This window comes from Epinephelus lanceolatus, chromosome 6, assembly GCF_041903045.1.
Source record: "Epinephelus lanceolatus isolate andai-2023 chromosome 6, ASM4190304v1, whole genome shotgun sequence".
Classification (NCBI taxonomy): domain Eukaryota; kingdom Metazoa; phylum Chordata; class Actinopteri; order Perciformes; family Serranidae; genus Epinephelus; species Epinephelus lanceolatus.
In genome coordinates this window covers 1,086,314-1,139,510 of record NC_135739.1, presented here as the reverse complement: position 1 = coordinate 1,139,510, position 53,197 = coordinate 1,086,314, and the positions used below count along the sequence as shown (strand labels likewise).

The 53,197-nt window shown below is 43.0% G+C and overlaps 2 protein-coding genes across 2 annotated transcripts; one reads left to right on the top strand and one right to left on the bottom strand.

Annotated features, from left to right (window-relative positions):
• Positions 1-6,907: 6,907 nt before the first annotated feature.
• Positions 6,908-39,917, top strand: LOC117253376 (uncharacterized). The gene is made up of 5 exons (XM_033620762.2): positions 6,908-7,373; positions 23,088-23,184; positions 30,915-31,068; positions 34,695-34,846; positions 38,628-39,917. Coding segments are annotated over exons 1-5 (732 nt in total). The 5' UTR covers positions 6,908-7,046; the 3' UTR covers positions 38,630-39,917.
• An 8,015-nt stretch (positions 39,918-47,932) lies between these two features.
• On the bottom strand, positions 47,933-50,338 carry LOC117254491 (T-cell acute lymphocytic leukemia protein 1 homolog). The gene is made up of 3 exons (XM_033622838.2): positions 50,111-50,338; positions 49,157-49,213; positions 47,933-48,745 (listed from the first exon to the last, which is right to left on the bottom strand). Exons 2-3 carry the CDS (start codon positions 49,197-49,199, stop codon positions 48,261-48,263), a joined length of 528 nt encoding a protein of 175 aa, XP_033478729.1. The 5' UTR covers positions 49,200-49,213; positions 50,111-50,338; the 3' UTR covers positions 47,933-48,260.
• Positions 50,339-53,197: the final 2,859 nt, after the last annotated feature.

Genomic DNA, 53,197 nt, shown 5'->3' with positions numbered 1-53,197 from the left:
AGTATGACCACAGAACACCTGCAGGATGTTTCACATAACAAGTCATGTTTTTTTTTTTTTTACAATATAAAGAATATACAATATAGAATATGCAACAAATTCAATAATCATTTATTCAGAAAAAATAAACGCCCTTTGTTTTTTTTTTTCCAAAAGGAGTTCATGTGCTCCTGAATAGAAAAATAAATGCCACAAAGGAATTTAGGAGCGCAGTGAAAAACGTTCAAGTTTATTAGCAAGCAGTTTATTATTATTATTTTGTGATCTGCTGAGGAGTGTGAGAACATACATTGCAATTTAATGCGATTTATTACCTTATTTCATCTGCAAATTATTTGATTATTATTTCCCCAAAGAAAAAGTTTGTCCACATCTGTTTTATGTTTTCACTGTGGTCATCTCGCTTCAGTCTTTTGTTGGCAGCTAAATTGATTTTATTAGGCCTCTGCGGTGGCAACAGCTGTGGCCAGAGGCCTAATGTTTACGGGTTGTGCGTCTGTCCATCCGTACTGCCCATTCTTGTGAACTCGATATCTCAGGAATGCATTGAGGGATTTTTTTATTTTATTTTTTATTTTTTCACATTTTGCACAAACCAACCCAATCCAGCTTTATTTCTTAAGCACCTTAAAAACAAACACAGCTGAAACAAAGTGCTATACATCAAGAGTAAATCAAATATGAAAACGTAGGACATAAAAACAAATGATAACACAATGAATCAAAAAAATAAAATACAACTCCAAAGTACAATATGACACAAGTAAAAAAAAACAGTCATACCATAAAAGCAGTAAAACAAATGAAAACAATTTCATACAATAAAAGCAATAAAAACAAAGAGAATCAATGTCTCATACTCAAGGAGTAAAAGTGGGTTTTAAGGCAGGTTTTAAAAATGGACAGAGAAGGAGCCTGTCTAAAGTGGAGCGGCAGACTGTTCCACAAGTTAGAAGCTACGACAGAAAAGGCTCTGTCCCCTCTGAGCTTCCTCTCAGACTTTGGTACAACCAGAAGCAGCTGGTCAGCTGATCTGAGAGACCGGGCAGGAGTGTAAGGGTGAAGCAGCTCAGAGAGGTAAGGCAGGGTGAGACCATTTAGAGATTTTAAAACAAATAAAATAATTTTAAAATGCACAGGCAGCCAGTAGAGTGAGGCCAGGATGGGAGTTATGTGCTCTCTCTTTCGTGTTCCAGTTAAAGGTTATGCCGCGGCATTTTGAACCAGCTGCAGACGAGAGAGAGAAGACAGGCTGATTCCAGTGTACAGTGCGTTACAGTAGTCCAGCCGAGACGAGATAAAGGCATGGACTACTGTTACGAATTGCTGCCTGGCAAGAATGAGTTTGACTTTTGCCAACCACATTAAATGATAAAAGCTGGACTTCACGACTGCACTAAATCGACTGTCCAGTTAAAAATCATTGTCCATCCTAAAACCCAGATTCATAACTGGGGGCTTCACATATGGTGTCAGAGGGCCCACGTCAATATGGGGGGACTCACAGGATCCACTGGGTCCAAACACCACCACCACTGTCTTCTTTTCAGTAAAATTTAAAAAGTTTAAGGCCACCCAAGCTTTCAAGTCATTAAGACATGCAAGAAGTGGTTTTACTGAGAATTCATCCTTCCGCTTTAAAGGTACATAGATCTGACTGTCACCAGCATAAAAATGGAAACAGATACCATGTTCTCTAAGAATGGATCAGCACAGTGTCAAGATTAGAGTCGCCCACTTTGGACTCAACTATGAACTGATTAGATTTCACCGGTTAAAGGTCAGTGTGACCTTGCATCTGTCTCATTCTCTTGAACACGATATCTCAGGAGCAAAGGGAATTTCTTTGAATTTGACACAAACATCCACCTGGACGGAAGAATAAACTGATCAGACTTTAGTGGTCAAAAGGTCAAAGGTCAGCTTAACTGTGACATCATCATGTTTTAACGTCATATCTCAGGAACAGAAGGGGAGACATTTGGTCAGATACTGAATTGGTGACTTGTATTGTGTCTTTTCAAATTAAATTCTGTTTTCACATAAAAATTGTGACACACACACACACACACACACAGTTTCCAGAATAAATTTACAAAGTAGGTAAAACACTTTGTTTTATAGTTTATTTCCTTCAGTTTAGGCAACAACAGCAGGTGGTTTGGTTTAAAACAAGTAAGCTTGTACCAATGTCATGTAATGTCACATGACGTATGTCACTACCATAGTATGGTACACATTTAAACACACTACTTTCTAGGGCTGGGCGATATGACCAAAATCTCATATCATGATATAGTTCATTTCATATCCCGATATAGCACATTTTAATCCAGTTAATAAAAAGTTGTCGTAAAAGCTTTGTGAACTGGAAAGCCAAGAAGAGTTTTATCAATGTGATCCGTGCAAAAGATGGACAGACTCCAAATGATGAAAAATATTAAATTAAAAGTGTAATTTGCGTCACAACGATATAAACGATAGAGCAAAATATGAAAGACATTTTTCTCTCGTCACACGATATATCGTCATATCGCACAGCCCTACTACTTTCTTATTAAAATAACTGGATTGACTGTTGGTGCCACACGGGAAACAAACAGTGGGCTCCCAGGTAAAAGTTTGGAGTCTGTTTGACACCTCCACCTCCTCTCCTGCTCGCCTTATACTACCTTTAAACAAGGGTTGCAGTGATATAACAGTTTCAAGGTATATCGTGATATAAAAGTTGGCGGTTATCACACCATGTTCATTTGACTTTCTACGATATTGAGAGAAAAAAAGCAACTGGATGTTGAATCTCTTCTTTATTTGAGTTATTTATTGAGTTATTTTTTAAGGGGAGGCTTCTTACACAAACTTCATCAACAAAATGTTTCAGGTTTCAGTTTTAGTGATAAAATGTTTGTTCATCAACAATAACCTGCGAGGATCCCTCTGACTGGGAATACTATGAATTATGTGATACTGTGAAACCGAAATATTTTCTGAGACAGTTATTGTACTGTGAAAATACTGTACCCTACTGTATACTATGGTAGCTACTGGCAGTTTAGAAACTGATGGCAGCTGGTACATGTCATTACACTGCGAGAGGTGCCTCTGTGTTTTAATGTTTTATTTTAATGTATTTCTCTTGTAAAGCACATTGAATTGCCGTATGAATGGTGCTATATAAATAAAACTGCCTTGCCTTGCCTTGCCTTGCCTGTGTGTCGGTATCTGACACTGGCGTCCACTGACAAAGCAACAATATTAAACGAATGAGAGCAGTCTGACAGGAAGTGAAGCCCAGTGGAGTATGAGAGCATCAGTTCCTGGTATCTCGACATCGGGCCTTGAAATACTGACAAAGCCTTTTAAAACAGCTCCTGACTGTCTGAGTGTGTTGACCGACAGACTGGATGTTGTAGAGTGTGTGATGTGTCAGCAGAGGGCAGTGTGACACACACACACACACACACACACACACACACACACACACACAGTGTGAGCACAGTCTGATGGATGTGGTGATATGGTTATGTGTAGTGAAGCGTTCCAGCCTGATGGAGGCGCTGCAGAGACAGCTGACAGACTGCAGGCAGATGATTTGTGCAGGGAGTAGACTGATATAAATCATCAGACACTCCCTCCTCTGGTGAAACACTCAGCAGGATTTCTGACTCCTCTGGAAACAGAAACAGACAACACACACTCAGACACACACACACACACACACACACACACACACACACACATGGAGCAGGGAGAAGTGTTCAGATAAGAGATAGTATTAATCTGATTAACTGTTAGATAAAGAAACTATTTGGATATTTGTTTGATCACTTTGAGTTATGGATGCATTGATTTATGGGTATGGGCCAATATTCTCCTTGTTGCCTGTCATCAGCCTCTCTGCACATGAGATAACCTTTACCTGTGGCAGTGGTCGATGTTTTTCTGTTTTGTCTCATCAGTTTTGTGCAGGCTCAAAAGCAGAGCTCGAGACTAACAGCGTTGTCCCAGGGACAATAGAAAACATGTATGGGTCGAACAGAGATCTTTCCCAGGGCGCGGTCGGGACAAAAGGACCTGTGCTCCGAGGTAACGGTGAAATAAGCTGCTCGACTTGTAAAATCTATCCTGCTGCACCTTTTAGCCAGTGTTACGAAACGTCAACTTTAAGTCGCCACCACCACTCAGATGACGTTTGTCATACAGCAGGGAGAGAATGTCTGTCTCTGTAAGCTGAAACCATTTCCCTCAGTGGAAACAAAGCTTTGATTTACTTTAATTTCACAGATAAGAAACAATAAATTGTGAAGACAATAAAGCCTCCACACACTGTGTGTGATTTATCCTGGCTGAAATATGAGCAGAGGAAATCTCTGCTAGCTGCTAGGCTAATTTATACAATGTAAAATGCCATAGGCTTGTGCTAATAACGTTAGCATGTTGTAAATATTCTTGACATATTCCGACTTTATTCTCATAGATTTACAACTTTATTATTCTCGTAATATGACTTTATTCTAATAGATTTTCGACTTTATCCTTGTAATATTAGGACTTAATTCTTGTAGATTTAAGACTTAATTCTCATAGATTCATGACTTTATTTTCATAGATGTACGACTTTATTCTCATAATTTTATGACTTTATTCTTGTAGTATTAGGACTTAATTCTCGTAGAGTTAAGACTTAATTCTCGTAGATTCACAACTTTATTTTCATAGATTTACAACTTTATTCTCATAATATTACGACATTATTCTCGAAATATTCCGACTTAATTTTCGTAGATTTACGGCTTTATTTTCGTAGATTTACGACTTTATTATCATAATATTACAACATTATTCTCAAAATATTCCGACTTTATTCTCGTAGATTTACGACTTTATTGTCATAATATCACGACAATATTCTCGAAATATTCCGACTTAATTCTCGTAGATTTATGACTTTATTATCATAATATTACAACATTATTCTCAAAATATTCCGACTTAATTCTCGTAGATGTACAGCTTTATTTTCGTAGATTTACGACTTTATTATCATAATATTATGACATTATTCTCGAAATATTCCGACTTAATTCTCGTAGATTTACGACTTTATTCTCGTAGATTTACGACTTTATTATTCTCGTAATATTACTTTATTCTAATAGATTTTCGACTTTATTCTTGTAATATTAGGACTTAATTCTCGCAGATTTATGACTTAATTCTCGTAGATTCACGGCTTTATTCTTGTAATATTACGACTATTCTTGTAGATTTACAGCTTTATTCTCGTTATATTAAGCCTTTATTTTCGTGGATTTACGACTTTATTATCATAATATTACGAAATTATTCTCGAAATATTCCGACTTAATTCTCATAGATTTACAACTTTATTCTCGTATATTTACAACTTTATTATTCTCGTAATATTACTTTATTCTAATGGATTTTCGACTTTATTCTTGTAATATTAGGACTTAATTCTCGTAGATTTACGACTTAATTCTCGTAGATTTACGGCTTTATTCTCGTAGATTTACGACTTTATTATTCTCGTAATATTACTTTATTCTAATAGATTGTCGACTTTATTCTTGTAATATTAGGACTTAATTCTCGTAGATTTACAGCTTTATTCTTGTAGTCTACTATTTTTTCTTTAACACAACCTAATCCTCCTTAGTAGCAGCTAATGCTAACCAGTCCTGTTTGTATTGTTTCCTGTCCAATCTGTGAGTACAGTTGACCTCTGACCTCACCTGAACTTGCATCACTTCCTGTGTTTGGACAGAGGAAATGGGGTCAGAGGTCAGCTGGCTGTCAGCCTCAAAGCAGTGTGAGTGCTGAAGATGTTTTGACTGACTGACTCAGAGCGATGATGCTGATAAACAGTTTCCTGCCTGTTGCTGCAGCAGGTTCGAAGCGTCAGAGCTGCACACTTTTCTCTGCTCTACACATTCTTCATGCATCTTTTCGTTCACATCTGCGTCTCATCAGAGTCCCTGAGTTTCAGCTCCTGCAGTGAACACAACAGCTGCGAGCATCTTCAAGTTAGGAGGAGGAGGGTTAACCCTGAGTGAGTCAGGGGCCCGGAGCTGGACCGGGGCCCCTGGCTCCTGGCAGGAATTACAGATGTTTATATAGACATGTTGTTTGGCTGTTTCCAGGAGTCCAAAAACCGCACATGCTCTGAACCAATCACAGCTCAGACAGAGCAGAGGGGGCGGGGCCTCTGCCCAGCTCTGTGCCAGCTGTGTGCCAGCAGCTGGCAGGAGGTCAGGAAAGAGTGAGAGCTGCTGCTGCTGCTGCTGAAGAAGAGGAGGAATGAAGGCACACTTTCTGTCTTTACTTAGGTCTTTGTTGTTTTTCTGTCTCTGTTTCTTTTTCTTGTTTTTGTTTTTTTCTGTCTCTGTTTCTTTTTCTTGTTTTTGTTTTTTTTCTGTCTCTGTTTCTTCGTGTCTTTTCTTGTTTCTGTTTCTCTGAGTTTCGTTTCTTGGCCTGAAACTTTCTGACGTCCTGCTGCCAAAGATCCACATAGTTTCTGTTCCAGAGTTCATCCAGGTTCATCACTGTGAGGCTGGGAAATAGAAACAGAAAGCCTCAGTGTTCACACACACACACACACACACACACACACACACACACACACACACACACCTCACACATAAATGAAACTTTCCATGTGCAATGTGTGTGTGTGTGTGTGAGACTTTCCTGTTGATCAGGGCGTCCTTCCTGGGCACGATAACACCGACATGGAGGGGAGGAAGAGGGTGAGGTTTAGGGTGGGGAGATGGGGGGAGGCGGCAGGAGGTGGGGGGAGGGCATGGAGTGGGTGAGGCAGGGGGTGTGGCTGAGGTCTGTCGCCCTGTGAGGGAGCCCCTCCCTGTGTTCCTGCCCAGCCTGAAGGGAAAGTCCAGCTCACTTCAACCTGAGAGACTCACTGAGAACAGCTGCTCGCTCCACAGCTCGTCTTCATCGTCCTCACCTCCATCACCACTGTCTCTTCATCTCCATCTCTCCATCCTCTTCCTCAGCTGTGTCCCTCCATGGCGGCCGCCTCCAAGTCCTCCCAGAAGGCGAAGAATGTGGTGATCGCCCTGCTGGCGCTCTGGTCCATCATCTCGCTGATTGTCATCGTGGTGTGGGCGACGTCTCCGGACCTGAAGAGCTCGGCTCAGTGCCGCGCCGAGCTGCAGGAGATGAGGGAGAAGCTGGAGGGGGCCAAGGTGGTGTTTCAGAAGGACAAGGTGGCTCTGGAGGAGCAGGTGACGGCGGCGAGGGAGGCGCAGGACCGCCAGAGGGCTGAGATCCTGCTGCTGCTGGCAAGCATCAATGCCACCAACGCCACGCTGGAGGAGTGCCGGCAGGAAAACGTGAGTTTATCTCCCTGACAGATGTAGTTCAGTCACACGTTTGAGCCGCCTTCAAGATTTATTACAGTCTTCTTAAAACAGGAAAAAGATTCAGCCTGTTTCCTCTAACTCAGCACAGTAATAATTCAGAATTCAGAAGGTGATTTGAGTTGGAAATTAATAATTTGCTGAGTTTCTTTCACTTGTTAGAAGAAAACTAACTCCTGAGGGACAGACTCTCGTCTTTATTTTCCCAGTTCAGACTTCTGCAAGTTTAAAATTGAAGGTCAGACCCAGAAAGTTAAAGATGAAGGTTTGAATCTGTTTGTGTTCCTTCCTGTTTGGTTTTTCTTCCTGTCTCTGTTTCCTCTGAAAGAAAAAACTAATTTGAGCTTAAGAGATGAGGCCTCAACCAATGCATTAATAAGGACATTTTTTATTATCAGTACATATCATGATGTAGTCAGTGTTTGAAAGAATCACATTAGTTTGTTTGTCCTAACTAAATGTGACAGAAAGGAGCATCAGCGACGAGATCATTTTGACTGCATCGTTTTCTGTTGGAAAGTCAGCAAGTAACCCAGCGCAGTCGGCTTGAGCTGAACTTTGGTCAAACGCTTCATTTTCATTTATTACTGTCGCTCGCTAACGAGGAACAGCTGATTCAGAATGAAGCGTCATCACGATAACATTTCACTACAAAAACCTAGAGGTCGTCTGTCTGGAGGAAGATCAACAGGAAGCTGAATGTTTCTGGTTGTATTTTTGTGTGAGATGTTCAGCAGAGCTCGTTAGCCAGCTAGCTTGTTTAACAAAGTGGAGATGGTGGTAAAATAGTTTGGTAGCAACAGTATCGATACCTGCGGTGGTATTGTTGTGAATATGAACAATAAGGAAGTAAAGAAGTGCGTCTCCAGTCTGACGTCTCTGAGCTCACAGCTGATAGGTAAGAGGTTTGTTTATGTGATGTCATGGAGATCCATATTTAACGGATCAGTGTGGACAGAGAGCGTCAGACATAACGTGATGTGGTGCGATAGTCGGATGGTCGTTTGCTGTTAAGGCCCTGACACACCAAGCTGACAGTTGGCTGTTGGTGAGCGTCTTTTGCTCCAGTCAGCGCGGTGTGTCTCGCACCGCCGGCCCTTGAAGAACTTTTTTCAGCTGATTCATCACAGGGCTTGACGCTGACTTTTTTCCCAAGGAGCACATGTGCTCCTAAGTTGAAAAAGTAAGGAGCGCACAAAGAACTTTAGGGGCACAATGTAAATTGATCAAATAATGTGTTTTCCGTAATAAACGTGATGCAACTAGACATTTACAAGCAAAATGATTTAATGAATTTGTATACAAAATGTACAGAAAGGTAAAATCATCAAGTTTTGAAAAAGTATTGCAATTTAATTTTGTCTTTAATGTGATCTTATATATATTATCTTTGCAATATGATTATCTTTATATAATGTTATTACTATCCTAAAGCATTCTCCAGGTCCTCTGAAACTCTGCAGGACTTATTTCCACCCTGCCCAGCAGCGGTGCCGTGGAGAACGGTCCCTAACTATGGGGAGGACGGAGCCTCTTTTCCCGGTCCCTCTTCTCCGCCACACTTTGACTTATTCCCACCCAGCCGACAGCCTGGCCGTGGAGAAAGGTCCCTAACTGCATCAATAAGTGATTAACATAGGGAGGATCAAAATAAAATAACAAAATAAGATAAAAATCAACCAGCCACCCTCCTCCCCTGACAGTCCCTTCATAAGTAAAGAACAGTCCCTTCATAAGTAAAGAACAGTCCCTAAAGTGCGGTGAGGTTTGTGGACCGTTACCTGCCACAAGAGAGAAATGTGAACGGCTCGTTTCTCCTCTGACACGCTACATACCTGTGTGCCGCCACGCCTCAGTTGTCCAGGTACTACAGGGCAGTCATGACGCCAACGAAAGAGGAAATTACTGGACCTGGAGTCGGACTTCTCTGTCAAGGTAAGCCGTTATCTTGCGCACTATGATCCTCCGCCGTATTCCTGTCTGACCCCCGTTCAACCCACAACCGCCATGATAATAGGGGCGCACCAGCGCCCACTCCACTAACTTGATGTGGAAATGAGCGGTAGTCTAGAAAACTGGAGAGTTTTTTTTGTTGTTGTTTGTTTGTTTTGGGGTTTTTTTGGCGCCCACATTGCCCATAGCAAAAACTGTCCCTGCCTCCGCCACACTTTGACTTATTTCCACCCTGCCGACAGTGGGACTTACGGCCGAGATCCACCGGGCACGTCAGCAGCGCGACACGTCTGCAGCACGAGTCCCGTAGCAGCTCGCCCCCCTGTTAATCAATTACAGCGACTCCACCGGCAACAGGAGTGGCGCGACAACTCTCTATTTTAGGATGCTCTTCTATTTTTGTCGCGCTACGCTCCCCTACGCGACCCTCCAGCAGATAAAAACTACATGAAATAGTGTGCTAAATGAGCACAATGTGTTTTTAAATGAATAAACCATTATCAGAGGTGATAGTGATGATTTGTTTTCATGCATTTACCCATGTTTATCCGTGACATTGTGTAAATGTCTGTGGCGGACATTTGAAAGCGAGTAGATGACAAACAGTACAGTAAACTTGTAGATAACTCAAATATATGTAATAACTGGAAAATGCTTTAACATTTCATGCAGCCTCTCGGCTTAGCTCGGCTTCTCTACGTGTCGCTTCCGTACGCAGTCAGTGGAGCCCATATGAATACGCCGCGATGCTACGCTGTGGACCCCGGCCGTTATATTCATTATGCTGACAGTGGCTTGGAAAACCGCCCATAACCGTGTCACACAGGGAAGAGGGAAGGCAGCTGGAGTTCCTCCAACATTTGCGGTTAGATTATCATATTTTTTTATTGACAAAAATATAGGCTGCTTCGGCTGATTTTTTTATGCGCACATGTGCCCCTAAATATTTTTTACAGTTCGCACACACCTATTTTTAGTCGCAAATGCGAGTGAAACGCTCGCACTGTCGAGCCCTGCATCATGTTGATTCAGCATCAGCACAGCGGAGCCCATCAGTGAGTGAAGTCCCTCTGATGGTCAGCTGAGCTCAGGTGATGAACAGAGGAGCGTCAGTGAGTAAAGGAGGAGCTAAAGTCCAAAACCAACTTGTTCCATCAGGTCAGATTATTTTTCTCTTTAGCAGAAACGTTTCCTGATGGTTTGTGTTATTGTTCACTGGCGCACAGTAAATATGCTCTGATTGTGTTGTTCATGTGCTAACTGGCTAGCTAGCATCAAGACGCTCTTCCTGTTTCCCTTTCTCAATGACGAATACAGACAACCGCCGCCTGCTGCTGTGGAGACTTACTTCCTCTCAGCAGGAGCAGAACAAACGAGCTGATTGGCTGTCGACTGGAAAGTTTGCGGTGTGTTCACGTACAACTTTGTTGGCTGAGACACCTCGATGTGAGGCAACGCAGCAGGCGGCCGTCGTCGTCGCTAGCTCTCTGAAGTCTGTTTGGTGTGTCTGGACCTCGAGGACACAGTGTTCGCTGTTACACAACAAGCTAGAATTCAGTTTTACTGAATGATGTGCTCCAATCACACAGAAAGTGTGTTGCAGGTTCTAAAACACGAGGCGCACTGCACTACCTTTTCTTTTCTTTAATTGAATGACACTAATGAAAAAACACTTGCTGCACATTGTTATTGTTGCCAGGCAACCACCCCATCTCCTCCTTCCACTAACCTTCTCGTGTAATCAATCTGTTTATTGTATGTATCCTGCAGTAATCAGTTGCTGCCATGTTGAGGCAGAGGGTGCTGTGTGTAGCTCTGGTTGAGGGTGAGAGGCTGTCAGCAGATAAACAGAGATCTGTGTGGGTACATGAGACCCTAAAAAAGAGGCTGGATCATGGGGAGTACCACCAGTTGGTCCAGGAGCTTCTCCTCCATCATGGTTTTTGGGTTAAAAACCTGCAGAAAGTCTTGTTTGTTCTAATGTGAGGACAGGCTGTTGTGTGTCTCAGACGAGTCACAAGGTCTCTAATCAAAACTAAGATGATATAATAGTGATCTGATTCAACACTGTTTATTCTCGGCCTGTTCGCTCCAGGCCTGCAGGATACGCACCAGGCTTTGAGAAGAGTTTTGCAAAGTGGAATTTAAACTTAGAGCTCTGTCACATTTTCACACAGACTCATGTTGCAAAAGAGACGTCTGTAAATCAGAGATGCAGTTTTTTGAGTGTCACAACCACTGAGAGATGACTCATCTCACTGTCTGGATTTGATCCATTCAGTCTGGTAACATTCAAACGTCTGTTTCTATCAATTCAATTTTATTCATAAAGCCATATCACAAATCATGGTTTGCCTCAGAGGCTTTACAGCACACGACATCCCTCTGCCCTTTCCCAGTTCAAGTTAGCGGAGCACTGAACAGGAAGTTAGCTGCTCGGCCACACACATCTGCTGTAAGTCTCTGGTGCGTCCGCTGTGTGGGCCCAAAGATACAGAAGATCTGGGTCATTTCATCCCACAGAATTTGAGCTTTTTTGGCTTCATGTGCCGCTGAGCAGCTTTCATAGGAGTGAACAGGGCCTGCTTCCAGCGCTGTGTCCAGGTCTCTTTATACATCCATGGTGTGCTGAGAGAGCAGCAGATTATCAGCATGGAGGACTGAAGTGTGACCCATCTGACCAGTTGAACATAAACTGCACATCAGACCTGAGCAGCATCTCGTGTCAAACAGCTGAACTGGATTTCTTTGATCGTCCAGCACATTGTCTTTTCTATAAAACAACCTACAGTACGGTGTCAGAAGTGGTTTAAGCTGGTGGCTCATATCTGCATGTTGAGCAGGAGGGGATGATGTGTGAAAATAAGACTCACTTTTTACAGTATGATGTTGCCTGTGTGTGTGTGTGTGTGTGTGTGTGTGTGTGTGTGTTACCAAACTGATACTGAAAATAGCTTCTTTACAGTCCAACTGCCAAAATTGAAAGCAGAGCCACCGGGCGGCCCCACCCACCTCACCAAAACACTAACAGCTTCCATCTGTCCTCCGAGAAGCACCTAATTCCCTCAGATCAATAAATAACATTTACACAGAAACAAATGTGATGTTTATGTTTATGATGTTTATGTTCAGAAAACATTGGTGGTATAAATCCTCCTCAGCTCCTTCTCACACGGCTCAGAGTGTGTTACACAAGTTTGTCTCTGAGTGATTGTATGAAAATGTGATATGAACAGAGAGCGATTCTTCTCTCCTCCTCCTCCTCTTTACTCCACTGTTTCCATTTTGGGAGACTTTATATTTTTCCCTCCAGTTTAAAGACTTTGAATAGTTTTTCCCTCCCAGCAGGCCGACTGTTTAAACTGTGAAGAGTTTAGCTGCTTCCAACATTTCCAGCTTCATTTTCTCAGAGTTGTTGGTTGGAAAAAGTGAGTGTTTGCCTTCGCTCTCCCTCCTCCTCCTCCTCCTCCTCTGGTGGTTCGTCCTGACTCATTCCTCCTCTCCTCGTTTCACCTCTGATCCACTCCTCCCTCTCCGCTCCCTGAAGTTTTCCCCAGTCTGACTTCTCCCCTCCTGACTTTTGATCGTGCTGTGAAAGCCTCAGTATTTGCAGAAGGGAAACTCTCACCTCATCGCTGTGGATTGTGGACAATCTGGAATATTCCCTTTATTTATAGAAACAGAAAGTGTGCAAATACATGAGGCATTTTCCCGCTAACAGAGGTGTAACTAGTTTGCCAGCTGGTACTACAATACCCAGAATTCACTGCCAACACTGCATTCTGTTCGTGCAACCCCAATCGACTGGAAAAATGTTGGTATTTCTGCAAACCAGGGATATGTTACATTAGTACCTTATTATTTAGTGGATACGTTGAAACTAAAGCATTGCTGTGGTGAATGTGTGGTCACAAAACCCACTTGGTTATGGTCAGAAAAGACCATGTTTGGGTTTAAAATACCTGAATTTAGTGGGAGGAAAAAGAGACACAGGCAGTGTCCGTAGTAAACTGGCCGAGGGGACTAGTAGATGAAAAACTCCACCAGCCAAACAGATTTTCTACCGACCAGATTAGCGAGCAAACATGCACAGTTTCCCAGCCAGAGTATTAGCATATTAGCATTATTAGCATATTAGGTGTGACTTAGTATTTAATTGTTTAAAAATGCCACAGTGAACCAGAACATTTTGGGCTTTGTTGACAAGGACTTGAATTGTTTTTTAAATCCAACTGAGAGCGCTACTGTAGAAATGATCATGGGTAAAACTTCCAGTGTGATAACAGAAGTAGCAGTAAGCTAGTCAGTCGCATTGACTGTCCATGGTTAGCCTCAGTGGTTAATCTGCTAATCTTTATCAAACCCTGCTTTGTTTTTAACAGATACGTAAATGAACATTTAATGATCATTTGCTAAAGTGTCCGTGTGGAGCTCTGGTACCTGTCGCTCTGTGCACGTCTGTAACGTCACTATAACAACCAGACCGAGATAAATGTGTTGCTTCAACAACAGTGTTGAAGATGCAGCCAGAACAGAAAGAGATGGTTCCTGTAACCAGCGCTACAGTTTCCATCAGCGACCTACAGAGAGGAATATAATGTCTGACACCAGATCGTCCCCTCCGTCTCTTACTGAATCAACACAGGACAGGATTTGTCTCATATTGTCATGCACACTTCTCTAACATATACACTCTGCTCTCACATGTTCACATAAGGAATAATTAAACCCACAGAGTTTGGAGAGCAGAGAAGATTTCAGTCAGAATCTAGTGAAGAGAATGAGAGCTACAGTGACAGGTGTGTCCCTAAACATCAGGACATGATATCTGTCTTCACTGTCTGACTGCATTCACAACCTGCATCAGGAAATAAACTCAGCAGCACCTGCAGTTATGTGTTGAGTTAACAATATGAGAAGAAATCATTTCTTTATGATTAGAAATCATAAATCATCTTTTAAAGGAGGTAGCTGTTCACTGTGAGCTAGCTCAGGCTTTGTAATGTCAAGTTAGCAAGACAAGCTAATAGCAAACACACTTGGTCAAAAATTAAACCAACCAGCACTTTGAGACAGCGGTCAGAGATGACTGAGGTGTGATCACGTCATCCTGTCTGACGTGTAACAGGTGGTGTGTTCCACATGTTTTGTTTCCCCGTTGCTCTGTGAAAGAGAATTAGCATATCGTTATGTACTGTCACTATTGGAAAACATTTCAGTTCGGCACCTGAGGTCGCACCCATAGTTCACACTGTGTGTCATTGGAAGATAAAATAAAGTGGATAGAATCTTTCTGTAGGACTGAAGGGGATGTTGGTTTGATTTTAGCATCTTATTATTTTAAAATGTTGTAGTGAAACAACGTTAAAATAACGACACTTCTATTCCAGAACAAGAAATAAATAGAAACTCTCCTGTTTTAAAGAACCTTCGTGGCCACTTGAGTGTAGATTACTGTGTTTAAAAGGTGCACCTGAATGCACCATAGTTAGCATCCAGGTCCATACACTTTGCTGTACAAAGAAATGTAGATTTCCTGAATGCATCATGAAGTCCTCACTGTGTGAGTCAAACTCGTCTCTGACGCAGACGACAGAAGCGGTGCGACCGTTAACGACACCAAAACACAGGAGGGAAAATGTGTTAATCGCAGGTATTAGCAACTGAAAAAATGATACTATCGTTAATCTTTGTTTATCAATAATCTAGCCTACTGGCTAGCTTACTTGTTATCATAGCCTGCATAGCATGCTAACGTGCTAACCCTGCAGTAGCTCGTAAGGATTTCGTTGTTTTCAGCTGCAAGTCAAAGCCACATTTGAGACGTCACAAGCGGTTTTATAAAAACAGACTGTGATAAAAAATAAAATGCAAAGACAGAGATGGCTGCAGAAGTGCTGTAAAGTTTAGTTGATTCAAAACACACAATAAACACAATAAACAGTAAACACACATTAAACACACTTTAAACACAGTAAACACACAATAAACACACATTAAACACAATTAACACAAAAAACAGTAAACACACATTAAACACACTTTAAACACAGTAAACACACATTAAACACACATGAAACACACAATAAACACAATAAACAGTAAACACAATAAACACACATTAAACACAATTAACACAATAAACAGTAAACACACATTAAACACACTTTAAACACAGTAAACACACAATAAACACACATTTAACACAATTAACACAATAAACAGTAAACACACATTAAACACACTTTAAACACAGTAAACGCACATTAAACACACATGAAACAAACACACATTAAACACACTCTAAACACAGTAAACACACAATAAACACACATTAAACACACAATAAACACAATGAACAGTAAACACACATTAAACACACAATAAGCACACAATAAGCACACATTAAACGCACAATAAACACACATTAAACACACATGAAACACAATAAACACACATTAAACGCACATTAAACACACGTTAAACACACATTAAACACATTAAACACACATTAAACACCCATTAAACGCACATTAAACACACGTTAAACACACATTAAGCACACGTTAAACACACATTAAACACACATTAAACACACGTTAAACACACATTAAACACATTAAACACACATTAAACACACATTAAACATGGCTTAATAGAGACAGTTTCAAACACAAATCAGCTTCACTATAACTCGCAGCATTCACAGACAAACACACAGTTTGTCTTTATCTGGACACATTTTCCCCACAAATACAACATGCTAACGTTATTAGCACAATTCCCCGACAGTCTGATCCATCATCAGTGTATCTGAGCGTCTGTCTGTGTGAGCTGTCAGTTACAGAAACGAAATCTGAATCAGCAGGTTACACTTTTATAAAATCAGAAATCAAAAGCTGCAGTCGGCGTCTGTGTGGTCTGAGCCCGGTGTAATCGTCCTGACTTTATATAAACGTCGACACGTCTCTGCTGCTCATGAAGAGGTTAAACACACCGTCAGTTTAACAGAGCAGATTCAGGGTGTGATGTCAGCAGGATGTTCATTGTCATCAGCACAGGAGACGTTCCTCTGCGGGCCTCCTGACAGCTTCCTGTCTTCAACCTGAAGCTTTTAGAAAAACGCCCTGATATCATTTAACCCCTTCAGGTCGGAGCCGTCCTCCCTATGGCTGCCACACTGCTGCATTCCTACAAAATAAAAGCTTTCTGTCTCTAACTGTTTCCACCTGCTGCGGATCACCTGACCTCAGACTTTAACCTACTGCATGCTGGGTAGATATTTAAAATACCAGCTGTGGCCTCTGTCAGTGATGAAGACTGAGCTGCTCTTCCTCAGCTGTGGAACTTATGAAGCAGGTGTGATATTTGCAGGTGTGGTGTGATGTTCAGAGGGAGCGCACTCTCTCCTCACTTTGGTTTTTCATCTTTTATCACTTTGTTCTGATCTTTTTTTTTTTCATTGAGATTCCTTGAATGTTTGTGATGTCACAGTCACATGTTTCCTGTCTGAATGGTCATTACATTTATCTATTGATTGATTAACATTGGAGTTTCTCTCAGGGACGAGCTTCCTGTCTACTGAGCCTCACTTACCTTTACCTCCTACCTTCCTTCCTTCCATACCTACTTACTTCTACCTTACTTTCCTTTCTCCCTTAGGACCTTCCCTACATACTGTCTTTTCCTTCCTCTTTCCTCCCTCCCTTCCCTCCTTACCTACCTTACATTACCCCCTTCTTCCCTTTCTTTTTTCTTTCCTTACATCCCTCCTAACATATTTCCTTTTTCCATCCTTTCCTTCCTTACATTCTTCCTTACATACTTTCTTTTCCATCCTCTTTCCTCCCTTCCTTCCCTCCTAGCCTACCTTACCTCCTTACATCTACCCTCCTTCCTTCCTTTTTCTTTCTTTGCTTACATACTTCCTATATTCTTTCCTCTTTCCTTCGTTCACTCCTTACTCACTTACTCTTTCATTCTTTATCCTCTCCCACACATGCAGAACCTTCCTTCCTTCCTTGCTTCCTTCCTTCCTTCCATACCTACTTAGACCTTGAACGCAGTGTAGCACTCCGTGTTCTGTCAGTGTCTCAGCGTCACGTTACAGCTGTATGATTAACTGTTAGCACCTGTTAGCGGAGGGCGAGCCTGAGGCAGCTGAAGCTATTAATTAGAGGGCGTGTCTACATACTTTTGGCCACATAGTCTCTCTGTGTAGTTCTGTCTGTATTCCAGGAGTCCTTGAAAAGGTTCAGGAGGTTTTAGAGAAGGGTCAAAGGGCGTTGGGGGGGTTACAGTGGATCCTTTGTGTGCAGTAATAACCTCATCATGTACTGTGTTGATCATTCGTGTCGGTGTGAAGCTGTGACACATGCAGATACTCAGAGAGGAAGTGACCAGCGTTACCATAATGAAGCTAACCGCTGCTTCTCTTGCATCACTTCCTGTTGAGCGGCTCCAGGTGTTCACACGGTTTGTTGGGGCTCGAAGCAGCAGCGAGAAAATCCCCAGAGATTTCAGAGCAAAACAGAGTGCACTGTTTTCAGACGGTAGAACATAAAACTTCCTTTTTATCAAGGAAGTGACGCCTGATCGAAACAGCACAGACAGTCTCACCTCGCTGACTTTGAATACGTTTCAGAGGTCCTTGATAAGGTACTAGTGATGTTCAAGGACTCTTTTAGTATTTCCCAGGGATCCTTGAGGATGTTACCCAGACACCTTTGAGATGATTCAGGTTCCAGGAGTCCTTGAGGAGGTTTCAGCAGTCTCTGATTGAGACTTAACGGTCCTTGAGGATGTTTCAGGGGTCCTATAAGATTTTTCCATGTGTCCTTATTCCTGGGAGTCTTTGATGATGATATTCCAGAGGCCCATGAGTGCTTGAGAAGGCCAAAGGGCTCCTTGATATGGTCATATTGGGCCTGGAGTAGGTACCAGGGAGGCTTAAGGATGTTCCAGAGGCATCTGGGAGATCCAGGAATCCTTGCAGAGGTTCTAGAGGTCCTTGATACTGTTCTAGTATTGATCCTGGGGTCTCTAAGAAGCCTTTGATGATGATGATATTCCAGGGGCCCCTCAGGAAGTTTTAAGAGTGCTTGAGGATGTCAAAGTGCTGCTTACTATGGTTATATTGTTTGTGTGCTTCCTGGAGATTCCCTGGAGATTCTAGGAGTCTTTGCAAAGGTTCTAGAGGTCCTTGAGGAAGTTTAAAAGGTCCTTGATAGGATTCTGATTGTCCTGAAAAATATTCTGGGGTTTGTTTTAGAGACCCATTGAGTGGGTTTGTGTTCATATAAAAGGTTTTGATGTCCTTGAGGAGGTCACATGGGTCCTTGATAGCGTTCTAATGATTCTTAAGAATGGTCCTGGAAGTTGTTGGGTTCTTGGTCTCCTGGATGTATCAAGGAGGGGGTATAAGGAGTCCTTGAGTGGGTTCCAGGGCTCCTTCAGGAAGGCGTAAAGGTCCTTTGTCCTCATGTTCACCCGCACAGGGACTCATGAAACCAGATTTGCTCCACAGCGCCACCTGTCATCAAACACAGACACTTGAACTGTGTTTTTATGTTCACATTAATTTTATGATTTGTTCTGGCTCCTTCCTGCTGAAAATGATGGTGGTGATGATGGTGATGGAGATGGTGATGATGATGATGCTGACAGGAGGAGTGCAGCCTTCATCCTGAGGGCGCAGCACATGAGTAGCTGATATTAGCATTATTGGCTGTGTGTGAGTACACAGTGCTCAGTGTGTGTTGTTCTGGTGTCAGAGGCCTCTCAGGGTGAAGACATTTGTTTGGACTGTTCCTTTAAGTGCAGGACTCTGTTTAAAGAGCTGATCTAACTTTAACTGCTGCGTTCAATGAAAGGAATGTTTCTAAAAGCCGTTCTCAGCCGTCCTGCTTTCAATCAGCACCTCAGCTCTGAGAGCCGACAGCAGCTGGCACAGCACGGCCCAGCTGAGGGTCCGTCAGAGCAGGTTCATCGTCCACATGTTCGTCCACATGTTCAGAAGTGTTTCAGGCTGACGGCCGATGCTGGACCTGAGGAGCTGCTCTGACTTTTAACAAACAGTAAAGGAGGTGATTTGAAGCTAGTTGGTTTCTTGTGTTAAACATGAAGCTGTTGAGGAGCTGAATCTCAGGTCTCAGATGTTGGAGTGTCCCTGAACGCACCAAATGAACCTTCTCGTCTCCAAACCAACACGTCCTCATCACAGCTTGTCAAATACAGACACTTTGTCAGTGGACCTACAGGTCAGGATGTGACACACAAGGTTCTCAGTTTCAGGGACGGTTTGTTAATTTACACTTGTTATATGCTTTGAGTCTTTTCACAATAAACTTTAATTTTCAAAGGTAAAGTACATTCATATTGTCCACACACACACATATTGTCCTCGCTTTTCAAATAAATTTACAGCGCAACCAAAACACTTAGGAAACAACAGTCCGTGGTTAGGTGTAGAAAAAAACATCATGACTTGCCTAAAGTACAGTTGTTACTAACATAGTGTGGTGTCACATGACATACGTCACCAGCGTAGCATGCTATGCACACGAGCACACTATGTTGTTGTTAAAATAACGCCACTGACTCCAGAGTTTGTCTGACCCATCCACCTCCCCTCCAGGCCAAGACCGACTTTCTTGCTTCTTACACTGCGGCCGCCCGGCGCTTCTCATGTCGTCACTTTCAGTTTTAATAAGAATATAAAGTGATAATACAGAGATTTCCTCTGCTCATATTTCAGCCAGGATAAATCACACACAGTGTGTGGAGGCTTTACTGTCTTCACAATTTATTGTTTTTTATCTGTGAAATTAAAGTAAATCAAAGCTTTGTTTCCACTGAGGGAAATGGTTTCAGCTTACAGAGACAGACAGGAGGTCTGCGTCACTGTGACACTGTGGAGTTACATCTCTGGGGAGGTGCACGTCAGGCTGTGGTGTAGGGTACGGCGTCGATTGGAAGAACAGACATGTCCTGTGATTTTCAGCTGTCTATGATTATATTAACCCTTTACAGCAGGCACATCCTGACAGCTGAGAATATTACTGTCAGGTATTGTCCCCCCTCTATTAAATACAAAAAGAGGTTGAAAATCACAGGACACGTCTGTTCTGATGATACAAGTCAGCGGTCCTGAAACGTGTGTTTCTCTTCTATAAATACACATTCTACATCTCGGAGGCGACGTCTTTCTACATATGGGCTTCCTTCGCCTTTCAAACAGGGCAGAGCTCCGTGGGAAACAGTAGGAGAGACACAACCAGAGGGGGAACCGGGATCTGACACAACACCGCAGGGAGAAGCAGGGGCTGTGCGCCGGATGAAAAAACAAGCGCGTCGCACCAAATGCGCGCCACTACGGCGTCTTTGGGTTGTGAGCACGCATGGCGCGCATCTACATTGAAAGTAATGGGTTTGTGCGCACAAAACACGCTACATCTGAACGCCCCCCCCATGCACACACACAGGCTTCAACCAAGGCGGCGGCCAAAATCACCCAGGCGGCCTGCCTTTGCCTTAGATAGGCAGGGAAAACCCTGGACCAGCTGAAACCTGGTCTACAGTCAGAATAGTGTATTTTCCTGATGTTTTAAGGACACATTACTCAGACAGTGAGATGCTCCTATAGATGTAGGTGCACGACACTCGTACACTCTGCTTGTTACTCACACAGAGACGAGCTGATGAGTCACAGGTGGGTGAAATTATCCAGCATTAATAAAGAACAAATGAATGACATGTAAAATGTGAATCTTGCAGAGCTGCTGTCTGACTCCACATTAACAGAGACGCTGTGCACATTTTCACTCGAGGAGCAGAGTGACTTCATTGATTGTTTCTGAAGCTGAAAGTTTAGCTCTGTTCCCTCTGTCAGGTCTGTAACTACAGTTTGTACTCCTGCTGCTCAAATGTCTCACTTACTGCACAAACTCATGCTCTTCTCTCCACTTCGTCCCTCTGAACTCACAAAGCCAGTTTGTCTCACCACAAAACAACAAGAGACTCTCTCAGAGTTATTTCTGTCAGACATCGTGATCAGGACATAATGATGCTATCAGAAACAACACAAGATGAATTTAGTATTTATGAGACGATTAAATGACTGTTTGATCCTGCTTCAGTCATTAGACAAAAGAAAACAAAGAAATGCAAGAACCACTACAAGGTTGGGCCAAAATAATAATCCTGATCATGAGTGAGGTCACGATTACTTAAAAAACGTAAAATCAGGTTCTTCTCCACTTGACTCAGTTCATCTCCTGTGGATACGTCTCTGTGCTGTATTTTTCATTTGTACAGTGGTCACTGTGACACTGCACAGCGTCGCTGTTCTGGATGTCTGAGTTGATGTTGGACAATAATGGGGATTCAGTGAGTTTAGTGACGTCATTCTTCTCGGCCTTCATGTGTTCATCGTACTGCAGATTGAGGGTTTTTTTCAGCTGGTTTAACAGGTTAGTTGTGTTGCTTTGCCACACAGACACACGTCTCATACTTTGCATGTGATCTGTTCTCTCCTAAATCCAAAATACTAGGGATGAGTAAGTACACCATTATCTGTGTCTGTATCTGTTTAACTTACTGAGTTATCTGTATCTGTACCAAGAATGGGTGGGGTTTAAATCTAAAGTGGGTTGGGCCTGATCAGAAGTTGTTATTTTACACCTAAAATTAATATGGATTAAGTGACCGCCATGAGACGGCGTATCATCTCTAGTCAACAACTCTCTGTGCTTCTGATCTGATTTGCAGCTTTTCAGACTTATTTTGTGGCTGAATATAATTTGTAAATTTGGAAAAACGTCATTTGAACTCTGTTTTAACCTCATTGTAGCCTGTAGCTTTAACTGCCTCTGTGTGCACCGTGCTCTCGTGTGTGCACGAGACCAGCGAAAGCACATGAACACACATGAAGGCGGTGCCCATGTCTCACAGTCTCGCGCAAGCGAGCACACGTGAGCGGCCAAGAGAGGCAGTCAGAGCTACAGGCTACAATGAGGCTAAAAACAGAGTTCAAATGACGTTTTTCCAAACAACTTTTTATGTCGGGTTGAGTCTAAAACTTCACCTGAGCCTCCTTCGGCATATGGGTGAGTAGATAATGGCTGAATTTTCATTTTTGGGTGCACTATCCCTTTAAGGCCAGTGGTTTTCCACCCCTAAACTGAAACACGTCAGGTCATGGACTTTTGTCAGGTGAGGCTTTTCCTCCATCTGAAAAGATTTTGGTTGTCAGATCTGATGAAGAGCAGAATTCTGTAGTTGTCAGCTGTTACTGGAGGAAGTGAAACCTTGTTATGACTCACATTGGCCTCTCACTCCTAAAGTGACTTAAAAGATCAAGTTAAACAAAGCCCCATTTTTCCGGGGACCCTCTTAAACTCTTACAAGGACCCCTGGGGGTCCCCAGACCTCTGGTTGATCCACGCTGGTCTAATAGATACAGGCTGTGATGAAAAGTTTCTCTAAAGAGGACAAAGTGATATAAGAGTAATAATGTCCTCCCTCCTCCTCTTTATCTCTCAGTACGTGTTCACATGAAACACTGGCTCAACATGTTGAGACGCAGATGCACCAGCTGACTCCAATATTTCACAAACACATCACAGATGTCTGCTTTTAAGTACTACACAGTGTCAGTGTGATTGTTGGCCCGCTCCTTCATTTCCCTCCAGTCTCTCAGTAACGTGTCCGGGGTGTGTTTGTTTCATGCTGCAGGTCGTCCTGAACGGGAACATCAGCGTCCTGCAGGAGACGGTGGAGCAGCTCCGTGAGACGAAGGCCAACCTCACGGCTCAGATCAGCGAGCAGGAAGGTAGGAAAAACTCCATCACTGCCATGAAAGGAGACTTTCTCAGGCCAGCCACCAACGGTATTCTTAGCTGCATTTTCCCCCCCTGTTACCATGACGACGCGTGAGTCAGAGTAAATAAATACACACGATTGGTCGGTTTCAAAAAAAACAACAGGAATGTGTTTTCTGCTCAGAGAGAGAGAGAGTCCCCTTTAATCATCAGTCAGAAACCACAAATATAAAACTGATTCTCAGTTAAAGTACGAGCAGGAAAACTCTGATCCTTTTATACTGTGAAATGAGCTGAGGAAAGGAAACAAGGAAACACACAAGGAAGTATAAGAGAAAAAACTGTAGGGATGAAGGAGAAGGAAAAGGAAAGTTTTATGAATCTCAAATGTACCATGGATCATCCCTGAAAACACAAGTGAAGAAAAAAGTTCTTTAGTATTTTTACTGAAGTCAAAGATGTGAGTACTTTTCCCACCTGTCCCCACCTGTCCCCACCCGTCCCCACCCGTCCCCACCTGTCACCACCTGTCCCCACCTGTCCCCACCTGTCACCACCTGTCACCACCTGTCCCCACCTGTCCCCACCTGTCACCACCCGTCACCACCTGTCACCACCTGTCACCACCTGTCACCACCTGTCACCACCTGTCCCCAGTAGACAGGCAGTAGATTCACATCTCGTCCTCGTATATGAAACGAACATACGACAGGAAACTGGGCGTACGGTCACTTCCTGCAGATTCTTAAAAAGTTTTAAAAGGCATTAAATTGATTAATTTAAAAGTAAGTATTAAAATGTGTCTAAACAATCTTACGAATGTCTTAAATGCTCAGACATGGGAAGTAGGATTTATTAACTGTTTTCAGTTAGGGCTCAAAATTGAAACCATTGGTGCAAATTATCTGCACTGAAGCTTTGTTTAATCCTTTAATCCGTATAACTGCATACAGCACACTGTGTTTCACAGGGGTGATTATTACTGTGGCACAGTTACGCTGTGGGTACGTGGTGTGAAGAAGGTGCCTCAAATTCACACATGCCTGATCAAAATAGAAGACGTGATTAATCATTGCGGATTGTTAAATGACGGTAGTGAGAGAAGAAGCCGAGGAATGAGACAGAAAACAACAGGAAGTGTCAAAAGTTTGGGAGTCAAGCTGAAACAAAACAAAAACTCTGTTCAGTGCATCTTTTGTAAAACCAAACTAGCTTCCCACATCGCAGCACCACGTCAATACTTCAGCATCTCAACAGAAAGCGTCCAGTCCACAGAGCGGACCTGAGAACCCAACATTAGCCTCCCTCCAAACTGCCAGCACCTGGAGCTCCTCGCTCATCCATCAGCTAAAGTCCGCCAGATGATGGGAAACCCCAGGACCCCTGCTGGCAGATGAACAGGAAGCTCCATCAGAACAGAACCATCAGAACTGAGCTAACGAGGGATGTTAGCACAGAAAATAAAATTCTGCAGAAAGTTTGTGAGTCTTAAAGAGTCTGAAATCTAACTTTCCTGAAGCTGCAGGAACCCTGCACGCAGAGCCCGGTTTTATCAGTGTGGACGTGAGCAGAGGCTGCGATCAAATCTAACGTCAGGTCTCGACTCGTGTACACAGGTTCTAGTCAGCGTGGACGGAGGTGCAGCAGTAAATCTGTCTGAGTTGGAGAATTGTTATTAGACCATAGTGTGACTGACGTCTAAGTATTTGCAGCCACATTTTGTTCACTTAAGAATGTAAAGACCTGCATCAGCTGGCTCACAGGTGCCTGGCTCTGTGGGACTGACAGAAGGATCTAATTCATCTTTGAAACACTGAGCACAAAGCATGTTGATGTCATTTATCATTAAAATGTTATAATAAGGAAATAAATAAACCCTGCAACAGTGTCAGTATTGACATACTAGTAGCCCAGGTGATAACATTTGTACTGTTGTCCGGCTCTGTCCCAGACGGTGCGTCTGGGTGTCCTCCACTTCCTGTCCTGGCCATGCACTCCTCAGTCCAGGCGTCATTTATAAGATTTTATATGAATATTATGATAATATCAGTTAAACAGTATCGTACTCATAGTCGTGCTGTTGTTCTGTACGGCTGTGATTCAGTCGTAGACACAAGGCCACAGAAACAGTTCTACAGGCGCCATTGATCGACAGTAAAAAGCAGCAACAGGTTCTGATTTGTTGGTTTGTTTAATGATTTATTTGGCTCCGCCCACACAGATAGTTCTGCAATGCAGGCCAGCTGCTGTGTATCATGTTTATGTCTCTTTGGTGGAACACGTGTGACGCTGATTAACAGATTCATCAGCACGCTGCGTCGTCTTCTGATGTCATATGATCACACCTGGAGATTTACAGTGAAGTTTTCAGGCTTCTTTTCGTCCCTTCGTCCTTTTCTGACCGTTCATTATTTATAGAGATGCAGGATAACATCGTCACGTCATCAGTATCAGCTTTAAAATGAACTATCAGAATCAGCCAACATGCTTTTTCTTATTCAGTGCAGTGAATGACTATCACAGACACTGAACAGAGTTTCATGTCTCCACCTGCTGCTGGGCCGTCACCATCAGAGTATACATGTATAATATGATGTTAATTCACTACAGCAGAGACCTGATGATGGTCACTAAGATTAGGTGGGAAAAAAGTAGTGCTGCACGATTTGATAAAAATGTGCGATTTGAGTGGACAATATCGCGATTTGCAATTACAGTATAATTTAAAAAAAAAATGGTATCATGAGTCTTGTTGCTTGACTCAGTGTTTCCCTACATTATATCAGGGGGCACTGACCTGACAGAGTTATTGTTATGGACAGAGAGAAGTTTCTCTTCTTGGCTGTATTATGTCTCTCCATGTTGTAAACTCTGGGGGCGGGGCCTCTAAACCCAGAATATATTGGGGCAGGACATTTAAATGACAATTGTTTTCAGCCGCTGCATCATCACCTGTTCATTTCAAGGCTGTGATTGGTGGGATAAGAACGTTTAATGAATCACACATGAACCCATCGTTAGAGGATTTCTGAGCTGGTTTGTACAATAGTTTGATAGATGAGCTCCTGTTTCTGTGAACGCTGCAAGAAACTGAAATCATCTTGATTCTCACCACACTGACTGATTTGTTTCATAAAATAAGATTTTAGTTCTCTGTTAAACATCATCAGTCAACAGTCATCAGTCCTTATTTTCTTAAACAAAGTGAGATCATGTGAGCTGTTCTCTTTTCGTATGTGCTGTGATTTTCTGTCCTGTTCAAAGATTTTTCAGGACAGTTTCTGGCCTAACATGAGACTGAATGACCTGTCATGGCATGATGAAATAAGTCATAATGTATTTTCCTTGAGTTATCGTCTCCAGCAGCAGCAGCGGGGCGGGAACAGGAGCCTGATGGGAAGTTCAGTAGCACTTTAATGAAGGTGACTTCCTGCTGTGAATAGTCGGAGGGAAACGATGGATTCCTGTATGCAGCAGATATGAGAGAAGCATTGTGTTAGTGTGTAACAGGCAGCTGCTGATAAACATCACTCAGTGTTTAATGCCAGCCGTCTGGAACAAGTGAGTCAGAGACGACATTGGACTGAATTCGCTTTAAACAAGAGGAAAATATTCAGCTGCTGCAACACAATACATCTCAATGACTCCATGTCAGTGACAGAGAAAGGACTCTGATCTTTGACTGCAGTGTAGAAACACTGCGCTGCACGTTAAAGTCCTGACTCCAAAACAAGACCAAACTTTACCTGTCCAGAGGGAAACCGTCATGCAGCAGTGTCAGAACAAAGTGGGAAATAAAACAAAATATAAAAACTAAAGATGATCAGTGAGTAAGACCCAAAGGTACACGGTGACAGAATGGAAACAGGTTGACAGTAAGTAAGGAAACACATGAGGAAGTTACCACAGACGTTCCTGTTATCTTACGTTGTTATCTCTGCTGTGACGGCAGCTACACTCACTCATGGTGATGATGATGATGATGATGACCCGACGATGCTCTGATCATCCAGAGAACGTGCCGTGTTGAGTGAATATTTTCATCAGCACCGCTGGCCGTCATATTCCATGTCTCAAATGAGATCTTGTTTCATTCACAGTCTCAGTGAGTGAAAGGGTGTTAACATATTAAGCTACTAAATTTATACCTGCACTGAAACTGATTTCTTTCATTTGAACAGTGTTTTACTGTAACGTGTCCTCTAAGATACTGTGAGCAGATTATAGAGTAATGAAACTGTGAATGGCAGCACAGTAATGAGAGGGCCGCGCCCTGACAGTCGACCAAATGTTAGTCGACCAGAGAGGTCATCAGTGGGCAAGATTTCATTGGTCACTTAGTCACAGACAAAACAAACTGAAACTCTATCAGGAGCTGCACCTTGTCAAAATAAATCCAACCCTATATGACTGGACCACGTGTGACTTTACTTTGAAAGGACAGACGCAGGAAGTGTCCACGCTCAGCAGTCAGACAGGAGTCTCAGTCGGGGGGGCAGCCCTCGTAATGACACTTGAAACACTTGACAGTAACTTCCTGGTGTCCAGCTGCCAGTACTGTAAAATTTACAGCAACTTTTTACAGTCTGGCTAATTTAAATATTTATGCATTATCACATAACAGTCATATATTCGTGGTGATTGCCTCGATAATTTGTGGATGATTTTGCTGTGACATTTGTGTCACGTTTCATACACAGACTGTATAAGCAGATACAGTTTGTGAGCTCGTTAAGTTTTCAGAGTCTGGATTTTTTTATGCCTCCTTTTTTAGGCTGGAGGGATTTTGTTAGGTTGTCAGTCTCTCCATCCCACCCTGAACACAATGACTCAAGAACACCTAAAGGCAATATTTAAATTTGGCACAAACGTCCACTTAGACTGAAGAATAAACTGATCAGAATTTTGTCATCGAAGGTCAAAGGTCAGTGTGACCTCATGAAACATGTTTTTGTCCATAACACAAGAATTCATTCACTAATTCTGACCAAAAATAAATGAAATGAAATAAAATAATGAAGGTCAAAAGGTCAAAGGTCAGCTTGACTGTGACATCATCATGTTTTAACGTCATATCTCAGGAACAGAAGGGGAGACATTTGGAGTGATAAATGAGGGTGTGTGTTTGAGATGCAGCTGGTAGCCTCTGCAGCTGTGCTGAGTAAAGGCCCAGACACTATCCGTGAGTTTGATTCCTTTATATCCTCCATTATGAAGAAAGAACATTCTCTGCTAGCTTGATGCTAATGGCAGTACTCAGCGGGTTGATAAAGTGCCTCTGCTGTTTCCTTTTTACTCTGTGTGCTAACGTCCCTACAGGAAATATCTAAAAGGCTGGGCTGTTGTTGTCGTACAGTTTCCACGGCAACAGATCGCTCTGTGTTCCTATTGGTCAAAGTGACGGCTGTGACGGGAGAAGTCGTGGACGACAAAAGGAAAATCAAACATGCTAGACTTTCTGTTGGAACGTCGTGAGACATCTCAGACGTGGTGTCGGTTGTCGTGTACTGTGACACATTACAGGAGATGAAACGATGGATTATTGTGTACGACACCATACGACACCGCGTCAGGCTGTAATCAGGCTGATGTCTGTTGTTTGTACCATAAGAGAAACTTGACTGGTGTGCGGAGGTGTACAACGGCGGGGCGGTGATTCTAGATTGTGTAATTATCAAATACATTTTCAATAAAACCATAATTAATAAAACACAGTAAAATAAAATGACAGTGAGGACCCTGTAATTATACATTATTAACATCACTGTGACACTGTTGGTTTTCTAAACTGATCGTGTTGTGAGATAAAAGCAGTGGTTCGTACAAAAGTTTCCTGTGAGATGTCGTTGAGTAGAAGAAGAAAGAAGCAGAAAATGGAAATGATTAAGTTAATTAAAGCACCTTTAATTTTTACATCAGTAGTTTTGAAATATCCTGAGCTACATTCCAACACTGTGAATGATCTAAATTCTTGTTTTCTTAAAACAAGTGACATGAATCTGTTTTTATAAAAGACAGAAGACACAGTGCTGCATGATAACCCAGAAGAATCACACTTAATGTGACAGCTTCTGAAACGTGTTGGAAATACCTCACAGCACTGACAGATTGTTTCTGCTGCTGTCAGAGAGGACGTGAGACTTCAGGACAGAAAGTACCTGATGAAAGAGTACGATAAGTTACTGTCTGCTGACAAAATCAGAGGTCTTTAAATTATTAAAACTCAGTCAGTGGTTGAGTGTTTTGGTGGTGAGGCTGAATCTGATCCTGGATCTGCTCATAAACAAGCTAAAGAACAGAAAACATGAGAGCTGGCAGCTCAGATCATTCCTGACATAACAGTGACGTCAGACTGTGATAACACTCACCGTCTCCTTATAAGTTCATCCAGAAGCTGATCTGCACCAAACTCTGATTTGGACTGATTACACATCCCCTCCTCCTCCCTTAGTTACTGTTGCTATGTTGGACAACTTTCAGTCAACAGTGTCACTGCATCACTCTGCTAACAGAAGAACACAGACGAGACTCAAACGCAACAAGAATCAAAGATCGTTCTTCAGGTTCAGTTTAACTCGGCACATGTCTCCGCTCAGGTGTCATCACATGACAACAGGTGATCATACATGTGATGAAGGACGTCTTTCTACGGTCGTCTGCTGATCTGGGGTCAGAGTGATAAAACTCTTAAACTCTGAGCACAAATACAGAAATGTGTTTTCACTGGATTCGTAAAGTCGTGCATCCGCCCAACCTGGTCTCACTCCGAAGTCGCCGAACACCACCGTTTGGTTAGTGACTTCCTGTGTCAGACACTGACGATAAAAGCCGTCCTTTCACGCCAGCATGATACGCGGCCGGTCACTGTTAATGTTTAACGGCTTTCATATCAGACGGTTTCCAGAATGTTTCACAATAAAGGATAAAAAAATAAAACGTCAAAAGTAAATAAAATAAGAATCGGAGGCCACAAACACATTTTTTATCAGTTTAACAGTTTAAGATGGAAAATTGAACATATTAATGTAAACAGCAAAAATTCTAATGATAATGAAACTCTCTAGGGGGCGCCACTGAGCTGGTTTTGGACCCCCGAGCAGGAGACCCGTCAAATATCAAAATGATTACCGCCTCTGATAAACATGCAAAGTTTGGTGGGTTTTTGAGCAGCTTTAGGTCCTAAAAGGAAGTTCATTTGGGATAATAATAATTATAATATTAATAATAATATTAATAATAACAAGAATTACTATTATTATCATTATCATTATTATTATTATTTAATAATAATAATAATAATGATTATTAAAGAGGTCCTCGCACTGTTCAGTGCTCGGGCCCTAATAACAAATAACATTAAATTTAAAAAAAACAAAACAAAAAAACATTCATGTCTACGTCTTTATAAATCTTAAAATTATGTGTTTTATTCTTCTGACTTCAGTTCTTCTTCTTCTGTTGTATTTCTTAAAACCAGCTGAACTGTGGGAACTGTAGTCTTAAAATACAGCTGCAGTTCCCACTTGTGACCACAGGGGTCGCCAAATCCAGGACTGAAATCTGATGGATTCAAACCGCACCAGATTAAAAACCAAAATCCAAACAATAAATAAGTAAAAAAAATAAACTTAGTTAAAAATATGTTTTTTTAAGATTTAAAACATGACGAAGACTCAGCCGGATGTTTCTTCCTCAGCATCCAAACTCTGTCTGTTCTGTGTGTGTGTGTGTGTGTGTGTAGATCACATCGAGGCGCTGCAGCAGAACGTGACGCTGGCCGGACATCAGACCGAGTCCTGCTTCAGTCTGAAGGCTGCCGCCGAGAGCCAGATGTTGGCGGCTCAGAGTCAGACCAAAGCCTGCGAGTCCCAGCAGCAGTTCCAGCAGAAACAGCTGTGAGTAAACATCTGTCTCACGTTCACACACATCAGCACTGTCACACTGCTGTCAGCCATGTTTTCCCAACATGGTTCCCAACATGGTTCCCAACATGGTTTCTAACATGGTTCCCAGCATGGTTCCTAACATGGTTCCCAACATGGTTCCCAACATGGTTCCCAGCATGGTTCCCAGCATGGTTCCTAACATGGTTCCCAGCATGGTTCCCAGCATGGTTCCTAACATGGTTCCTGACATGGTTCCCAACATGGTTCCTAACATGGTTCCTGACATGGTTCCCAACATGGTTCCCAACATGGTTCCTAACATGGTTCCCAACATGGTTCCTAACATGGTTCCCAACATGGTTCCTAACATGGTTTCTAACATGGTTCCCAGCATGGTTCCTAACATGGTTCCCAACATGGTTCCCAACATGGTTCCCAGCATGGTTCCCAGCATGGTTCCTAACATGGTTCCCAGCATGGTTCCCAGCATGGTTCCTAACATGGTTCCTGACATGGTTCCCAACATGGTTCCTAACATGGTTCCTGACATGGTTCCCAACATGGTTCCCAACATGGTTCCTAACATGGTTCCCAACATGGTTCCTAACATGGTTCCTGACATGGTTCCCAACATGGTTCCTAACATGGTTCCCAACATGGTTCCTGACATGGTTCCTGACATGGTTCCCAGCATGGTTCCTAACATGGTTCCCAACATGGTTCCTGACATGGTTCCCAGCATGGTTCCCAACATGGTTTCCAACATGGTTCCTAACATGGTTCCCAGCATGGTTTCCAACATGGTTCCTAACATGGTTCCCAACATGGTTTCCAACATGGTTCCCAACATGGTTCCCAACATGGTTCCTAACATGGTTCCCAGCATGGTTCCTAACATGGTTCCCAACATGGTTCCCAACATGGTTCCCAACATGGTTCCTAACATGGTTCCCAACATGGTTCCTAACATGGTTCCTAACATAGTTTCCAACATGGTTCCTAACATGGTTCCTAACATGGTTCCCAACATGGTTCCTAACATGGTTCCCAACATGGTTCCCAACATGGTTCCTAACATGGTTCCCAACATGGTTGCTAACATGATTCCCAACATGGTTCCTAACATGGTTTCCAACATGGTTCCTAACATGGTTCCCAACATGGTTCCCAGCATGGTTCCTAACATGGTTCCCAACATGGTTCCTAACATGGTTCCCAACATGGTTCCCAGCATGTTGGGAACCATGTTAGGAACTATGTTGGGAACCAGTGCGAGGACCTCTTTTAATAATCATTATTATTATTATTAAATAATAATAATAATAATGATAATAATAGTAATTCTTGTTATTATTAATATTATTATTAATATTATAATTATTATTATCCCAAATGAACTAACATGGTTCCCAACATGGTTCCCAGCATGGTTTCCAACATGGTTCCTAACATGGTTCCCAACATGGTTCCTAACATGGTTCCCAACATGGTTCCCAGCATGGTTTCCAACATGGTTCCCAGCATGGTTCCTAACATGGTTCCCAACATGGTTCCCAGCATGGTTTCCAACATGGTTCCCAGCATGGTTCCTAACATGGTTCCCAACATGGTTCCCAGCATGGTTTCCAACATGGTTCCCAACATGGTTCCTAACATGGTTCCTAACATGGTGCCCAGCATGGTTTTCAACATGGTTCCCAGCATGGTTCCCAACATGGTTGCTAACATGGTTCCCAACATGGTTCCTAACATGGTTTCCAACATGGTTCCTAACATGGTTCCCAACATGGTTCCCAGCATGGTTCCTAACATGGTTCCCAACATGGTTGCTAACATGGTTCCCAACATGGTTGCTAACATGGTTCCCAACATGGTTTCCAACATGGTTCCTAACATGGTTCCCAACATGGTTCCCAGCATGGTTCCTAACATGGTTCCCAACATGGTTGCTAACATGGTTCCCAACATGGTTCCTAACATGGTTTCCAACATGGTTCCTAACATGGTTCCCAACATGGTTCCCAGCATGGTTCCTAACATGGTTCCCAACATGGTTCCTAACATGGTTCCCAACATGGTTCCCAGCATGTTGGGAACCATGTTAGGAACCATGTTGGAAACCAGTGCGAGGACCTCTTTTAATAATCATTATTATTATTATTAAATAATAATAATAATGATAATAATAGTAATTCTTGTTATTATTAATATTATTATTAATATTATAATTATTATTATCCCAAATGAACTAACATGGTTCCTGACATGGTTCCCAGCATGGTTTCCAACATGGTTCCTAACATGGTTCCCAACATGGTTCCTAACATGGTTTCCAACATGGTTCCCAGCATGGTTCCTAACATGGTTCCCAACATGGTTCCTAACATGGTTCCCAACATGGTTCCCAGCATGTTGGGAACCATGTTAGGAACCATGTTGGAAACCAGTGCGAGGACCTCTTTTAATAATCATTATTATTATTATTAAATAATAATAATAATGATAATAATAGTAATTCTTGTTATTATTAATATTATTATTAATATTATAATTATTATTATCCCAAATGAACTAACATGGTTCCTGACATGGTTCCCAGCATGGTTTCCAACATGGTTCCTAACATGGTTCCCAACATGGTTCCTAACATGGTTTCCAACATGGTTCCCAACATGGTTCCCAGCATGGTTCCCAACATGGTTCCCAACATGGTTCCTAACATGGTTCCTAACATGGTTCCCAGCATGGTTCCTAACATGGTTCCCAACATGGTTCCCAACATGGTTCCTAACATGGTTCCTAACATGGTTCCCAACATGGTTCCTGGGTGGAGTCATACAACCACAGGGTGGACTGGTGGGAGGAGTCATACAACCACAGGGTGGGCTGGTGGGCGGAGTCATACAACCACAGGGTGGACTGGTGGGCGGAGTCATACAACGACAGGGTGGACTGGTGGGCGGAGCCATACAACCACAGGGTGGACTGGTGGGCGGAGTCATATGACCACAGGGTGGACTGGTGGGTGGAGTCATACGACCACAAGGTGGACTGGTAGGTGGAGTCATACAGCCACAGGGTGGACTGGTGGGTGGAGTCATACAACCACAGGGTGGACTGGTGGGTGGAGTCATACAACCACAGGGTGGACTGGTGGGTGGAGTCATACAACCACAGGGTGGACTGGTGGGCGGAGTCATACAACCACAGGGTGGGCTGGTGGGTGGAGTCATACAACCACAGGGTGGACTGGTGGGCGGAGTCATACAACCACAGGGTGGACTGGTGGGAGGAGTCATACAACCACAGGGTGGACTGGTGGGAGGAGTCATACAACCACAGGGTGGACTGGTGGGAGGAGTCATACAACCACAGGGTGGACTGGTGGGCGGAGTCATACAACCACAGGGTGGACTGGTGGGCGGAGTCATACAACCACAGGGTGGACTGGTGGGCGGAGTCATACAACCACAGGGGGCAGTAATTGTCGTTTTAAAACAGAAAGTTGTAACAAAGCAATGAACCTCCTGATGGAAACTTTGTCCCTTGAACAGATCGATAGTTTAGCTGAAAGATGATCAATAACTAAATAAATAAAGAGGCTGCAGCTCCGACTGTGTGTCTGTGTGTTACAGTCAGAAGTGTAAAGAGGGGGAACCTGAAGCTCCTCAGGAGAAGGAGAAGCAGCAGCAGGACACCTCCTCCGTCCCCGGCTCCTCCACCTCGCTCTTTGCTGGTATTCCTGCGCTGACGCTGCTGCTCTGCAGCGCTCTGCGTCTGATAACCTGTGAGTACCAACGACACGCTCATAATCACTCACACATGGCTGTTAATCACATATGACACAATGAAAACCACAAAACTCCTGCTGCACCCAAACGCATCGTTTACACTGCAAAAAATAATCAACTTTTCATCCTGTCTAACACAACAATGTGCAATGACATGCACCCACTTCATGCCCTGGAGGTGTTTCAGCAGAGCACCTTCAGGGGCAGGCTGATCCCACCAAGACATAAGACTGAACCGTACCTAAAATACCTAAAAGTATCTATCTATCTATCGATCTATCTATCCATCCATCTATCTATCCATCTATCTATCTATCTATCTATCCATCTATCCATCTATCTTCTTCTGATGTATTTGTAGGGCCGTCAACCATTCATTATTAAATCGTTATTAATCTCTCAGTTTCAAAAGTTAATCTCCTTTAATCACATGTTTAACATGATTTATTTATCATCTCACAACAGTTTTAAAGTCCATATTAAGAAGGTGAAGCAACTCTCACACAATGTTTTGATTGGAAAACGCACAGAAACCGACTTCCTGATCCGTCAGTGTCAGTTCCTCTGAGATAACTCTGATGACTCACTGACGTCAGATGATCCGGTTCATGTGACGGCATCGTCACTTTTCAGGAGTTCAGTTTAGAGTCTCTCTCTGACTCATACAGGTCCTGTGTGTGTGGCCGGCCCAAAAAACAATAGCTTAGATTAAAAACTGAAATATAAACATGAAACATGTTGAAACATTCGGGCACCAACAGCGCCGCCTAAGGTTAAATGAGCCCAGAGTCCAGAAAGACTACACAGGTTCTTATAGAAGTGGAAGTTAATAAAACACAACTGAGGGTGTGATTAAACAATTAATTACATAAAATAATCAATGAGAGACGACTGTAATTAAATAATTAAAATGTCTTAACCCCAGTTCACTGAAGCTCCCCTCCCCCCAGAGTCCATTACTGTCCTTCATCAGGTGAAACCGTCGTCTTCCGGTGCCAGCGACTGCGCCGTCCTCAGCGGCCCATTCGGCTGTTGGCTGCCCTGTTGCCGGCGTGCCCCTCTGTGTGGCCCTCCACTCGTCGTGGGGAGACGGACAACACCCACCAGTACGCTGCCAAAGCACCAAGATTTGCCACACTCTGCCGGGCCCCGCTAGCCTGGAAATCCAGACCCAAATCTAGAAACATTTTGGGTCTGGCTATGAGTAATGCAAATGGCCCAACTTGAGGGGCGGCACCAAGCATGCATTTGTAAATATCACTGCACACAATTGGATAACACTACGACCAATCAGAACAATACACGGGGTGACGTATACGCTTAGCTACCAGTGGAGCTAACTGGTAGATTAGACTCTTGCCGTATCCGGTCGGCAAAACAGCAAAAATGTCCTTCTTGCAAAGGAAAGACTCGAGCGCCGTCTTCTGTTCCTCTTTTAGAGAAAAAGCCAAGTCTAACTTGTTCATTGTAGCGGCCAAAGCCGTTTCAAACAACTGGTGTTCATCCGTAGCCATCTTGCAATGTTTACTGACTGATTCCGGACTTCGTCGTCGCAGCGCTGTTGCCATCTGTTTAGCTCACCTCTGGCCCGCCTATATCAGACACACCGATGTGATTGGTGCAGCTCGGTTTCATGGGCATAGGTAAAGAGCATCATTACTGACTGCCAGAGTGACTCGCTGAGCAAATTCAAATTGTGCTCTCTCGAGAACTCTGGATTTCCGGGGTAGGGCCCCGCCTCATCCGCCGCCAAACAGAGATTAATACTCAGAGTTTTGTTTGGCAGTCACAGCTGCTACAGACTCAGGCTGGACTGTTCATGCAGAATGGATCCTGGCTGCTGTGTTCAGGCTCTGGTGGGACTCTGTGTGATTTGTGCAGGCTTCAAGGTTTCACTGGTCTTTCTCTGCCGTAGGTCCCCACATTGAGTCCCTTCAGGGGCAGTAGGAAAAAACAGTTGCATGCTGCAACAGAGACACAACAATCTCAAGCCTGCATCTGATTAAATGAATTAAAAACACTCAGTGAGAAAAGCCATGACAGAAGAGCACAAATACAAAGCCATGCCACACACATGATAAACACATACAGGACAAGCCGCTCAACACTGAGCCCGTCACACGTATTGTTCCTCTGACAGTAAGACACATGACTGGTCACAACACGTCCACCTGAGGGCCTGAGTCTTCCTACATGTCGGCCGGTCTGCAGTCAGTTTCTGTGTCTCTGTGCTGATCCACTCACTCCTAAATGGTGCTTTGGCGTCTTTGGTGATGTGGTGGTGCAGATGACTGCTGACTGTCAGCTGAGCCGTCTGACAGTTTTTAAAGTCAAAGGAGACGTTCAGAAGCTCAGTGGTGTCTTATCTCACGTTACATCATTCCCTTATTTAAATACATTTATATATTTAATACACGTTCTTAATTTCTTGATGAGAAATTAAACCTGGCTTTAAAAAAACAAGTTGCACCGACAGATTGCTTCACTTGTTTGAAGACATAAACCTCTAAGTCTTTGCCTCTTTGACGAAATTAAATCTCCAAAGTTTTTATGTCACATGTTCAGACAACAATAAAAAACATATTTGAGAGTCAATATAAGAATTAGGAAACAGGACATGTGACTGCAAGTTAAAATAAGTTCCCATAAAGCTTCAAACACCCTGTTAACTGATTATTATCTTATTAAAACAGAGGACGGACTGAGATATGAAACCTGGACGCAGCTTTGTCTGCAGGAGGAACACTGACTGTAGGGTCAGTAGTCTGATCCTCACGTTCTCACGTTCTCATGTTGGAGTCCATAAATACAACCTGACATCTCCTCAGACTCCTGAATCTAAATCTGCATGTTCAGATCACGTCAGCCAAAACTAGCGTGGACGTCATTTAATCCACAGCACAGAGGACGAGCCTCACGCTGCAGAAACTGGTCTCAGATCAGGGAAGAGGAGACGCTGAGATTTGTCTGTCAGCTCCACCTGCTGGTCGGAGTGTGTCACTGCAGGAACGTCAGTCAAAATCAGCATCTCAGAAACAGACCTGAAACCTGAAGATACACTCCTTAATATCAAACATGCTGATTTAAAAACAGCAAATAAATGATGTTTATGTCAAATATCACTTTAACGTCCACAATAAGGAAAGAGCAGCATTTTTTATTTCCTCTGGACAATAATAACAGAAATCTATGTTTCGTTTATAAATATCAGCTTCAGCAGAACAGATGAGACGTCTCTTTGTGGCGTTCGTAATACAGAAATAAAAATCTACATTACAAACCATATTCTGATGTAATGCCTCTAATTTGTTAGTATACTGTAAACACATATCAGTGTGTTACCATGGTGTCAGCAGTATTAGCAGTACTAATAATATTTCCATGTATTTATTCTGGATATTTATCATCGTCGGAGGGGAACAATAGTTAGACACCTGTGTGATATCAGGATTTAATAATCAGGATTTAAAATTCAACAACAACATTTGATGATCAGAAGTCTTTTTATTTTGTCATTACTAAAAGTGTGTGTCATATAAAAACTAAAGTGATGCTCAAAGTTGTCACAGTGAAATTTAAGGTGTGCTGATGGATTCACGTCATCAACTCATGCATTGAGTAACATTACAAGTTAACGTTCCACCTTAAAAGTTGCCGGCAGTCGGCCCAGTGAATGAAGTTATTTTTTTTCATCAGCAAAGCGTCCTTTGTTTTATTTCTCTTATAAATGACAGCAGTTATGGCGTCCACAGGTTAAAGTGTGTGTTGTGTTTTCAGGAGCTCGGCGAGGCGGCGACCTGTCGAAGACGACGAGCACTGTGGTCCAGGACGGGGAGGGGGGCGGAGCCTGGACGGACTAAATGACTGCTGTACAAACAAAAAACAGATCGCCACGGAGACGCTGACGTGTGTCGAATGATGATTGGACAGAAACTTTGCTGAGACGTTTACTGACTGATTTAAAGACTCTGCAGCTTCACCACTGTTTTCTTTTTTATTTTCTGTTTATGAAGCTTAACGGCTGCTTTTTACTTCCTGCTGCTGCTCTGTCACATTTTAGCCTCCGAAATATTAACGTTAAATCCTCCGTCAGGTTTTACATCGATTCCTTGGCAAAAATCGTCCCGCAGAGAGTCGAAGTCCTGATGAAACACTGGTGCGTTCAGGGACATGAGAGATTTAAGATCCTGCTGCTGAGCAGAGAAACTCTAAAATAATTCATCATTGTTACTATTTTGTTTTATAAATTAGGAGTTTGTACCCAGAGTGCTGCGTGTGTTTCTCTGCAGGTCGACACACACAAACAGGAAGTTTAACTTTCACAATAAGAGCAGAAATATGAAGGAAAAAAGGGGACTAATTTGCAGTGCACACGTTGATCAGGTTTCACTGGAGTTGTGTGATTTAATGAGATGGATCAATAACAGATGTTTGATGTTTCTCTGCAGCAGGAAGTCTCTGCTGGTTCTTTAAAGGAGCAGTCCGTAGACTGCCACTAAATTCTACGCACTGCTCCTTTAAAACCGATCAGATCAGTGAAAGACTGACGGAGGAAAAAGATCAGCAGGGAGGAAAAGTGAAGCTCAGTTCAGAGTTTGTGTTTATACCTGACGGTGAAATCTCGTCTCAGTCTGGATTCAAACTGCTGATGTTTATTGATTTTATTCATGTTTTATCATCAGTTGCTCTGATCTGTGAATTATCAAACGACATGAATATCAGCAGATCTGATCAATAATCCATGACGTAATCTGTGTCCTCCGTCAAACAGCTGATCCAGAGTCAGTTTTACCGTCAGGTGTGAACGGACTCAAAGTGTGAAGAAATTCTGTTTGTTACTTTTTAAACTCACAGCTTGAAGCTCGACGAAGCAGCGACGCGACTTTTAGAAGCTTTTATCTAATTCAGCGGGGCCTGTTTGGGTGGGAGGGGCCTATGGAGTGGGAGTGGCCTGTGTGTGGGAGGGGCCTATGGAGTGGGAGTGGCCTGTGGGTGGGTGGGAGGGGGTGTCGGGGGAGGAGGTGAATGTTTTCATGAGGATAATAAATTGGAATTGAGTTTCTAAAATGTTTGAACGTGTCCTCCATTTTAAACCTGATTTCATTTTGTCAATAAAAATGGAATAAAGAGAAAACATGTTAATAATTTTATATTTTCAGAACAAACAAATAAACCGATCACTGCTGTGATAATCAATGACAGTCAAACGTCTGTAATACAGAAGCTGTCGGAGGTCAAACAGCACTGAGCTGCTTTACTGACATTTGTCTTTATTTAGACTCCCAGCATTTAAAATCAGGTCTGTGGAGGACGGAAGCTGCTGAAATCATGAATTAATAAACATACTGAATAAATTACATATTGTATATAATTCATCAGTCCATGGAAAAGAAGCAGTTTAATAGAAATAGAATAAATAAAAGCACTTTGAGTGGTTAGAAGACAAGAAATGTGCTGAACAAGTCCACGTCTGTTGTAAAACAGAAATAAATACATGATATGAAAATGATAAATATGCAACTAAATTCAAATTAAATTAATAAGAAAAAATAATAAATGTAATGAATAAAAGAAATATTAAATTGGAAAAATAATAAATAGGGTGAATAATACAAAGGTAAATAACTAAAACAATAAAGCAGCAAATTAAAACAAATATTTTATTTCACATTTCATCAGTTCACTCATGCCTACATTTATTTTTAATAATTTTCTGGCACATGGATATATCAAGAAATGTATAAATAAATATAAAAATAAATTTAAAATAAATTTATTAAATTTAAAAGAAAAATTAAATAGGAACATTAATAATTCGGGCAATTAATACAAAGGCGAAGAAATAATGAAACAAAAAAAAGTAAAATTTACAAATGTAATGAATATAACAATAAATTTAAAATAAATTAATAAAAATTATTAAAAATCTAAAAAAGGAAAATTAAATAGAAAAATAAACAAATTGGGATTTAATACAAGGGTAAATAATAAAGAAATAAAAACAAAGAAGCAAATGAAAACAAATATTTATTGCATGTTTTATTAATTAATGCCTACATGTATTAGTAGTATTGTTTTGGCACATTTAACTGCATGTTCATTTATTTATTGAGTCATTATTGATTGTTGACTTTGGCAGTTTGAGTGGTCCGTAAGATGAGAGGAAGAAGTGACAAAATTAATTGATAATTAAATCATTAAATAATTTCTTTCTTTTTCGTGTCACATCCGTGTTTCCTGCTTCATTTTTAAATTCAGGTGCGTTTTCAGAGTTTTGTCACTTCCAAACCTCCAAATAGACTTTCACAGTAAAATCAGGTCATTATAGTTATAGTATATAATGTGACTTTAATAATTAATATTATTGATTTATTACTTTAATTAAAAAAATGTTTTTATCCCTTTAATGTAGCAGAGAATTTAATCGTCTCAGCAGCTGAATGAAAACAGTTTTATCACAGTACTTTTATTCTGAAGGTCCAGAACCATCATTTCCCTCCTCAGTTTATTAATCTGATTGTTTTATTGATCCTTCACACAGATCAATATGTCAACACTGTGAGTGACATCATCATCTTCATCATCTTCATCCTGTGTGAGAGTCAGCAGGTCGTTTTCCCACAGTGCAGTCTGTCAGGAGGGGGCGGGGCCTGTCACTGTAACAAGCCAATGATGAGTGGGCGTGGAGCCCACGACTGATAAACATCTCAGCCAATCAGACGGCCCCGAGAGAGACAACAACAGCGACGGGTCCCAGAGGAGAGAGGGGGCGTGTTTCAATTAGTGTGTGTGTGTGTGTGTGTGTGTGTGTGTGTTCCCTCCTCTGTCTCGTTCACACTCAGCAGCTCTTCATTGTCTCACTTTATCTGATCTGAGGTCAGAGATCATCACAGTAACCATGGTAACCAGGGGACGTCAGAGCAAGTACATCTGAGGTTCTTGTACTTGTACTCGAGTATTTCCATGTAATGTAACTTCCTCGGTCTTGTACTTTACGTCAGCCCCTTCCTGTCCAGTGAAAACCTCGTATCTCCAGACGTGTTGGACGTTTGTGACAAACTGTGGCGGTCGTGACCTCGTCTCTAAAACAGGAGGGAAATTCACTGCAGTCAGAGACGCTCAGGTGATCAGAGGGGGCGGAGTTTATAAGGCCGCTGACAGAAGAAGCTTTGTGTTGTTAAAGTGTTTGTTTCTGAGGCTGCGTGGCGTTCTGCTCGCCGCTCAAGGTTTGTCTCCGTTCAGCTTCGCCACACTTCAGTTTCAGCAGATTCATATTCTGGTTTCTCTGAGGTGCTTCTTGTCTCTGAGGGACTCGTCCGAGGCTCAGTGTCGTTTGGGGGGCGGTGTCGGTCAGAGCAACAGGTGCGCCTGTGTTTATTAAGCTGAAGCTCTGGAATAAGATCATTAGTTATAAAGGTATAAGGTAAGTGCCGTCTGAAGGTGAGAGCAGCAGGTGAGACGTTTTAGCCCTGGTGACGCCTCGTCACTGACTGACTGGAAATATGTCGCTGCATAAAACCGCAGAGCGCTCACTGACTGTAGCTGCAAGAGTTCAGTGATCCAACGCATCAGATTTATACTGCAGCTGCTCATGATGAAGGGTTCCATCAGGACACCTTCATCTTCCTCACTGATCACCATGAGCTGACATGTGGTTCTGATGTCATCAGAGGGACGCTGAGGTCGTCTGTGCAACCGCTTAATGGACTTTAAGGAGTTCCTTAAGTATAAGACTAAGATAAGGAGACAAACTTAAGGAAACCTCAAGGAGAGGACTTCCCCTCAGGCGCCCGACTTCTTCTTCAGTGGTGGATATCAACAGATCAGATAAAGTGAGACAATGAAGAGCTGCTGAGTGTGAACGAGACAGAGGTGGGAACTGAGGCTGACACATCATCTCACACACACACACACACACACACACACTAATTGAAACACGCCCCCTCTCTCCTCTGGGACCCATCACTGTTGTTGTCTCTCTCGGGGCCGTCTGATTGGCTGAGATGTTTATCAGTCGTGGGCTCCACGCCCACTCATCATTGGCTTGTTACAGTGACAGGCCCCGCCCCCTCCTGACAGACTGCACTGTGGGAAAACGACCTGCTGACTCTCACACAGGAACAAACCCTGATTTATTTTCAACCTGCAGGAGCTCTCTGATTGGTCTGCAGATGATTAATAATGATGATGTCACATGATCACAGAGCTCTCTGTCCTCGCACTGATCCTGATGATGAAACTCAGCGTCCAGTTTATTAGGAACCCCAGTACAGTTTAAGTCCAACACAACAGCGATATGTGAAAACAATCACTGACTCTGGAACTGCTCATTTACATAATGACATCACAACCTGCGCTCTCTGTAGACGGAGGCAGCGAGCACCAACGCCGCAGAGCCGTCTGTGGATCCATCAAATCAAATCCTGTCAGGTCCTGAAAACAGCCGCACATAAGTATGGAAACCAAAGAGGGTCAAATGTGTCGTAAGTGTGTGTGACCACATCTGAATGTGTCAAAACTACGACTGTAACGTGATCAACAAAGTTCAGGTCACAGCAGCAGGCTGAGCACAAGACTCCAGACACAACACGCTCCAGCTCCTCCTGGAGGACCCCGAGGTGTTCCCAGACCAGACGAGATCTATAATCCCTCCAGTGTGTTCTGGGTCTGCCCCGGGGCCTCCTACCAGCTGGACCAGGAGGATCCTGATCAGATACTGAACCACCTCAACATGAAGGAGCAGCGGCTCTACTCCGAGCTCCCTCCAGATGTCTGACTCCTCCCCCTATCTCTAAGGCTGAGCCCAGACACCCTACAGAGGAAACTCATTTCACACGCTTGTATCTGTGACCTCATTCTTTCAGTCACTACCCAGAGCTCATGACCATTAGACTCACAAGTCAGTCTTTAGACGCTTTGCTTAACTAAAGACTGATGTCTTTCTCCCTGATTTTGTGTTTAGATGGGCGGATACAATTTCAGAGTTTAAAAAACTCCCTACGTTGCAGAACCAATAGTAAATCTGCAGGGCGGTCCTTCGGTGGCTCGCTGAACTCTTGTGCTTGTAAACATAGTCCCACTAGAAACACGTGTAGCGGTACAAAATGGCTCAGCCACGCTCGCAGAAAACGCCGTCAAAGTTAGTGGATGTTTGTCGTGTTTGCGGCGACACATTCTCACCAACTAAAAGAAACAAACATAATCTTTTACAAGACCATGACTCATCCGTCCGTCCAGACTATAACGTTAGAGGGAATCGCCTTGTTGTTTACAAATACGTCCGGGTAGAAAACCAGCAGAGCTTTTAGCTACATATATATATATATATATATATAGCCTATATATCACATTTTTCACATCACTGTATCACCGTTTAGACTAATCCGATGTTTGTAAAGTCTATAAACACAATGATTGAACAAACATTACTATTTCTGTGTGCACGTTTAGCTGGGCTAACCGTTAGCTGTTAGCCCTGTTAGCCGTTAGCGGTGTCTGTAATAGGTAATAACTCATTAAACGGTGCGTGGAAAAAATATTTTCTCCCAGCGGATATCTTAGTTACAACATGATTGAGCTAGCAAAGCAGTTTTGTGTTGCTATGTGTGGTATTTATTCAGTTTTGGGAAATCGCGATGTCTAGAAAGCATCAGTGGCTGCAGCTGACAGGGACAGTTAGCAAAGCTAACATCAGGACATCATCTGTTAAAAGCCTCCTGTTGTCGGATACGACATGAAACTACTCCAGTTAGCTCAATCATGTTGTAACTAAGACATCTGCTGGAAAAAATATTTTCTTCACGGATGAGCACACGTTTGATAAAACAGAGTTAAATCTCTCGGCATCCATTTTCAAGCTCTCTGTGTGTTTGTTTCCTTGCGGACGAGAAAAGGAGGAGCGCACATTTCCGAGAAGGCGTGTCCTTTTCAAAAATTCAAGAGGCGTTGCTTTGTTGCCGGCCGTTTTCGCCGGTGTGTTAAACACACTTTAGAAAGGAGTGTCCCCAGACTATCAGAAGGCGGAGATCTCTGATTGTCTGGTGGCGAGACTACATGACCATAGGTGAGGGTTGGGACGGAGATGGACCAGGAAATCAAAAGCTCCGCCTTCCAGCTCAGCTCCCTTTGAACCACGATGGTCCGGCGCAGCCTCGCTCCATTTTACCTTCACTGTCAACAAGACCACAAGATATTTGTACTGTCGCCTCCTCCTGAGACAGAGGCTGACATGACTCCATGAATCAGCTGTTGTTGTCGGATGTTGGACACAGGTGTCCTCCAGGATGTTAGACACAGGTGTCCTCCTGTCCTCCAGGATGTTGGACACAGGTGTCCTCCTGTCCTCCAGGATGTTGGATACAGGTGTCCCCCTGTCCTCCAGGATGTTGGACACAGGTGTCCTCCTGTCCTCCAGGATGTTGGATACAGGTGTCCTCCAGGATGTTGGATACAGGTGTCCCCCTGTCCTCCAGGATGTTGGACACAGGTGTCCCCCTGTCCTCCAGGATGTTGGACACAGGTGTCCTCCTGTCCTCCAGGATGTTGGATACAGGTGTCCCCCTGTCCTCCAGGATGTTGGATACAGGTGTCCTCCTGTCCTCCAGGATGTTGGACACAGGTGTCCTCCAGGATGTTAGACACAGGTGTCCTCCTGTCCTCGACTACCCAAACTGGTCTGAAGGGAGTCAGTGAGTCGGTCACAGGTAGACTAATCTCTCAAGACAGATTCTGCAATTTACACTGTAGAACCTGTCGGCAGCCCTGTGTGAAAGACGACTACGGGGGGGGGGGTCTTTGAGTTTGAACGATGCTGCACTTTAGCCAATCACAATGGAGGGGGCGTGGCCGAGACGTGCAGGTGTCCCCAGGAAATGTGTACCTACAGAAACAGCAAGCTCCGCGTCCATAGCGACCGCTCCACCCAAAATGCTGTCTCATCAACGTGAAAAAAATATTTTTCCAGCGGATGTCTTAGTTACAACATGATTGAGCTAACTGGAGTCGTTTCATGTCGTATCCGACAACGGGAGGCTTTTAACAGATGACGTCCTGATGTTAGCTTTGCTGCTAGTGTTAACGTTAGCTGTCCCTGTCAGCTGCAGCCACTGATGCTTTCTAGACATCGTGATTTCCCAAAACTGAATAAATACCACACATAGCAACACAAAACTGCTTTGCTAGCTCAATCATGTTGTAACTAAGATATCCGCTGGAAAAAATATTTTTTTCACGGACCGTTTATTGAGTTATTATCTTATCTTTATACAGTCTATGGTTATTACAGATACCGCTAACGGCTAACATTAACAGCTAACGGTTAGCCCAGCTAATCTATGATAACCATGTTAATTACAAAACACACAGAAATAGTAACGTTTGTTCAGTCATTGTGTTTATAGACTTAACAAACATCAGATCAGTCTACACGGTGATATAGTGACGTGAAAAATGTGATATATAGCTAAACTCTGCTGGTTTTCTACCCAAAGTATTTGTAAACAACACGGCGATTCCCTGGGGGCACCGCCGGAAGTGAAGGGCGTGAGGCCCCCGCACTTCCGTTAGTCGAAAAACTCCGGGCTGTGCCTCCAGAGGTAAAGTAAGAAAAAAAAAAAGTTTTTTGTTTGTTTGGGGGTTTTTTTACCGATGGATTTCCAGATTGCAGGTAGACTGACTCAGTCTGAACACCTGGTCCAGAGTGGCGTGACGAGGCTGGCTGCTAGCGTTAGCATCAGAGGCTATAACAACTCCCTGAACAAACAGGTTTAATCATTCATTTTGTGAATGAATTAAAGATTTGCACAAATATATTTCAGTGAGAGAGAAGATTCTCACAGAGGTTTGCAGAGCTGCGTCGTGTCGAGCTGCGGGCAGCGAGTCTCCTCTTCAGTCTCAGAACTCACCGATGGCGTCTGTCGAGCCTCAGAGGGCGAGGGACGATGTTTCAGGAGGTCCAGTGAAGCCAGCAGGTAACTGGGCCGAGACTTCCTCTCCTGTGCTCATCATGTTTTAAAAACCTGATGTAAATGTGTTTACTGCTGCTTCAACAGGACAGGTTGATTCGACTCAGACGACAAACAGAAACCAGAATAATTCAGATACAGATCAGGTTTGATTCAGATTTAAACTATTAATATTCCTGTTGTTACTGTTTGACTGGTCATTGGCCACATGATGTGCTGTCAGCTGTCAATCAGCTGTCAATCAGCTGAGTGGTAAATGGACTACATTAATACAGCACCTTTCTGATCTTCTGACCTCTCAAAGCTTTAACACTGAGTCACATTCACTCGTTCACACACTGGTGGTCGAGGCTGCTGTACAAGGAGCCACCTGCTCCTCAGTAACCACACACACTCACACACACACTCGCTCACACACTCTCACACACACTCTCACAGTGATGAGCAGCCATCAGGAGCAGTCTGGAGCTCAGTGTTGAGGAGCTGTTGATTGAGCCGCTCATCTTCAGATTAGCTGATGACCTGCTCTGCCTCGTCTGGGTGAGGTTGTGTCATGCTTGGAACATGCAGGCCTGCAGACGGCAGAACGTGACCTGATGCAGTGGAACATCCTGGTACTTTTGGCGTACTGCCTTTGACCTGCTCTGTGTCAGGACACGCTAAATGTTTCTCTGGGGAGCAGACTCACAGCGGTGAGCTCCCCGCGGCCCCTCCACCTCAGTTAGCTGCAGGCCGACGCCATCAGGACGTCTGCGGACATGTTTGAGTTCAAACGGTAACTCTTCAGCTCAGTTATGCACACGGGCCAAGATGGCCGCACGCTGAACACAGACATGTTGACCCTTTGATCTGGAGGACGAGGTCGTTGATGATGTCGATGACGCTGGTCTCAAACTTTTCCTCATTTTGTTTGGATCAAATCTAAATTCTGTGTTTCAGCCTCCTGACGACGCCGGCTGCTTCATCCAACACCTTCATCATCATCACTGTCGACCCTCCGACTGGACGTCACTCGTCACATGATCATGTGTTGTTATTTATCCACCCTGAGTGATGTCAACTCTCAGTGTTTACCACTCACATCATGTAATAATGATTAACACAGGTACATAAACGGCGTCAGTGTCAAAAGACTTTAATATTTTCATTTTCTGAATTCTTCCAGAAACATTTCACGTCACAGATGAAAAACATCAACAAACAATAAAATCACCAAAAGTTTCTTTGACATCAAAGAAACTGAATCTGGCGTCTGAAACTTCTGCCGAGACACGTCAGCGTCTTCTTCTTCTCTGACAGAATATAAAACACGTGTCAGCGACGGGCTGATTAATAATTCATTAATAATGAAACTGATCAATGTGAATATCACATGACAACAACAACAACAACAACAACAACAACAACGTGTGTTTAAAGGACCATTCTGCTGTTTTTAAAGATCACTTCAACAACAACCTTCGTTACATGTTACGTCAGCACAGACGGCTCTAACGCCCCCTGCTGGTCTGGACATGGTGGACCAGTCTGGACTGGTGCTGCTGGTCTCTGTCCAGCTGTGGCTGGGTGTGAGGTAGAGGTGCTGCACGAGCCCTCCACAGTCCTGCTCCTCCGTCAGACCCTCTGAGTCTTCGTCGGCTGAACTCCCATAGCTGGAGTCCGGTGACGGCGCCCCCTGCAGCTCGTCCTCCTGCTCCAGGCTCCCCGCTCGGCCCCGGGGGGCCGCCCTCAGCTCCTGCTCCGTCAGCACCTGCTCCAGGAAGTTGATGTACCTGAGGGCGAGGCGCAGGATCTCGTTCTTGCTGAGCTTCCTGTCGGGAGGGTGTGTGGGGATGAGACGCCGCAGCTCTGTGAACGCTCCGTTAACGTTCTGCTGACGCCAACGCTCTCGACTGTTGGTGGACACCCGGCGGACGACTTGGGGACCAGAACCTGAGGGGGGGAGAGGAGGGGGTCAGCTGGAGTCCAAAGAGACACATGAAGAAGAAAATCCAGCTGCTCTGGAGGGTCGCGTGATGGCGTGATGTTGTGATGGCGTGACGCTCCTTTACATCAGTGATGTCATCATCACATCACAACGATTACAGACTGACTTCAGATGTTAAAGCAGAAAACAAACCAGGTGTGAGAAGATCAGCAGAGTGAACTTCACTTTGTTTCAAATCCATTTTAATCATTTAAAGACAGAATATAAAAAATATTTATTTGAAACTGAAACTTTATTTAATTTGAAGCTTTTTAAACCAATGTGTGAATTAATTATAATAATACACTGTAAAAAGTGAGATATGATTGTGTCTGCGCCCTCAAGACTGATCTCTGCTTTTAAAGGTGTGAACTCACCGTGACCGAGGGCGAGCTCACATGGAGTCCATCTTTGTTTCATCGTGATGCAGCGACCTGGATCAAGACACACACACACACACACACACACACACACACACACACACACACACACAGACAGACAGACAGACAGACGGGTCAGTGAGTGTTTGGATCTCTTCAACCTTCAGTGAGATTTTGAAACACAAACTTGTAAAAGTCAGTTTATCACAAAACTAATAATCAATAAAAAGTGCTCCTTGACTTCAAAGAAAAGGTCAAAGGTCAAAGGTCAGTGAGAAATGAACTCAGAGAATAACACCATCATATTTTAGTGAATACGTCTCCATTAGATGAACCTGCAGTGATAAAGATATTTAAAGGATGTGAAACACAAACTCATCTGCTGCTGAGCCACTGAATACACACAATATACAAATATTATTTATCAGTTATTGAACAGTCAAAGATACAATTTTATTTCAAACATACAAAAGAAACGAAAATAAAAATTAAAAATTTAAGAGAGAAAACCAGAACACACAGTAAACAACAACAATATTTCATGTCCAAGAATGAGTCTGAGAAAATAAATGCTGTTTTAAAAAATACATTTAACCAGTAAACTGAATATTAAAGATAAATATTCACACACACACACACACACACACCTCCAGCACACGCATCAAAACAAAACCAAGACATTGTTAAATATGTGTAAACAGACACAGATGACATCTTTAACTGACTTTAATAAAAACTTCATTTTATATTAAACAAAAAAAAAACAGCCTCGTTTGTTCTTTAACAACAACAACAACAACAATAATAACAACAATAACGACAACAACAACAATAATAACAACAATAACGACAACAACAACAATAATAACAACAATAACAATGACAGAATCTGAACATGAGAAGTTTTTTAAAGAGATTTAAAACAGTTTAATAACCTGTCAGATGTCTCACCTGTCGGAGGTGCTGAGGTCTCGTGCAGCAGGTTGCAGACAGGTGTGTGTGTGAGTGTGTGTGTGTGTGTGTGGGTGTGTGTGTGTGTGTGTGTGGGTGGGGGGGGTATTCTCAGCTCGGAGCTTCAGAGTCTCTCTGTGTGTTTGTGTCTCTGTGTGTCTCTGTGTGTTTGTGTCTCTGTGTGTTTGTGTGTCTCTGTGTGTCTCTGTGTGTTTGTGTGTCTCTGTGTGTTTGTGTGTCTCTGTGTGTCTCTGTGTGTTTGTGTGTCTCTGTGTGTTTGTGTGTCTCTGTGTGTTTGTGTGTCTCTGTGTGTCTCTGTGTGTCTGTGTGTTTGTGTCTCTGTGTGTCTCTGTGTGTTTGTGTGTCTCTGTGTGTTTGTGTGTCTCTGTGTGTTTGTGTGTCTCTGTGTGTCTCTGTGTGTCTCTGTGTGTTTGTGTCTCTGTGTGTCTCTGTGTGTTTGTGTCTCTGTGTGTCTCTGTGTGTCTCTGTGTGTTTGTGTCTCTGTGTCTCCACCGCCTCTTATATAGGCTACCGGGCCGCGTCCCTCTCTGCTGTCGTGACGCGTCGTTTCCATGGAGACCCCTCACTAAAGACTGTCCCATTAAAGACCGGGTCCAGGAAGCAGCACCCCAGGGACCTGCACGGTCCAGGGGCCGCCTCCCCGCCCCCACCCCCTGCAGGAGTCGTGTTTTCCGGCGTCTGCTCCTCCGTCACGACCCGGAGCTCCGGGGGGGGGGGGGGGGGGGGGGGGGTCGGTCTTTAATTTAATTTTTAAACAGTCAGAGAGCTCCATGTTTAACTGAATGAGTTCAACTGTTCAAACAAACAGTGACGTCATATGAACCTGCTGACCAGGTAGGAGGTTCAGTCAACTCTGAGTATGTTCACTCTGAGTTAAGCCGACAATAAAAAGCCATCATCAATGGAGCTCCGACTCCACGATTCACCATGGCAACAGGTAAATAAAAGACAGCGCCTCCATTTTAATCCAGTGGATGTAGAGATATTAATGCATGTGTAGCAGACGGTGCACGTTTATCTTTAAAAGAAGAGCCTGAGTCAGAGCGAGGAAAGTGTCAATAAGTTAACCATAAAGTTAATAAAAAAGTTTATTCATCATTTATCAGACTTACATTTCCTTAATGAAGATAAAGTGGTGGAATCTGACTGTGTATCAGGCTGTAGATACATTACATTATATTAATAATATATAATAATATATTTGTTCAGATTTAATCTGATGGGGAAAAACACAGGAGGCAGAAGATTTAAAACATATAGGCTAGGCTATAGATCAAAGACATAAAGACATGACTGTAAACTCACAGTCTGACCCAGTAATAACATGTTTGGTGATTTGCACTTAAAGATGTTGAGGTTAAAATACAGTAGATTTTAAAATGTTGCACATCTATTTGTATCTTGACTCAACAGCATTCAGTGACTTTATTTCAGCTACAAATGTAGTAAATGTAAAGACAGTGAAATGCTGCACCATTGCTCACTCAGAAATATGAACATATAATCCCCAATATTAGGATATAGGAATTATGTTCCATCAGTGCGACCAGTGACATCAGTGACAGAGATCATTAGTCATTGATACTACGTGTCTAAAGCTTCATACCCATTTTTAAAATGTAAATAATTAGACCTACACATTATGTGCAATAAACATTTGGGAGCTGCTCTGACAGACTGACAGTCTGATCCTTGTGCACAGTGTTATAAAAATAATAAATATAAAAAGGACAGAGGTTTGATTCTGAGCTGAGGGTGAATTCTCGCTGTGTAATATTTGAATGTAAAGACAAAAACTGATGTCCAAAGAAATGACTGATGTGCATAAATTCAGTAACTTCAGACAGTCCTGAGTAACAAACTAATATCCAGCAGGATTTAGACTGTGACAGACGGTAAATCTCCGCTAATGAATGCGCTTCCATACAAGCTTTGACACGGACTGAATGAATGAGGAAATGAAACAGCGTGTAAGAGGGAGGAGACAGAGAAACACTCAGGGTTTATTGAAGGAAACCTGTCAGCGAGCAGGTTATGTTCACAGAGTCTGTTACCATGGTGACTGACTCAGAGTTTCCCTCATCTCAAGGTTAACTTACTCTGAGTTTTCACTAAACCTGCTTTCTGGAACACCCCTCAGCTGTGACGCAGTGAATCACACTGATCTTATGTGTTTTTAAAGCCTAAACGTTTGAATCAAATATTGAATTTAGAGGAAAATCAGCAGAGTGAGAGAAAAGACATGTTTCTGTCCTTCACTGCTCACAGAGAGAGTTATAGTTCTCTGCTCTGCTCTCATCTGATCAATCAGATTATTGTTAATCAATAGTTGTTACACATCAGGGACGACTGTCTGACAGAGCTCCTTAACTCAGCCTAAAACCCTTTAGCCAGCAGTCAGAGGTCAGAGGTCAGAGGTCAGGAGTGATTCAGGAAAGTTCTGTGAGTGATGAAGGGACAGAAACTGTGACCTCAGTGAGGAGGTGTGGTCGACCCTGTTGTTAGGTGTGATGTGATTGGTTGTCAGAGACACGCCCCTCTGTGAGCCTGTAAGGTGTGAGGACACCAAGTGGACATGAGATGAACTGCAGACTGTGACAGTGTCAGTGTTAGTGTGATCACTGCTGATGAAGGTTGAGACAGACTCAACTCATCACTGCTGCTCTGACCTCACATACCTCAGTGATGATGTCATCATTTTGTTTCTGACGTTACAGAGTCAGCTGGGAAATGTGTGTGTATCCCTGATGACATCATCTGATCTGCAGCGTCTCATTTCCTCTGTCGTCCAGTGTTTGGAGAATATTTCTCTGACCTCTTTGTGTTTCCACCATTTTCTCCTCTGATTCAGAAACTCTTAAACTCCTCCTCCTGCTCCCAACACTTTGTCTCCTCTTATCAGGTCTGACACGCTCTGTGGACGACTTTTATCTTTACCAGGACCACCCCTTAACTTTAAGCCTTAACTTTAACTCTTAACTTTAACTCTTAACTTTAACTCTTAACTTTAAGGGGAAACTCTTAGTCTTAACTTTAAGGGGAAACTCTAAGTCTTAACTTTAAGGG

Bases quoted from the DNA above. Each gene is read 5' to 3' on its own strand.
- LOC117253376 (XM_033620762.2), top strand. From the start codon at position 7,047: ATGGCGGCCGCCTCCAAGTCCTCCCAGAAGGCGAAGAATGTGGTGATC. The intron at 23,185-30,914 runs GTAGGAAAAACT...GTGTGTGTGTAG, and splicing joins TCAGATCAGCGAGCAGGAAG to ATCACATCGAGGCGCTGCAG. The intron at 31,069-34,694 runs GTGAGTAAACAT...TGTGTGTTACAG, and splicing joins CAGTTCCAGCAGAAACAGCT to TCAGAAGTGTAAAGAGGGGG.
- LOC117254491 (XM_033622838.2), bottom strand. From the start codon at position 49,199: ATGAAACAAAGATGGACTCCATGTGAGCTCGCCCTCGGTCACG. The intron at 48,746-49,156 runs GTGAGTTCACAC...TCCCCCCCTCAG, and splicing joins TGAGCTCGCCCTCGGTCACG to GTTCTGGTCCCCAAGTCGTC.